The sequence below is a fragment of the Sabethes cyaneus genome, chromosome 3, assembly GCF_943734655.1.
Source record: "Sabethes cyaneus chromosome 3, idSabCyanKW18_F2, whole genome shotgun sequence".
Lineage (NCBI taxonomy): Eukaryota > Metazoa > Arthropoda > Insecta > Diptera > Culicidae > Sabethes > Sabethes cyaneus.
Window position 1 is genome coordinate 69700 of NC_071355.1, and position 71406 is coordinate 141105.

Below are 71406 nucleotides of genomic sequence, written 5' to 3' on the forward strand. Positions count from 1 at the left end.
GAACTGAGTAAGCCCTCCCGGTGCTTCGGCCCAAACGGATTGAATTTAAAATCCAATCCGTTCGATTTCGCTCCATTCCGCTTTACGAGACACATGCTACACATAAAGCTAAATTATGCAATACTACATACTACACATATATCCAACTTAAACTATAAACATTCTACATGCGGAACTAAGAATTTTTAGGTCGTTTGGCCGAAGTACGCGTCAAACCACCTACCCATGGGAGGGAAACCTCAAACAAACAGGCATTACGCATAGAAAAAAAATCCTTTCAAAAACCTCGTCACACGTATTTGGCTTGCACACTAACAACCTCTAATAAGCACTTTAGAAAGCAATATTTTGCAGCTGCTAGCAGTTGAAAGCTGCAAAACTCGAGTGCCGCTATGCGGCTATGTTACGAAATATGCTCTTCAAAATTAACGCAATAGTCACGTCTGTTTGTCTATGCGTGAAATCGTATAACTGGTGATTAACCATATTTTTAGTGTCAGGATGCTACGTTTACGTAAATAAAATAGCATATTAAGTATTTTACGTGACGTCTAATGTCGAATTTGTTTATTCAATCCGGGTTGAAACTGGATGAATTTTATCTGTCAGGTAGGAGTAAATGGACACAAAAAGTTCATCCAGTTCCAATCCGGATTGAATGAACAAGTTCGACATAAAAATATTATGTTTTTTGCTTGTTTATGATCATGACACTAACTTGTAACGACAACAGATACTAGTCAAAGAGAGAGACAGAAATATATTTGCTTTTGATATCACAAATTCCCTGACGCGATTCCGTGTAAGTGTGAGCGGGTACCAGAAGTGTTTCCTTTTTCTTCTTCGTAACAATGTAAACAACAAGCTGCACTGCTCAAATATAAACCATAAACTGTCGTCATAAATTGCCTTATTACCCCCATGTTTTATACGCCTGCGCTCTGTGGAAGTAACTGTCGAAGCAAGGAAAATCTAAATAGAGTTAGCAAAAGGGCGAATGTCGCAAATATAATCAATATGGCGAGAGGTATTTCTTACAGGGACTATAGATTACAGAAGCGCCGATAGACACTCAAAAACCGCTAAATTTTGAACGAAAGCGGAGTTACCTTTATTTATGAAGATACTCTCCGTTTTGTTTCAAAATTTAGCGGATTTTGAGTGTCTCGGCGCCTCTGTAATCTATAGTCTCTGTAGTATTTCTACGAATATATTCTATGAATTTACATGTCTACTATTTAACAACGGTACCAGCTTGTACTAACAAAGTTTTTGTGCAGCGCCTGCCTGTTAGTTATGCTTAGATTTAGTGAATACTTGAAATGATTGTTTTTGATGGCAATGGAATACGTTCACTGTTAAGTCCGCTAATCTGGGGCTAGAAATTGTATTAAGTTCAAAAAAATGTTATCGAATATTTATTTACAGCAGCTATGCTTTAGACTGAATGTAAAAATTTACGCTGTTTTCGTTTTCGTGTGCACTGGTATAATTTGTTTACCTCGTTGGAGATGTAAATTATGCCCTTACAAACATTGTATCAGTTACACTTATTATTCTTATTAATACTATCACAGCACAATAAAGGATTCCTGGAAATAATTTAAATTGTTTCTTATCATAGAAATATTTCAAACTATTTTCTTGCCAGTATTGTACATGTGTAAAATATCCCAGATATTTCACAAAAGTCAAATCGACCAGGTCAACTGTGAAGTATTGCCGCAAAGACGATTCTGTTAAATGAATCTTGTGTGAATAATTTATTCATACATAAATACATTTATGAATCAACAGGGGAGGAAGAAACAGGGACGTCTCGTACCAACCGTTTCTGTTTAATACAAACATTGTATCAGTTACACGATATAAATTACAAAAAAAAACTGTCCACAGACAGAAGCGGCATTTGAGCTTTTTCACTTTTTCCTTCTTTCTCACCTGGGTACATGTTCTCATTGATATGATGAGTTAACCCTCTAACGGGTAAGACCATCTGTAGGCGGCCTTTGCTTTTGAAGTTTCAGAGCCACATATGAAATTTGTTTGAGTTGATAATATGAAAAATGGGTTTTATCCCGAATTTCTTGACATTTTTATATAATAATAACAACATTCTGTCTGACCATGCGTTCAAAAGTTATCATTTTTCAAAATCTAGACTTCATGAAAATTCCGAAAAAAACGATTGCGCAAATATTCCCTTTATTATCTTTGAAGAAAAAGGACATCTAGAACAAAATGATTGAGCCCAATTTTTTTCTGTCAGTAATTTACATGATTTATTTCAATTCTGTAATATATTCTATCTGAATTGAAAAGATATCTGGGTAAAGCGCTAGACATAAAAAACGAAAAAGGGAAACTGTATTTTTTCTTAGCTGGCGCTCCCTCAGATAATTATTTTTGCATAAAAATCGACACTTGAGCTTCTTTTCGTTATATTTAATTTATTTATTTATTTCAATTTTTTATTTGACCTTTAAAGATCTCAATGAAATTTCATGAAAAAATAGCTCTAGTTAACAAAATATAACAAAAATCGTGAACTCAGTACGCTGGAGGTGATTTTTCATGTAAAATTGGTCGTTGAATCCGAAAATAAGGTCAGAAAAAAATTTAAGTAGAATAGTTTTTTAGACATACGCAAAATTTGAAATTTTGCTTAGAAAACAAAGTACAGGTACAGAAATGAAAATATCTCGAGCGACATGTCAAAAGGCCCAATGGGCACATGAGAGATTTTTTTTGCGTCTCTCTTGAGCTTATTACGGCGTCATGAATGCATCTCAACCGAATTTTCTGAAGGATTCGCTAGCCAACAACGCCAGCTAGCGTTGTGATAAACGTAAGAGAGGAGACGCAAAGAAAATGACTTATTTGCACATTGGACCTTTTGAAGTGTTGCTCGTCATAACTTTGGCAGCAGTGCATCAATTTCAAAGACTAACGCATTTTGTAAATTTTATTTTCTGTGGGCCTTAAAGATCGATGAAAAACAGAGAAATCAAGGGGTTAATGATAACAATCAGTTGAAAATTGTAGAAGTTATGCCCATTCCACTAAAACAGTAATGTTTGAGCTTTGAATATCATGCTCATGTCATTGGCTTGAAAGCATTGGTTTTACGATGTTGCCCGTTAGAGGGTTAAGGGTGGCATGCATGTATTGGTGACACGAATGATAATTACACGAATACAACAGAAGCCATCATTCTCACCTGGAGATTTATTTTCATTGACTACACCGACAGTATTTCTTTCTACCTACGGCATGGCACTACTATATTTCTCATGCTCGAGAAGACAAAGTCAATAGAGTGCAGACTGCAGAGTGGACGGAACGTTTATGTTATTACAAATATTTTAAAGGTGTTTTAAGTGATTGAACATAGTAAGAAAGGTCATAAAAACTGGAGCTAAGGTGCAAGTTATGCACTTAGCTGTGTATTTGCCGTGAATCTTTGTTACGTGTGCTTCAAATTAAATTTAAAAAACCTGCCATCAAGTGCAAGATATTGTGAAAATAAGCAAAAGCGATTGGTGTGATCATTTTTGTCGAGTAATTAACGTGTGAAAGAGAGACATAGCAAAATGTCGACCAGCGAGATTGAAGAATTCGTAAATGGAGCACTTATTTCGTGGGTGAGTTTGGATGTTGCCTAAATCTTTGTAAAAATATATATTTATATGAACTTGGAATTATTGATAGGTTTGTAAAATACTATAGTTTTGTTGTTAATACAACCGCTAAATAAAATCATTTAAAAAACAGAGTTTTTCAACCCGATCATGCCAACAGTGTTCGTAATAAATAACCATATATTTTCACTTTAAAGTGAAAACCAACATTGTAAAATATACTGCTAGGCAGTTAGTTGCTAGATACTGCGATAGTAAAATTCAATATCTGAGTTTGAGCTTGCACGGTAGGTAATTTCTTACTACATTCTGCAGTAACTGATCTTCGATATATGCTCGTGTTAGGTAGAGCGTAGACTGACTGTACCTGTCGTAAGCAAGTAAATTAAGTAATTCACACGAATTTGTGACAGGCAGCTGGAGATGCATTGGATTCTTAGGTGGGCTGTTTGTCCTTTACCAATCTTTGGAGCCATCCTGTTTAAACTATTTGATTGTCTATACTTATTAAAAATAACATTTAAAGATTTTGTGTCCGAAAGCGCTCTCTCAATATTTTTTCGATAAAGTGCACAACCACGCTAGAAAAAATTGACTTTGTCTGCACTCTGGGTCTAAAGAATAGTTTTATACATTTTTTTTACATTTATGCTGTAATCCAAAAGCTTTGATTTATTCCATTTATTGTTGTTATACCCCGGTTTATACGATTTTTTGCCATCATGCATTCTTTTTGCGGTGAAAATGTTAAATAATTATTATTAGATTTTGTATGAATCTCGCAATCAAGAGATAGTAATGTAATAAAAATCTTTTTTTTTATTCTAGATTGAGTCATGCCTTCCACGTCACGAAATCGACGGATATGTTTCTCTGTTGGATGGAACCATTCTACATGCGGTGTATCTTCAGATAGATCCCGAGCCACAATATCATCCAGTAAAGCTAAAGAATATAGAAGGGATATCGCTAGCGTCGAGTCGTGCACGAAACTTTGACGCTATTGTTCGAAATTTGCGCAACTTGTACGATGAAGAACTTGGCCAAACTATACTAACTTTACCGGACTGCGCAATTTTAGGCCAGTTTCCTGAATCACGTGCCGGGTTGGATCAGATGAAACTCATGATCACACTGCTCCTTGGTGCTGCAGTTCAATGTCCGAATAAAGAGATGTTTATCGCGCGCATAAAGGAGCTTGATCTAGATACACAACATGCAATTGTCGAAGTTATTAAACAAGTGACCGATAGTCAAACTTTGGTGCTGACACAGGAAGCATTAGATCAACTTCCATCGGAAACTATGTGCAAACATATTGTGCGACTAGCTAAAGAACGTGATCAATACCACAGTAAGTGGATGTCCTCGGTGGTGTCAGACACGGACACCATAAACAGCTCTAGCTCGAAAACGAGCTTGCACAATTCTTCATCGGCGGTCACAAGCTCAGCCAATACGCCTTCCACATGTTCGGAAAACAATCACCTAGCCGTGGAGCTAGCTGATTACAAATCAAAATTGAGGAAGCTGCGCCAAGAGCTGGAGGAAAAATCCGAAATGTTGATGGAAGTCAAAGAAGAGTTGGACCATAAAAGTACCCAATACGATAAATTGCTAGTAGAGAATCAGGATTGGTGCACGGAAGCCAGAAGAGCTGCTGCTTATCGTGACGAGGTCGATGTTTTGCGCGAACGAGGCGAACGAGCGGATCGTCTTGAGTTGGAAGTTCAGAAACTAAGAGAAAAGTTATCCGATGCTGAATTTTATCGATCTAGAGTGGAAGAGTTGCGAGAGGACAACCGCATGCTGCATGAAACCAAGTATGTTCCGAAATATAAAGTGTTTATGTAAACTTTTTCGCTAATCGTTATTATTTTACTTCACAGGGAAATGTTGGAAGAGCAGCTGATTCGTTCTCGAAAGCGAAGCGACCAGGTTATGGTTTTAGAAACAGAAATAATCAAATTCAAACAGATGCTCAATGATATGTCACTAGAGCGCGATGTAGATAAAAGCAAACTGCAGGAATTGTTGGAGGAAAACGTACAATTACAATTGGCAACGAAAAATTTAATGTCCGGTCCGGAGGCAGCCGTAAATCAAAACCATTCAGATACGGAAGAAGACGTACCTTCGAACGACAACAGTTTGTCTGATCAGTTAACCAGCAATGCACAGGTAAGGCTATGAATGTTAGATTATATTTTCAGTTCGAGTAATTTTGTGTTTTATCGTTTCAGTCACGTGCATTAAAATTGGAATTGGAAAACCGTCGTCTTCTAGCAGCCTTAGACAGTCTCAAAGAATCTTCCTTCCACGAATCATCCAATAAAATTTTGGAGCTGGAAAAGGATAAGAAAAAGTTATCTCTTCGTCTGGAACAAGTGCAAGAAAATTGTAATCGCCAAGTGCAACAGAATGCAGAACTGGAAAGTGTGTTCAAAAATGCTCTGGAAGAAAACAAAAAGCTGCAGGATGCTCTTGACGCTAAGCAGCATGTTTTGGACAAGCAAAGTAACGATCGGGAGCTTGACCGAATTCGTCAAATCGATTTGGAAAAACAAATCGAAAGCTTGACTAAAGATAAGCAACGAGTGCAGAATCTATGTGAAAGTATTCAGCGAAGATCTGCAGACTTAGAGCGATCCCTAGAGGTTAAAACGAAAGAAGTCCATCAACTGAACGAGCGATGTGCGGAACTTGGTTCACTTAAGAAAGAATTCTATGAGCTTAATGCAAAAGTGTCGTCGTTGGAGAAGGAAAATGTTGGACAAGCAAAGGATATTGTAAAATACAAAGAAATATTAGAACAAAAAGATGTCGAACTGGACGAACATGTCGGTAAACTGGAGCAAAGAGAAAAGGATATAGGACAATTGCTAAAACAGCTTGGCGAAAGCGATATCAGTGAAAAGAAGATACAGAATTTGGAGAAAACAAACCAAGAACTTCTTTCGCAAACAAAGATACAGGATTCAACCATAGCGGCCTTGCAAAAAGATTTATATAATGGAACTTTAGCGACCAAGAAGGTAAAGCAAAATTTGGAACGACTGGGATTATCCGATAGCGACATAGAAAAAACAGATATGAATGTCGAAGTGTTTGTAGAAAAGCTTTGCAAAAATCCAGAATCGTTTAAAACTGTGCGAGAAATTGTTCTTAACGCTGGTAAAGAGATTAGAAAGTCAGCGGATATATGTGTGCTCTGCCATAAACAGGAAATATACACAGTTGAAAAAGACATAGAATTCTCCAACTGCGATGAACCGGTTGTGCCGAACGAATTGGAACTCAAGTTAAACCAGTTGAAAGATGAAAATTTGACTCTGCAAGCAACAAATGAATCTCTTCAATCAGCAAACGAATCTCTTCAAGCTGAAAATGCCCGTCAAAAGGTGGAAGTAGCGACGTTGGGATCGCAGATCACCTCTTTAAATACTCAGCATATAGCATTGCAACTAGCTAATTCTCAATTGGCCGCAGAAAAGGATATGCTCGTGAAACAAGTTGAAGCAAAGAAGCAAGCTTACGAGTCCCTTCAGCACGATCAAGTTACTTTACAATGTCTACACGAGCAGCTAAGTAGCGAATACGATTCACTCAATGGCGAAAAAGAAATTCTGAAAAATTGTAATCGCGATCTTAAGACGGAAAACAGAGGACTCAAGGAACATGCTCTGGTTGTTGGAAAGCAAGTGGAGGACTACAAACTTGAACTAGCCTCTATGAAAGATAGCATGACAAATTTGGCGAACTTGAGAGCGGAACACTCAAAACTGAAAGATGATTTTCGCAGCTTGTTTACAACCAGTGAACGGTTGAAGCAAGAGTTTAAAAATCGCCAAGAGCAATATCGTGCTTGCAGAGCGGAAAATAGTCGACTTAAATTGCAGAACACTGAGCTAACTGGTGAATTGAGTAACAAGGGAGAACACATTACTAATCTTGAGATAGAATGTACCAAAATGTATCAAAAATGCGAGGTAAGTCATTTTTTCCAGCAGTTCCTAACTGCGATTGAGAACTTTGAGATTTATTTTTATATGCTTCTGTTTTAGATTCTTGGACAAACGATTTCGAGCTTGGATATAGATAGGCGTACGCTAATGGATCACGTGTCACAGCTCTTTGCCCAATATCATGAACTTCTGGGGCATTCTTTAGAAGACAAACAGCACTATCACGAAGAAGAAAAGAACTTTACTGATCGAGTGAATAATTTGCATCGCCAAAAAGAAAAGCTAGAGGAGAAAATTATGGAACATTACCGGAAATTGGATAGTTGTTCACCGAAGAAGTAAGTCGCGATCTTTTGATGACAAGATTAGCGAACTAACGTATTTGTTTTTATTTATTACAGGAAAGCATTCGGAATGAATTTTGTCAAAAAAGTACGAAAGGCAGGCACAGAACTCATGAATCGGGTTCCAAATCGTGTAAGAGACGAATAATTTATGATGCTGTTCGTTCCAATTTTCATCAAATTGTGCACAATTTTCAGAATCGTCGCTCTTGGGTCGATGAACCGCGTTTAACTCAGTCTCAATTTACACTTGGGTCAGAATCCGGTGGAAATGAGTCCGACAATAGTATAGAGGAACCTAATTCGGTAGCTTCAGACACGAATCTGCTACAAAGAAATTCAGTTTCGCGTCAAAGTTTACAACGGAAACCCAATAATGAAGCTTTAAATACAAGTTTGCTAAGAGGTGGCATTAGAAGTAGTTTACAGGCCTCTCGTAGAGACGAGGCAACACAGGCACACAGAAATAGTTTTCCAGGGTGAATAAACATTATCAATAATATTATCACAAAAAATGAATTTCGATCATTTTAGTTTTGACTCTGGGAACGATGCTTTAAACCTTGGAACAGCTGGAACACGAAGAACAGTATATTTGATGGATGAAAAGGCTTCGAGTGCTGCCAATTCCGAATCTACTGCTTCTACTGACGCAGCTGCCGGTGCATCTGGTTCTCCTCCACCATCATCAATAACTATTACTCCTTCGACAATAAATTCAACAAACCCAGCCGGTAACAACCAAAATACTTCTAGTGCAACCACTTCTAGCACCGGTACAAATACAACTACAGGAAATAATGAGGCATTTCTTTTGCTCAATCGAGTTTCTACAACGACAACACTTAAAACTACTGAATCAACTACCGCTCCACAAACAATGGTAGTAAATCTGAATCCTTCAGGGAACTCTCCCTCAACAAACACTGGCACTGCAGGGTCAGTAACAGACGACGTTAATGCAAAAGACACTGCCAACAAAAAATCAAAAAACGACGCAAAAAATAGAGAAAGTACCATTTGGTATGAATATGGGTGTGTATGAGAATAAAGCTAATACCTTAAATAGATAAGGTATTTCGACGAAATATTAAGTTAGTAACAGTATGCATTTTATCGCAACACTAAAGCAACGCAACGAGCAACGATAGACAGAGCATTTGAAGTTTTTCTATTAGTAACTTCCATGCAGTAACAGACAGAATTATACATGAGATTTGGAATTTGAAACAATCCTACAGGAAAGCATGACTTTAAATAGCCTTGGAACTTATTATTAGTATAATATAATAGCGCTTTAGAGTGTTTCAGTACTTTTTACTTTCGCACAATAAAGCTAGGTGCATAGTGATTAGGGCCGCGAACTTAAACAACGATTTTTAATGAGAAAAAAATTCTTGTAGTTTCTGAATCTGCTTCGTTACCAACTACAGGATTGTAAGATTAGCATTTGTAAAGTTGTAAAAAACTGTATTTATTAGGACTTCCGCGTATCTCATTTTTATATAGCCGCTATGTTCCATGATAGTATCGTAGCTTGAATTATGCATAAATGTGATAGATTAATCTACTGTTTATTATAATTATAACTCTTTTGTATTAGTATTGTTTTAAAATATTTTGTAATAAACTTAAACTTTCTCAGACAAATATTAATGATAATCTAAATCGTAAATTTTCATATTCAAAATAAAATTCACCCAGTGAAATAACATATTTTCTGCAAAATTAAATTTAACAAGTGTTTAATTGTTCTTAGCAAACCATCACATTTATATACACGGAGCTAAAAGTTGCCTGTAACTAGAGAACAAATTTTGACGCATAACTATGAGTTTTAAGAAAGTAAAAACATCAATTCATTATAGGTACTTTCGCTACGCTAATGCTAACACCAACATTAAATCATAGCACTTAGAGATATTTGTTACCTCCAAACATTTTTGCATTCTACTGTCCCTGGACAGTCTAGTGTAGTCTGACCAGACGTCCCGGATTTGGATGGCTTGTCCCGGATTACTAAGCGTCCCGCATTGATTAGTTTTTTATCGAAACAGTTTCTAAAGATGAAACATAGGAAATTATGTTACATTGCATGAAAAAACCTACTGCTGGCACCGCTCGTCAGCGTCGCTGGTGACTGTTCTCTTCATCTTCACCAGGGAATCAAAATATCCTTGTTCATACGTAGACAGAAACAAACCGACAAAAACGAAGATCGACAAACCAGTTATTCTCTGCCTATAAAACTAACATACGTAGCAACCAGAATGTGTCACGATAACAAAATATTGGGACAAATGAATATCCATTCACACCAGCAAGCAGGACAACTTTCGATGAGAATGTTGCAGATTGCAAGAAAAATCCTCACATCGCGGTTATCTTGACTGTTGAACCAAACCATCAAAAGATCACCGCAGAGCAGATTTCTGCAATTTAATACATGCAAATTTACTAAATCAATTGTTTTTCATGAAAACCATGCTACAAAACTGTTATTTTGTAGAACTGCAAACCATAAAACCTAAATTTTAATATTGCGGTTATCTCGTGAGCGCGTTATCATCGCCGCTGCAGGCGGATTTTTCATAACCGTCGCAATATATTTTGATACAACAGCGTTTGTTGTTGGTGATGCAGGTATACAATAAAATATGTCTTTGTCGCCATTTGGCTGGTTAAAGACAATACTTTATCAGCAACTTGAACTAAAGGGACAAACAGCAAAAACCTTAAGGAAAAAAATTGGTTTGCTTTCACTTAAAGTCTGGTGTACAAACGTTACCAACGTTACCTTGGTAACTACTAAACACTGCCACTGCCGACACAGTGTGACATGATTAGGATTGCTTTTGTTGCGTACAATACGTATTGCATACAGTAGTGTGTCTTTTTCGCAGGCAACAACATAGTAGTCACGAAACATCTGTATCCACGATAAACATCTACGATAACTTGTCTTTGTCCTAACTTCCATGCAATAGTGACAAACTTTCACCATACATTGTCGCAACATTTTGAAGTAGGGACAATATCCTTGTCTCTTGTGCTTTCGTGACTTTTGATTCCCTGACCTTCAGCTTTCGCCTCATTATCCACCCCAGTATTTCAATATTGGATGAACCCGGGGACAATTTGGGCATTCAGCTCTTTTGAGATGAACTGGTGAGGAATTCTTATCCGTCACAATTTACAAAACACTGGTTTTCACACGAATGCCAATGAAACAGATCCCTTGCCAAGTCATGACCTTTTATCACGAACCCATCCCCAAAACCAATCTCGAATCTGCTACAAACCCTACCGCGAGCCAGAGCATGAAGAATTTAACCTCTGGGTTTGGCTGAAATCGGCCTTATCTGGAGCTTTTTCATCATCGAGTCAGCCACATGCAACGCGTTTCGTCACCACCCGACCGCACAGCCCACGAGACCGGATTCTAGCCTTTGTTTATTGTGCTTCTGTTGGGCTCCCCACTTACTCGGTAACACTTGTAGCAATTCCGAAACGGATTCGTCGTACAGTACAGCAGCGGTCAGTGTTCAGTTTTTTCGCCAAAGCACAATCCGTGATGCTGAGATCAACCTTGACTTTCCGAATGAGCCTCAACCGCAGTTGACGATCAAGAGTTCAACTCCAACGTCCGGCCTGCGCCTTGCGGACAGCCCTGAGAGTTTCCTTGCATCCGTCAATTACTCATACCATCACAGCTCTTTTAGGATAATCCGTCAGCCTCGTCAGCTCCTGAGCCGACACTGATGGATTCTGCAGGTGACCGCACACAATTACTTTCAGAACCACGTTACCTTTAAACTGGGAAAGAAATATATCGAGCAGAACTATGTATACATAAAACAACGCTACCAAAAGCTAGCATCCAGGGCAACTGGGAGCGCCGCTATCGCGGAAATAAAGTGCGCTATTTCTAAATGATAATGATCCCATCTTTACTACCGAACCGATTTAGCAAATAAGCCATTCAATATCCCGCATTCACCCAAAAATAAAAAATCTGGTCACTTTAATCTAGTGGTCTACTCTCTGATATTGAAAAAGTCAAAGTGGCGGCATTTGAACCGGAACGGTTTTGGTCGGGATGCGGAGTCGAAGTGAATACTAAAAGAGAATTTGAGAATAATTTTTGATTTATAAGGATACCATTCAGGCCGGAAGTTTGAATAATATAATAAAAAGTAAAGCTTTTAAAATTCCCTGGGCTCTTGCCATAATATTACTTAACTGCAGCCAGGTCCCAGGGCTGGCTTGTATCTGCATACAAATGAAAGATGCACACTATCCAGGTAATCAACAAGCATGTAAGTTACCTTGAGTAATACTTAAAAACTACTTTTTTTTTTTTGTGGGGTGTTGAGTTGGAGCTGCTTGGCAGCTTGATTTTCAAGGCTCAACCCAAAAGAATAATAAATTTTAGCTTCTATCTTGCAACAGTACTTCCAGACGGACTAGCCTATGTCGGCCGGTTGAACACTGGTTGGCCAGTACTGTCTTTAGATAGGTTTTCAAAATAAAACAAATTGACTGTAGTGTGATGTAGTTGTTCATGGTGGCTGAATATGAGTCTGAAAACGAGTCAGATGAGTAGGTATGTCGCGTCGAACGTTTCTCCTTTCTTAACTAAGAAACAAGTCGGGAAGCAAATTTGAATTTAGTAATGCTTTATCGATTTTAAGATACTTTATAGGATTTTAGAATTTCTAAATCTTGTCTTTTTGAGTCTTTAGAGGTAATGTCACCCACTAGAATAATGTTTTACTAACATCATGCGCATATTTCCATCAACAGTGTACATACTTGATATGTGCATAATGGCAATATATGCATTACGTTGACGTGAATCTAAACTTTGTTCGCTTAATACTTCTGAAAACTACTGAAAAGAAAACTCAATTGATTGTCAAATGTATTAATGAATTTTTGAGTTACTGTCGACCAATCTAACACCCGCTTCTAGGAAAGTTTTCATTTAGTATGCAACTATGTTATGTTTTTCGCTGAAGAAATAATAATAAACTTAGTAATATTTAATCCTATTAGAAAACATTATAATTTTGAATATCACTGGTTCGTTACCTTTCTCTTGCCTTTTTCTTTGTTAGCTTTACCTGGATTCTCTGTAGCCCGTCACATCACCTGAATCAGTTATTGGTCCATATCATTGTTGTTATCATGTTGTTCCAGATTCTTTTCTTGTTCAGGTCGTGTTAGTTTGTCGACATTTACTTGGTCTTCCAGCGAAAACAAACTGAAAGAAGAAAAAAAAGACGAAAACCCCTTGGGCAACTGCCCTGGATAGATTAGAATTCGCGATTCGGGCAAGCCAAGTCAAAGGTAATATCTTTGTGATTAACCTTACCAAAAGCCCTGAATCAATAGAAAAAAGGTATATGTATATAAATTAAGATTCGTAAATCGAATCTTCAAACGTCTTGCTACTATTTTGAACGTTCTGCCAAATAAATTGATTCAAAAATACTTTTGGTAGGCTTCACCACATTTGGCATCACTAGTGTGCATCTTTCATTTGTGTAAAGATACAGACCAGCCCTGGGACCTGGTTGCAGTTAAGCAATCCTCAAGGTTATGCCATGCCCAGGGCTGAGTAATACTTAAAAACTACTTTGGCGTAATATACCGCTGCTTAACTATTACTTCTCTTATAGTGCTGTGCTGACAATGCTTATTTGCAGCTGATTTTTTTTTTTGTTGGAAGGTTAGACCACTGCGACCATTATATTGATCTAATGTGATAATGCAGCTGATTGGCCTTGCCAGCGTTGCTGATATTGTTCAGGGTTTTGCGTGAGAAAAAAAGAAAGGGAAGTCTTTTTGCTTTTGTCAACACTCACGCGTTGACAGTTCGGCACGAGATTTCCTGTAAGCGCGAGCAGCCTACGAAATCTCTTTCACTGTTGGCATCGCCAATTGCTCACAAGAATTTGAATAGAATTTTGGATACCAATGCACAACAGCCAAGAAGCTAATAACGGGTGGCAACTAAAATCTTGGATTTTTTTCGTGATCCCTATGCTCAGCAACAGCGAGCTCAGAGAGTAATGAGTGCATGTACGTGTTAGGTCTCTCTCTCCTTTCTGCCAGTATTTTTTGTTTTATTTATACTTGCTAAGTTTGCTTAAAATAGCGTCAAGTATTGTACACTTCGTTGTACTGATTAGTTAAAAGCCCTACACCACGTCAAGGTTCAGTTTTATCGTAGGGAAATTTAACTTGGTAGATGTTGTACAGTTAAATAGACAAAATCGGTGCACTAAGAGCAGACCGCCCTGGTCGGTCAAACAAGATATTGTGATTTTAAAATAGATTTCCTTAATTTTGTTCTATTTCTCCTATAAGTTTACGAGGGAAAAGCAAAGCGTTTTACTGGTTTTATTCATATAGGGTAGATGCTCCAGTAGTTGTGGTAGTACCTATAGTGGTGGAAACTCGAATTATTCCGTTATTCTTGCACTTTTTAGTACAAGTTTGATAGGTATCGAACTACCAGTACCAGTATTATCGGTAAGCACCAAACTTGCACAAAAATCTGCAAAAATAACGGAATAATTCGAGTTTCCACCACTATAGGTACTGCCACAACTACTGGAGCATCTACCCTATGGCATATTGATGCAGAGCTGCCATAAATACAGATGTGTGTGCATGCAGATGGTTTTGTGGTATTTACAGACCCCATAGTGGTCCTTAGCCTCTTATCCAGTAACTCCTACCCCTACCTTATCGTGGTACCAGCCGGAATACGACCAACCTTAGCGGAGATCGGGTAACCAACCCCGGTGGAAACTAAGGTCGTATACAAACAGGGCACTGCAAGATGGCAGCCCCATCACGAGACTCGGTAGCGTAGGGCTTGGTACGGCTATCTACCTAAACCTTAAAAGCTAAAAAGAGTCAAGAAAATCTTACTCGGAACATTCGGCATGGACATGGAAATGGTTGATGAGTTCGTATATTTGGGATCTCTGGTCACCGCCGACAATAATACGAGTAAGGAGATCCAACAAAGCATTCAAGCTGGAAATCGAGCCTACGTAGGCTTCCTTCCGTACGTACGTTTCCTTCCGCAAGATGCTTCGATCTGGGAGCATACGCCGCCACACAAAGCTGACGATGTACAAAACGCTAATCAGACCGGTAGTCATCTATGGACTTGAGACAGTAACTTTGGAGGACATATCGCGCACTAGCCGTATTTGAACGAAAGGTGTTGCGGACTATTTTTGGCGGGGTACAAATGGAAAGCGGAGAGTGGCGGAGGCGTATGAATCACGAGCTACAGGCACTGCTTGGAGAGATTCCCATCCTACACCTGGCGAAAGTTGGGAGACTACGGCGGGCCGACCACGTCGCAAGGATGCCGGACGACTGTGCAGTGAAATCCGTTCTCTTCAAGAACCCCACCGGCACCAGGAATAGAGGGGTCCAACGTGCTAGATGACTCGACCAGGTTAAAGCCGACTTGCGTGTGTCGAGGCGACGAGTAGCCCAGGACCGAGTACAATGGAGAGGAATTCTTGATACGGCAAGAGCCACTCCGGCTCTCGATTGCTAAAGTAAAGTAAATAAGTGCATGCATAAATTTGGGACCCTACCGTTTTCTCTGGAGTATTTTACTTTCTCGATCTAATCTTTTAAATAACGTAAATAGTTTATGGAGTACTTTAAAATTCAGAAACATTAGTAGAACCAGAAATCACAACAACTGAAATAATTGATGGGTCCCAAATTTATGCATGCACAAATATCTGTATTTGTGGCAGCTCTGTATTGATGATCAAAAATGCGAAATTCGAAGTCGTCATATGTTAATCGCCCCCTTAGTACGATATTCCGTCGAGTCTGCCGTCTTTTTGATAGCGTTGTTTGTCAGTAAAGCTGGCCTTAATGTACGTCAAAACAATAAACAGCTGATATTTTCTCGATATTTACATCACGAGAATTAGTTAGTGTTACAAATTCAATAATTCATTACCTTTTCATATTTTTATCTGTTGTTTTCCATTTTTACCAGTCAAGCGACTGTCCGAAGTTGGTTTTTGTAATTAATATTAATTAAATTGCAATGTACGTATTTTTAAATATATATGTTTTAATTTACTGTATGGTGCACAATTAGACGGGCCAGTAAAATCCAATTGTAAATTTCAACTAGTAGACGGGTAGTAGGTATTTGATTTTGTCCCTAATTAACACGGTTTTACGATCCAATGATCATATCCAATGATATTGTTCAATGTTTATCGAAACTCTGATACAAAGTATTCATTAATCAAAATGATATGTTGTTAGCAACTCACGAACTTCTTTCCACGTGTGATTTTCAGAAAAAAAAAATGGATCCGCAGCAATCTAAGAACACACAAAAATCTGCTGCAACTCCTGGTGATGGGATACGTTCAATGCGCTCGACAAACGTTTTTCGGGCTATAAACTTCGAACTGTATGCTAAACCGGTAAGCGACTACCTACCTACATTATCAAGAAATATCTCTTACGTTATTAATTTTAGAATGCCATTATCATGGGAATCGGATTGGTGGCGATTGGCATAACCTTTGGCTACATTGCCTTTATGCGAGCAAAATACGAAGGTCTTGGGTATTACACGGCCATTCAAGAGGATGGAAAGGAAATTTTTGTAAAGAAAAAGTCAAAATGGGAATAGTTGATTTGAAAATATACCAGTGCTGATAGACGAAAGTTGTTGAAATCATTTTAAGACTGAACCATTTTTCATGCAAGCAACGATATGCTCAATTCTGTTATTGAAATTTTATAGTATACTGTACCCTGCCTGCTGCTCTAGATCTAAAATGGTCGAATCTACGATTGGGGTACGTTATTCTCAAAGTCAAAGTCCGAGGAAGTTGTAAAGGCGCTTCGAACAAGGACGCTTACAGAGTACAGAAGCAATTCATAAATCATAAATTGTAAAAACGCCATTCGAATATGTTTCATGATTGTGAGGTTTGATAGACGAAACTGGTTTTTGATGGGAACGACGAGTTTTATTCGAAGTCATTTAGGATTTTATAAAGACAGAAAGGCTGATCTCACATCCACTACTTTGTTCTGCGCACTATCTATTTAGTTTTACACTGCTGTTCTGCTGAATGCTTGATTTCAGAATGTAGTTTTTAGTCTTTCGTCTCATTGATATAAATTTAAATTACTCATTGGAAAAAAAATGTGAGATAATTTAGTCGCTTCCGCAGCTAGTAATTGCATACTTACCCAAGTTTTATAAGTATGTTCGGTCAAAATCATTTGTTTTAAAATAAAACTGTACGTGAAAAATTTGAAAAAAGGCATGCTTCTGGACAGCAGAAATTATTATGAAAATGAGCTATTCAGTGAGTTTAGGATAAAGTGAGTGTATTGTGGGACACGTCAGGAAATACTTAAAACAATACAAGTTTTATGATGCCTTAAGCGCCTTTAGTTCCTTCAATAGATCAGCTTCAGAGTTCATCTTGGCGATCTGAGTCAGTTCCAGTTTTTCACCACGATCGTTTTTTTCCTTCAGCAATTTAATATCTTTTAGTTTCTTGTTGATATTTTTGACCTTTTTGTCCTTTTCGGGATCTTTACTTGTTGCTTGGGGTCGCTTTGGCGTTTCTACAGTTTCACCGTCAACGGATTGTGGATTCGGAGCTGATTTTGGCCGAAATTTCTTTTTCTGTCCACCACCAGCAGTGTCGTTAACGCCAGCCGAAATAGCGCGATCATTTTGTCCGTTGGCAGATTCATTAGTTTTATTTTTGTTTTTATTTTTTTGCTTTTTATCTTTCAGTTGCGCAGTAGAGCGATATCCAGGCGGAAGGCCTGGAATTGGCGCTCGTGCAGTTGTCGATGATGATGTTGGTGTTTCTCCACTTCCAGCACCTGAGTTATTCCGCATACCCGGCGGAACGTATTTTTGTTTGCTGGCCTGTGGAGTTCTAGATGCGATTCCCTCTATCTTTTCCTTGCTTATAACGTTCTCCTTGAACGTCCCAGGAGCGTATTTCTGCCAAGATACTTCTAATAGTTCTTGCTTTTCTGGCCAATGAGTTTCATGCAATAGTGCTCCAGTGTGATGCCAAATCTTGAATCCGTTAGACATTCGCAGTCTTGGAGCAGTTGTGGCAGTAAAAAACACATCACCAACTGGGCTCCATTCTAGCAATGTAGTGTCGGGCGCTTTATGTTCAGTGATTTTTTTCTTTTCATTCAGATCCCAGATTTCGATATACCCTGGAAGATTTCCAAAGCCTCCAAAAATCAGTAAATTACCAAAATTGTTGTAATATATCGAGTTCCTGTTGCCGGTTCCGAATTCAAAAACGGCATCACATTTGAGGTTAAAAAGTGTCGCTTTCGATGGCATAAAACCGTACACTACACAAAATTCAGTTGAACGGGGGCTCCACGCAACAGCATGGATCGAACCTTCGGTGTTGAGCTGGACAGCAAATGAGTCTCCTTTGGTGGTCATAAAGTGTAATGCCGTTTTCCCATAATAAGAAACACCCGTTTGATCTACGTCTGTACTGGTCAACAGCAACAATCCATTCCCCTTTTGGTTCCACATCATTTCAACTTTATCGGCCTGTGGACAGGTTGGCAAAACCAAAAATAATTTTTAGCATGTGTAGGTAAGGTAGCAACTGATTGTTATGCCAAAACAAAATACTTACTTGAAAGAAGCTCTTCGAGGCAATTGGTTGATTGCTTTCCAGATTTGGATAACGGAACATACGGCACATCGATGGTGCTCCTTTCGATCCCGGCACATAAAAAGCCACGAAAGGAGGGCTAGGTCCTGGAGACACTGAAACGCCACCATTTCTGACTCCGCCGAACCGTTTTACAGGTTTGGTTGGAAATTCGGAGTTTGGCTGCATTTCATAAAACAAGACTTCACCACCGACCATTAGAGCGAAGAGACTCTCATCCGCTGCCCAGTGCATTTCCCAGTCAGCATGCCGTTTCTGAATGATTGAAAATACTTCCTTTCCGCTGGCCACATCGTATAAAAACAAATTTGGCTTCTCCTTGATTTCATCCTTAGGATTCTCCGTGTAAATTTCCCAGGTCATTAAATAAGTGCTGCGCGGAGTAAACTTGAGGTAGAAAGCCTTTGGCCGTGGAAACTTTTGTTGAACTTTCCAGTCAGAAACAGTGCAGATCTGGACCGTTGAACCGTTGGCCCACGCTAGAAATCGACCATTTGGACTATAAACAATAGCACGACACAATTTGCTCTCATCTCGAACAAATTCCGTGTCCGGAATGAACGGAGTCTTGAACCCGTTCGACTTCCATACCTCTACTCCAGTAGATGAGCGTACTGTTTTGTAAAAAAGAATATTAAAATTGACTAATTGTATCAAATATTTTTGCAAAGGCGTAGAAAATAATGACGTCAGCATGCGCCCATGATGAACATTCGTTGTTATAGTCGAATCATGGTTTAAATTAAACTAGTAGTTTGAAATATTCATAATTACTTTAACACCGTAATTTCTACATCTCAAACTTAGTTTTGCTTTTAAAAATTGAACTGAAAGCTTTTACTTACGAGCTAAAGCAGGAGTTATTCCGGTTGCCATTGTCTACAGAGCTCCAAAAGTACGATTTCGGTTTTCAACTAACCTCTAAACGTTGTCGCCGATGTCATGAGACGTCAAATTAAAGAAAAAAACATCGTGTTGATTGTATGTACAGTGTTGCCATTTTTGTATTTCAAATTCATCTGAAACATCCGTGCAAAACGCCACTTTATAATACAGTTTTTCTTGCAGTTTTCGTCGTTTACGCCATAATTTACGAACAAATGCATTTTGTATTTTTTTCTTCCACGAAATTATTAACTTTTAAGTTAAAATTTGACAGTTTGACAGTTTGTTTCTTCTCAAGAGAGCTTTCTGACAGCTTAGGCGCCCACACTAGCGAACACGAAGTACGCGTGTATATCCAGCTTTTTACGAGCCATAATGGCGGATGTGTTCGTAATATTTGAACGGCATTTTTGCCATTTCCCTAATTGGCCTTGCCAGCGTTGAAAGAGATTTCATAGGCTGCTCGTACTTACAGGAAATCTCGTGCCGAACTGTCAACGCGTGACCCAGTAAACCATTTGGTTTGTATATCTCGATTGCAACTGAGATATATGAAATCATATCTGAACGAAAAAGTTATATTTCACGCCATATAAGAACATATATGCACCAAAGTGGAGGCGATATACGTGCGAAAACTTTGACAATTATTTGTAATTCTATTTTGCGTAGTTTTTATAACACGCAACTAAATACTCCTGAATATATGATTAAGATATAATCAAATATTGCAATCGTCTATACTGCTTTATAATTCACAGTCATTAATTGTATATGAAGACACGCACGACTACAAAACAATTTATTGTTCACTTCGATTTAACATACTCTAATCATTATACAATTCCAATGTGAAATTGACATGAAAACGATTTAATGTGAACTTTCTATTACGATTTTGTGTTATCTGGGGAGTGTTGACAAAAGCAAAAATACTTCACTTTTTTTTTCTCACGCAAAACCCTGAACAACATCAGCAACGCTGGCAAGGCCAATCCAGCTTTTTACGAGCCATAATGGCGGACGTGTTCGTAATATTTGAACAGCATTTTTGACATTTTCCTAATACATCGCACGTTTTATTTCCGTACATTCCTTTAGTTTTACCGTGAACGCGTGGAAAGAAAACGTGCGATGTATTAGGGAAATGTCAAAAATGCTGTTCAAATATTACGAACACGTCCGCCATTATGGCTCGTAAAAAGCTGGATACATCGCACGTTTTCTATCCGCACATTCCTTTAGTTTTACCGTATAGACGCGCGGTAACAGTTAACAGTTTTTCGATAGTTTCCATTTAAAATAATTACAGGGATACCTCGATATAAGACAATTTAAAATTTCAAAAAGTTGTCATATATCGAAATTGTCTTATATCGAAACATGATTTTTTCACAAAAATTTGGCGTTAGCAGTCACCAATTTTGCTCTGTGTTGTGTGTTTATGCTTTTTGAGCTATTTAATATTGTTTGAGCTATTAGTTGTTTACAATTTTTAGGATTATTTTGAAATAATGAACAAATTTATGGCGCCGCTTTTGGAATGGAAAATGTGCTCTGGGGTCGTAACCAACTATGTCAAGGGATTTGTCTTATATCGAGGTTGTTTTATAACGAGGTTGTCATATCGAGGTATACCTGTAGCTAAATAAACTTATTTTTTTTCTTGTGTGTTAAGTTTTGACCCAAATTATTCTATGGGGGCTAATTCTTTTCTATGAATAGCAAGAAATTTTTCAACTTTTTCAAAAACTTAACGTTAATTTTTTTGGATATTTGTGTGCACTCCATCCAACTATGAATGGCAAATAACTGTAGCAGAAGAATTTGACTCAGAAATAGTCTCTATGTTAATAAAACTGTAATATTTGGCAAAAATCTGTAAAACAATGCGTTTCATTTCAGCCTTATATATTTGTCAGCCTTATGATTTTTCAGCCGTACGTGATATTCAGCCTTTTGATTTTCAGCTAATCGTAGCTTTCAGCCTTTCGTACGAGACCCGAGGTAGTACGGTTCACCAATCGAACTGTCAAAGTGCGTACCTATCGAACAAAATGGCTGCCACGAACCACGCTATTTCGCCTCGTAAACTTACCGGATTTTCTTGAATTCTGCATGGATTTGTGTTAGAGGAATATAACTTATTAATAGCGAATTCATAAATTAACCTGGCTCAGGTCGATTAGCACTCAGTTTTAATCGGAGTGCTGTCAAAGTGTTCATAAATTAACCGAGATTGCATCTCGGTTAAACTGACAGCATTCAGTTTGAAGCCCAGGTTAAAACTGTCTAGCATTACGGTTTACGGGTCGATCTGTCAAACTGTCCGTATCGTTCATAAATTTCGGGTTCGAGTTAGCACGCACCCAGGTTAATTAATGAATTCGCTATAAGACAGACTCAATTTTAGACCTTATAATAAAAACCAAGCTTGTAGTCAATGCATTGTCAAAATTTCCGGGCTGCTAGTTTCATTATTGAGTAGCAGTATTACTGAAACTGCGAAATTTTGCATTGCCAAGCTTGGTTTACTTGACAAAATAAATGAAATTATAATTCATCGCGTTCGAAAGGATGAGACACATGGAGCGAATCACTTCAAATTTATTAAATATGTTAAATATATTTATGCATATTTACCGTCAAGAGTTATTGTTATGATGAGGTGGACACATTTGAAATAGTAAATATATTTCTCACATATTGAATATTTCTAGATAGAATTAACAAAAGGGCGAATGTCGCAAACGTACACAAAACGAGTGAGAGTTATTTTTTGCTGGACCAGCATAGGAAAATCAACCCTCACTCGGTTTGTTTACGCTTGCGACATTCGCCCTTTTGTTAATTCTATCTTCATTTATGCAGGAAGTGATTTACACCGTGGGATGAGAACACTTAAAATATTGACTGAAGTTTTTGGAGCGTCTTAGTAGAATACGAAACCTAAAAATAAAAAATAAGAAAACTTATCCAATTTAATTCTACTATGTGTATTTTATTCAATGACAGATACGTATTTCGCCTACGACTTGCAGGCTTCCTCAGTGTCTGTTTTCGAGTTCGAAAACAGACACTGAGGAAGCCTGCAAGTCGTAGGCGAAATACATATCTGTCATTGAATAAAATACACATAGTAGAATTAAATTGGATAAGTTTTCTTATTTTTTATTTTTAGGTACTTAAAATATTACCAATATTGTTGAATATTTAAGCTGTGAACCATTTCGCGAAATTTTTAACTTTTTGGTTAAAATTTGACAGTACGATGGTTTTTTGAATATGACCCTTGTAACCATCAGTTACAAGGTGTGAATTAGCTTCGCCAATTCTAATTGCGGTTTCAACCTGAAAATTTCTAACTCAAATTCCCTCAGTACACCTCTGAGCCAGCTGTCTATTGAGTGGGTGCTATCCCTCCAAGTCTGTCGCCATGTGACTGGGACGGACGGGTCACTCACTTGGGAACGCTTGCTCTGAGATACCAGAAACGATCTGAGTGAGCTGTCATCTAGGTGAGCGATATCCCTCCAAGGCTGGCGCATTGCGTCTGGTCGGAGGGGTTTCTCACCCCGGAAAGCCCTCTCTGGAATCGGTAGGAGAAACGGTGATGTAGTCGACTGAGGAAGTGATAGCCCTCCACGTCTGACGCTTACGTCTGGGCGGAGGGGTGATTCTCTCGGGCAGGCGGTTTCTACCACAATCACGAAGGCTCATATGCAAGTGTAATAACACTCCAAGTCTTGCGCTTGCGTATGGGACGGAGCGGTTACACCTACAGGTTTACTCACAAATACCGGGCGGAATACAACCAAGGTATTCGTTACCAAAAGGGGATTATCCAACAAATAACGGTTGCCTGGACAAAAGAAAGTTAAAAATTGCAAATCTTTGTAAAGATACCGATATTTAACGGACCGAGTTTATAAAAGGGCTGAGGTTCAGAAAGTAAGATTATTTCTGGTAAAAAAATTGAACGAGCAAAACAGTGCGTGTCGAGCTTTTAATATAGCTTAAGGTGATTTAACGTTATTATATTTTATTGTCTGTGATATAAATAAGAAGTGTAATGTTGCAATTTTAAGGCCACTAAAGGCAATTATGGTGGCAAACAAAAAGTAAACGGAAAGTTTAACAATCAACTCAAAAGACACAGAAGGAAACAGCAAACCTATAAATATAATTGTGAAACCAAGAAACGAAACAAAAAAGACCAAATCCAAAGTGGTTCCACGGCGGCTCCGGTGATCGGTGAGGCAATCTACAAGGCATAACCCACCAACGTCATCGGTGAGGTGTCGTGGCTTCTATAACTACGGGAAAAATCTCGTCCTGTATCATCCAACGGCTGGAGCCTAGCCCACGCCGACTATCCTAGCACCAACTCTGCGGTGTGTAGTAGCTATTGTGAGACCGGCCGTACAATCGGTGGCCGTGCCGTCGATACTATTGTGGTGGGAAGTTACCGAGATCCCCTACAACTCAGCTTCCGTGACCGAGGCCACGTCAACCATAGCAGCATCAGCATTGCTGCGGGTGGTGGAACCGTTGCATGCCAAGAGAGTGCACTCAAAAGCGAGAATAAGCCCGAGGAAAAATACACCAGCCTTAGAGAATACGCAAGTAGCTTAGCTTTAAGTATCGATTGTTGGGAATTGGGGAAATAAACCGTGCCGTTTTACATACGAATGGAGTTTTAAAGTGAGCAACATTATCTTTGAATTTTATATCCGTTCTTCGTTTAAATACCGGGTTCGAACTCGAAAGGAGTGGTCAGCTGTGGTCGTTCGGTTTTCTCTTGAAACCTGGTTCTAACAATCTCGATCATCGTGGACTTGACAATACGATTATTCTTGGTATAATAAACCTGATTAATGGTTAGTTTCAGCGGTGTCTGTAAGTGAGTGAGCATCGGATTGAAGGTAGCAAGCGCCGTGACGCACACCGGGTTTCCCTAGTGCACCTTTTCCCTTCCCTATCCACTGAGCGAGTTAGAGGCTAACACCCTGCTTGGGAGCATGGTTAGTTTTAACGGTTTTAACCAAGTTCTGAGAGCCAATGAGATATGCCACAAGTGAGAAAAGAGCTTCGATGTGTTTCACTGATTTTTCCTTGAATTTTTTTTTCACCAATGTATGGATGTTTAACATATAACAAATTTGTTTATTCAACCCGAAATGAAATGAGATAAATTTTATCTATCAAATAGAAGCAAATGAACACCAAAAATTCATCCAATTCCAACCTGGACTGAATAAATAAATTCGCTGTTATAGAAACATATCTTCATCCTCACCTTATAAATGCTCTCATTGAGTAAATAACTATCAATCTGTCAAATATGAAATGGTTCGCATTCTGAATTGATTTCAACCACTTGAAGAGAAATTTCCATCGAACTGTCAAATTTTAACTAAAAAGTTAAAAATTTCGCGAAGTGGTTCACAGCCTTATACTTAGCGATCTAATCGACTTAATTAACGATTTAATATTGACATTATCGATAAATATCGCTGACTTTCCCATTCCTATTCCCAGTCCGAAAGCGAAGGCTAAACAAGCTAAACAGTCTTGACAGCGTAAGTGCAGTGCAAAACTGATAGGTAGCAGATTGTCCGGAATTTCATTCAATGTATTTCGCTGTTCAACATTGGCTTTTTGTTGTTAATTAAGTGTGAAAGGAATATATTTAGGCAACCAAATAATCCACAAATCAGACAACTCAACAATTGACAAAGTGAGTTCTTCTGGGTAGCGTGATATTGAAAAGCGGTGGCGAATCTGTTGATTTCAACGAGAAAGGTATGTTTTTGTGTATCTTAAAATAGATTTTATATTTGGTAAATAACGTAAAATGAGTTTTTAGACATTCTTCAGGGTTATACATTTATCGATTATAAAGCCGGCGCTCAGCGACGAACGAAGACAGGAGATAAGCTATTAATAATTTTAAAACGTCAGACTCGGAGATAACCATATTTTCAGAAATTGTGCGGAGCGCGCAAATGGAGGAAAGTCATCACATTGGTTCCCACCATGACCATCATGTTCATTTCGACGCAACTGTGATAAATGATGAGCTTCATGATAACACAATTATCTACAAAGTGTCACCAGGCGGTGATTCGATTATGGTGCATTTAGGCTTTTTACAGATAAAGCACAGATATCGAATTGAATTGAAAATTCCGGCATATATTCTACAAGAGAAGAACTTGGAAGTCGAAACGAATACCAATCCAAAAGTTGACGATTGCAAACATCCAAATATTAATTGCAGAATGCTTGAATTTTCTACTGAAGCAATCCCCGATAAAGATGGAAAGAAGTATTACGATGTCAAAGTAGAACTTTTTGCTCATAAGGAAAAACTTTTGAGAGAGATGATTTTAGTGGATGGGAGCGAAAATTCGAGTTTAAAATTCAAACTGATGTTGGTAGCAAGAGTTCTCGGACGCGGTAAAGGTACGCCTATGCTAAGAGACGGAATACATCTGATCGGCGTGGAAAATGATGAAGATTCCGAGCTCTCTGATTGGCAGGGTTTCGCCAAAAATGAATAATAAGTCGTCAGTAGTAGCTACATATTCGTGTTAAAGGCTGCGTATTATTTGTTCCAATAACTGCATTAAAAAAAATCTGCCGAGTTTTAATGATAAAACTTTATACAATTAACTAAATGTCAACGATTTCATACAAATAAACGACGTTCATTAAAACTATGAAATTCAAAGGAACACAATTAATCGTTAGTAGTGATTTATTTTACACGTTGAAGTTTGCATATTTGTTCTAATTACAAGACAATCTGCCATATTTTGAATCAAATGCAGCTTCATACAGCTTAACAAGTTCATTATCAACATCATCATGTAATCAGTGCTCAAGTATACTAATTAGTAGCATTATCGATTTTTTTTTAAAGACTTCGATCTCCGTTGCTCACATCTAGAAGAATTCTTTATAATCACGAAAATCAGGTTTCACCAATGACCAGATAAAATAAAGTACGACACACGCTTTTTCCCATATCTAAAACACGGGTTCTCATTAAAACTACAAAGAAACGAACGACTCGATCTAATCGGATTTGATATAACCTGTGATAGGAGGTAATCAATAATGAGCATGATGGTTTCATTTAATAGAAATAAACAATAAATGAAATTATATATTAGAAAAATGTAATAAAATTTATCATGCTCAACAGAATGATTGTTTCCTAGAGGTGCGCGTTACTTCATGTCCTAATTGCTTTCTTTGAAACTAAGACATCAGTTACTAATTACGTATGCTGGTTGCAATCAGCGTACACTCAGTTGTGCTGAAGAATAATGTTAGAATTATAACGGGCCTTCAAACAAGAAACCATTTTATCCCAACTTACTGTGTAAGTTTCTTACGAAAAACGCCAAAACTAACGAAATCGGACTGTCAATTTAAAAGGGAATTATAGAAATTTACACAGACGGACCTTTTTGCTTGGACGTTTGGTCTCTGCGCTAGGAATAAGTTTAGGCCAAATGCTAGCTAGAACAATTTTACTGTAATACTAATTATAGCTATTTCATTCAATTACATAATATAAATTTACTACAATAAACATTATCTGACTGCGATTCTTCTAGACTTTCCGAGAACTACAAAAGAAAGCAATATCTTCATTCGAAATAATTAGTAGATAACAAGTTTGCACAAGTTTGCGCAATCGAGCATTTGGAATTAGAGGCCTTAAACTATTTTTTAGCGAGTTAAAGGACTGTAGCGTGTTGCTAATTAGGTCTCGGTATGGCTCGCGAGCAAATTGAGTAGGAATTGGTCGGCCGAATTAACACATTTTGGTCAATTGAACGTTGTTCCTCTGACCAAGGGAGCCAATATGACACAAACAAATTTTCATTCAATAATCTAAACTTGAAAGGAACAGTTTTGAAACTTTCAAAAACCGTCAAGTACCTTGGAGTGTTTCTTGACAGTAAACTTAATTGGAACACACACTTAGAGCAAGTGGTAAATAATGCTACAAATGCCCTATGGATAAGTAAAAGAACTTTTGGTAAGCAATGGGGACTGAAACCGAAAATGATCTATTGGATCTACTCGGCTATTGTAAGACCCAGGATTACCTATGCTTCATTGATCTGGTGGCCAAAAACAAAAGAGAAGACCACCCAAAAAAAGCTAGAAAGACTTGAAAGGCTAGCCACTCTCGCAATAACAGGTGCAATGAGAAGTACACCATCGAAGACATTGGATGCTTTACTTTATACGCTTCCATTGCATCAGTGTATACAATTAGAAGCTGAAAAAAGTGCTCTGAGGATCAAGAAGTCTGTGGACCTCTTTGAAGGTGATCTAACAGGTCATCTGAGTATTTTAAAAACAATTAGTATTAATGCTCTTGTTATCAATAATGAGGACTGGATGGCGAAAAAATACAATTTTAATCGAATATTTCGTGTATTTGAACCTAGGCGTGATACTTGGGACAATGGTGGTCCCGATCTTTGCTCAGGCTCTATTGTTTTCTATAGAGATAGTTCTAGAATGGACAATAAAGCGAGAGCAGGAGTAACTGGTCCAGGAATCGACATGTCAATTTCTATGGGTAGATGGCCAACTGTGTTCCAAGCAGAAATACAAGCAATTCTAGAATGTACGACTGTGTGCTTGCGCAGGAACTATAGACTATTAAAATATATGCATCATGTCCGACAGCCAAGCAGCTCCAAACGTTCTAAAGTCGGCGACATGCACATCAAAACATGTCTGGGAATGTGTTCAATCACTCCAAAAATTGTCTTGTCGTAATCAAGTCAACTTGTACTGGGTCCCAGGTTACTGTGGAATCGATGGAAATGAAAGAGCTGATGCGCTCGCAACACTCGGATCATCTCATCAATTCGTAGAACCTGAGCCCTTCTGTGGCTTATCTGGCTCTGCTTTAAAAATGAAGCTAAAAGCATGGGAATGTATGAAAGTGGAATCAAATTGGAATAACACTTTCAATGCTAGGCAGTCAAAAAGGTTTATCTCTCCAAACATTTCTATGACTCGCAAAATCCTGGAGCTTTCGAAGAAAGATCTAAGCATTTATACTGGTCTTACAACAGGACATTGTCCAAGCCGCTATCATCTGAAGCTTATGGGAAAACTTCAAGATGAAATATGTCGTTTCTGTGGCATAGAAAAAGAAGACTTGGAACCAGAGCTACCACAAATACAGATATTTGTGCATACATAAATTTGGGACCCATCAATTATTTCAGTTGCTGTGATTTCTGGCTCTACTAATGTTCCTGAATTTTAAAGTAGTCCATAAACTATTTATGTTATTTAAAAGATTAGATCGAGAAAATTAAATACTCCGGAGAAAACGGTAGGGTCCCAAATTTATGCATGCACAAATATCTGTATTTATGGCAGCTCTGCTCGGAACACCTGTTATGCCAATGTCCGGCAATTCTTAATAAAAGATTAAGGTTCTTCGTCAAAGGGCTGTTAGAACCCTCTGATATTTGGAGAATAACTCCCAGCGCAGTAGTGCACTTCATCCGAAGTGCATCACCGGTCTGGACAAATGCTATTAGTCAAACAATGACGATCGCTTCTGATAGTGGTACGTCATCTTGATAATATAGCTATAATAAAACGGGGATATATCACAATAGATCAAACAAATGGTCGCAGTGATAAAAATACCCAACATGGAAAAAAATCACACAAAATTGCTCTGAAAAATCTTTGTATCATTATTTGTCGTATACTGTCTTAATAAATTGTATTCTGCCATCTATAAAGAGTTGTCAGCACCAGAGCAGCGAGCTGGTCAAATGGCCGGAGAAATGCACGTTACTCTCCGGACCAAGAGGACTAAAGTTGATCGGCATGTGGGGTTTCATGCTACAACTCTAAAAATCTCCAATCTCAGATAAAATATAGTATATTCGCTAAGAATAGCCGGTCCAACGTCGTCTGACACAAGTGAACCTTTCGCTTGCGTCCACCTGACAAACTCCTACTGGGCGGTGTGAATCCTGCTCACATAAAAGATTGCCAAGTGCCGGATACCGGAAACAAGAAAATTCGACTCTTTTTATCGCCCACTTCCATCCTCTACCTGGAAACGTCCACCAAGGCTGATCTGCCAAACCCAGGGACATTGGACGTTCTATCAAATTAATTTAAAAATTGATTTCAAAATTTAACATTTGGCATCACTAAGTTTTTGTAAAGATACAGGCCAGACTTGTGATCGGGTTGTAATTAAGCAATCCTCAAGGCAATGCCAAGTCCTGGGTGTTATAGACCTTAGACGATTTCGAAATTAGAACAGCTTTCAAAATTTAAAATGGTGTAAATCAATAATCTAGACCAGTAAAAGCTGGCCTTTTGTATGCACCGGCTAATTGTTAGAATTGGGTATACAACATCGTAACCGGAGGAGTGAAAAGGTGGGGTTATCTGCCCAATCTACAAAAAGGGCGACACGTTGGGCTGTGAGAACTATCGATCGCGATCGCCGTTCTTAATGCCGCATACAAAGAGCTGTCCCGAATTATTTTCCGCCGACTATCATCTGCCCACTTGGGCAGAAGCATAACTGCTCACTTCCGACTTTGAGGTAGTTGTGACAAATTTGTTCACCTTGGCTTAATGGTAACGGCAAACGACACCAGCCGTGAGATTCGGAGGCGTATTATCAGCGGAAGTTGTGCTTACTATGGGCTTCACAAGCAATTGCGGTCGAGTACAAAGTGTACCTTGTACAAGATGCTCATTAGACCGGCTGTTTTCTACGGGTATGAAACGTGGACAATGTTCGAAGAGGACCGACGAGTGCTAAGAACGATCTTTGATGGCGTACAGGAGAACGGAATATGGAGGAGGATAAACCATGAACTCGCACAGCTCTATAGTGAATCTAGTATTTAAAAGATGGTTAAGGCTAGACGGATACGATGTCCAGGGCATGTTACAAGAATGCCGGACAACTACCCTGCAACCCTGCAAAGATGGTGTTTGCTTCAAATCCGGTAGGAACAAGACTGCCATGGGCTCAGCGAGCGAGATGGTTAGATCAGGTGGAGCGGGATCTGGCATAGAGTACGCGTTGTGCAAGGAATGGGAGAGCGGTAGTTCACAACCGAGTGCATTGGGGAAACTTTGTTGATCAGGCTTTGACTTAGGACGGCAAACCAACTAAGTAAGTGATGCTTTCATATGTTAGTAGCAACATGAGTATACAGCAATATATAAATATGCCAGGCATGGGGTAAAAACTATGGAAAATGAATCAAATTGATGGTACAAAATCACATTACGTACCTTCAAGCTTGAAGTAGCGTCGTCGGCTTTTATGAGTTTATCCCGTTTTGGTACAAATGGCATCAATCACGATCTTCTTTTTAAGAGTTTAACTATTTTTTGCTGAATTACACAGGCCCTTTATAAACATTCACTTTTTAACCATCACTTTAGCTAGGTAATGAAACCAACAACGAAACATTCACTGACAAGATACGTAATAGAATAAAATAAGCACTTTCACGTTCACCGCAGATTACGCACAACCTTCAAGCACTGAGCATTCGCATGCTCCCCATGCTCCATGTCACAGAGTTAACAGTAGTATAAACGAACGTTAATTATTTACGTAAATAAGTTTAGGAAAAATGAAGCTAAGGTCAAAAATAATCGAAACACCGGCTACATAAATTAAATTCAATTTACAATTTACAAACCGACGAAAACAACACAAACAGAACTTACGCGCCATTAATACGATTTGAAACTGAAGACTGAACACGCTAAAAAAATATATATCGAACTTGCTGGCAGAGATGCCAGATATTTCTAAACAAATTTCTCAACTGCTCGAAAACTGAAAAAAACTGCTCGACTGCAGTTCCCCGGCAGAAAACTTTAACAGAGGCTTGTGACGTAACATGCTTCAGATGCACTTTTGCAGTGAATACAAACAAAAATCGTGGTTATGCACACCTATCGTAAAGTGTCTGTCTGCTACAGAGACTGTCGGTCGGCCATATTTTGTTTTCATGTTGGTTGGATAAAAAGGTTGGATCGTTGCATCGCTTTTATCAACTTTATTAAGTCGATAGGCAATATTAAATTGCCGCAAAACAATAAAATGGTAAGTACTCTAAACGTTATAAATGCAATCTTAACTTATTATTGGCAAAAACGGCAGTAGCTCTCTTTGAAAGATACAGTGCATTTGGCTAATGCAAATACTCGCAATGACGTTTAAACAAGAGTTTGTTTTTCACTTTTTTCAGGTAATATAAGTGGTGAACATCCGAGTAAAATCCATTAAACAATATGAATAACATTTATGGATAGCTACTAAGATTAAAGGTAACTCTTGAAAGGATTAAATGTGGGAGAAGATGAATATGCGGCCGCTGAAAAGGCCCCGGCTGGGCCCCCCAGATGTCTATCCACAGGAAGCGAAACAACGGGAAGATGAACTGACCTCGACTCACGTCAAGCATGGATTTGCTACCGAGCATAAATTGTCGGAGGAGTTTGGAACGGCTCGGAATTGTAATGTTACTGCTAGTAAAGTAGGGGCATATTTCAATGCTATATTGGCGAGAAAGGAAGAGCTCATGACACTTCCGGATTCCGGCAGAAAGAAACAGCAAATCAATCCGAAGGATAACTTTTGGCCAGTCACAGCTAGAAATAAGGCTACCCTGGATACGTGGTTTAAAGACTTGGCCGGTACAAAGCCGCTCAGCAGCTTAGCCAAGAAAGCACCAAGTTTTAACAAGAAGGAAGAAATTTTTTCTATGCTTTGCGAGAATCAAGTTACAATGCAAAGAGCAGCATGGTTTATAAAACTAAGTTCCGCTTATACAGTTGCTGTTTCTGAAGCTAAAATAAAAAAACGTCAAATGCCTGATCCGGCTACGGAGTGGACTGGAACACTGATTAAATTTATGAAAGACTTAATACCGAAATTGCATGAACATTACTATCAAGGACCGGTACAAGAGAAAAGCTCTAGCATAGGTGGGCCGCAAGGAGCTACGGGTGGAATGACACCGAACTCCAGTATGAACGCTAACCCTCCGACAATTCCACCCCCACTTTCAAGTCCTGCTGGTAGTCTTCATAGTCCAGCTGGTTCAAGTTTAGGAGGAGGCGGTCCGCAGCAGAACCAACCAGCTACTTCGCCACAGGAGGAACAAAAGTTGGCTTATAAACAGTGGAATTATTGCACCCAACTTTGCAAGTATATGTACGAAGAGGGACTGCTTGACAGAGCTGAGTTCCTCAACTGGGTTTTAGATTTGCTGGACAAGATGAAATCATCACCTGCGTGCGATGATGGAATTTTGAAAATCTACCTTCCTCTAGCTATGCAGTATTTATCGGATTTTGTACAATCGGAGCGCTACTGTCGTCGCTTAGCATATGCGGTTTGTAAGAAGCTGGCTCATCTGATCAACTTTATGGCCGACAGTCAAAATATCAATTTGGCTAATCCAGAACCGGTGCACGTCGAAAAAGAAGGATTGGAACGCAAAGATAAATCTGACAAAAGCTCAAAAGATGCTGAGCTAAAGTCTGACCCGGCCGCACTTAACATAAATCCGTTTGACACTATTTTCGCAGAATACATGAACTGTTCGCATCATCACGACCTGTTGCTTCAACTGTCCTCTATCATACAGGTCATTACACTTGAATGTCCTACGGCTCTGGTGTGGTGTGGCATCGGCGAGACTCGTTCTTCCTCGGTTCTTACTGGTAGTCCGTTGGATCATCTACCGATTGCTCCGTCCGCATTGCCAATGCCTTCTCGGTGTGAGAAATCCAACAAAGAAACGCGAGAAAGGCTAATGGAGGCTGAAGAAAGCATTAAACTACGTTCACGCCATGCCGAGTCCCGATGGTGTGTCGACAAATGGCAAACGGCAACGGGGAATGCAAGTCTGAAAATACTGGCAGTTTTGGATGCACTCGATGGGCATTGCTTCGATAGAATGGATTCCAACAATTCACTGGACACGTTGTATCAGAAAATATTTCCTCCTTTGCAGCTACAAAAGGAGCCGGCAAGTGCGGGTGCAGCTGGTGCGGGGCCAGCACCTGAGGGGAAAGACGGCACCGGAAGGCTGTTGGATTATGTGAGTATAGTTGATTGCTTTTAGAAGTTTGCTTTTTACAATTTTTCTTCTTACGATAGAATGCGGATCAAGATGGATCAATTGTTAAGATATTGTGCGAATGGGCAGTTTCCTGGCAACGTTGGGGTGAGCATCGAGCAATGGCTGTGGCATGGCTGCTAGACAAAAGGCAGAGTGAAGTACTTAATACGTACGAGAATGAGAATGGTAACAATAACAACTTAAACGACGATAAGGATTCTGTGATATCCGGAGGAGGTCCTGGGAATGGTCAACAAATTTTCCAAAATATTCTGATGAATTTTCTCGATAATGATGCCCCGATTTTGGAGGAACACGGAACGCAGCAGAATAGAAGTCAGTTTACCAATTTAGTTCACCTGTTTAATGAATTGATTCGGCACGATGTATTTTCACACGATGCCTACATGTGCACGTTGATTTCCAGAGGAGATTTGTTGACCGGAACCGGAATGTCGTTAATAGAAACCCAACCTAGTTGCAACACGGGTCTAGGTACTGGTCCAATCTCCAACAAACCAGCTACTTCGTCACCGAACATCAATCAGGGCCTTGATGAAGATGTTATTCAGAATGATTTTAAAGCTAAATTGGAAGACCTCGATGATTCAAATGTTGACGATGATTTAGATAAACTTTTGCAGCACATCAAAGAGGACCAGCAGAATTCGATGGATGCTCCTGATAGTCCTAAGGATCCTGAACAATCGGCAGCTCAGGTGAATCCTACGAGCAGTAAGACCGAATCTTCCAGTCGACATTTCTTGTATACGGAACATTTTCCGCTCTGCCAGGATGATCCGATAACACAGCATGATTGCAATCAAAGGTATATATTATTGTATGGCGTCGGAAAGGAGCGCGATGATAAAAAGCACGCCGTAAAGAAGATGGCCAAAGAGATATGTAAACTGTTTTCGAAGAAGTTTAGCATCGATGTGGCTGAAGGAGGTAAAGTAAAGAAACATTCCAGAAACGAATTCAATTTCGAGGCAACGTCGAACAAGTGCCAGTCGATGTCCTACTTTGATCAGCACATGGTGACTTGGCAGTGCGCTGTACAAGTACAGGAAATGTTGAACAGCTTTGCTCTTGGAAACAGTAACTACCTTCCGGTACAGGAACATGTGGCTTTTTTGTTCGATTTGATGGAATCGGCTTTTAACATTTACGGTCTGATCGATACGTGCATTCAAATTCTGAAGGAACTTCCGGAAGTGGAGCTACAAATCAGTAAAAATTCTGGACTCGTTAAAAGTTACACCACTTCTCTCAGCTTGTACGTGGTGGGTGTTCTGAGGCGCTATCACTGCTGTTTGTTGCTATCGGCCGAACAAACGACTGCCATTTTCGAGGGCCTATGTCGAATCGTCAAGCATGTAACGAATCCAAGCGACTGCAGTTCAGCCGAACGTTGTATTCTGGCCTATTTGTATGATCTGTATTCTGCATGCTCTTCGTTGAAAACTCGTTCCCAGCAGGAACCATTCCACAATGCTTATCCTAAGATAAAGCAAGCACTGTATGCACCGCTTCAGCCGACTCCTTCGGCACACACATACAATCCGCAGTTCATGGTAGATGTTATCACAAACCCACGGCGTGGTGGAAAAATCGAGCCGGCATGGGTCCGCCAATTAAATGAATCTCCTTCCAATCGGTACAGTTTTGTGTGCAATGCTGTTGTGGCTGTTACGCGAGATATCGATAATGACACGCTGAACGATATCGCTGCAATGTGTGCCGAATTGACCGCATGTTGCAATGCCCTCAGTACCGAGTGGCTAGGAGTTCTTATCGCTTTATGCGGTTCTAGCAAGGATGCCGGTTATTATGTGGACGTCATCACACAGGTCGATATTCTCAATACTAACATTCACAATGCACTGTCCGTTTTTACTAGCATCTTAGTCGCACGGCACTGTTTTTCACTGGAAAACTTTGTTGCTCATGTAGCTTTGCCGGCTTTGGTTCAGGCTTGTAAAGGGCGAAGTGAAACTACTCCGGAGATAGAAGCTGGAGCTCGGTTATCGTGTCACCTTTTGCTGCGGTTGTTCAAGACCATCGAGTGTCCCCAACCGGGACTGTATTCCGTAAGCACATCGCCCAATCCGATTACAACCGCCGGTCAGGTGCACAATATAAAGCTGAGTTGCGATCGTCATTTACTGGCAGCGGCTCACAAGAACATTGGCGTTGCCCCGGTTCTGGCTGTGTTGAAGGGAATTCTCGTGGTTGGCGATGCCACTGCACAGAAGGCAACAACATCGATCTTTGGAAGTGGTAAACGGAGCGGACTCAACACACCGGTTCATCCGGGCAGTACTCCGAAGCATGCCGGCGACTTGAGCCATATTTTAGGAACCAGTGATTTGTCGATCCTGGGCAATACGGACGACAACATGCTGGATCTAACGTGAGTATTGCTGGGGTTTATCTATTCTAGTAGCAATTATTTACCATAATTAAGTGCGAATTCTGTATGATTTCTTAATTTGCTTCCTTTTGTAGGATGATTGATTTAGGACAACTCTCGCCGACCACTTGTTCGCGGTTGGTCATGGCTAACGGCAGGTGTGAAGAGTTAAACGGTTCTTTTTTTCTGTATTCATTCTTGTGTCTTCGTTTCGTGGGGGTCAATGTGGGAATCACCATCATTTATGTGTTTGGTTGTGTATTATTTTAGTTGTCAAACATACCTGCTCATGTCAAAGTATGCACTCCATTTATCTGGGTTTAGTGCCATCCATGAAAGTCAGTTGCTTATGTCGCTAATCTTATTTGGTCATACCATTGGCGTTTGGTAAGAGGGAATAATCTAACTAATAAAGCGGTCAATTCACATATTTATGGTGTGTATAATTAAAGCACTAGATAAGGTGGGAAGTATCCGCAATTTTCTCATTTGTCCACTTTGGTCTTGAACCCCAAATGGTCTCTAGATGATTCTAGATGAAAATATGGCTGACGTTAAATTGAGGTTTGAACAATTATTGTACTGTTTATATTTAGCTGTTCTTCAGAATAATCCACGTCGTATAAATGCCGATTATTAATCATTAAGCACGAAAAAATGCTAAAACCAATTTCGTAAGCGTGGTAATTGATAAAACTTACCTACGGTCGTCAATTGTAATTAGTTTATTTATTAATTTCACTATGTACAAGCACACAATTAGGTATTATTGGACTGAACTAAACCGTTGCTAAGGCAGAATTGAACTTGTTTCTGCTGCAACACATGCAAGGCATGCAAGGCCTACTATAGCATTGATTCTGCAGCATTCACCACAATATGCATGCAAGCAAGGTGACTAACCTTGCATGCAAGTCGATTTACGATATTTTAAAATGAAATCCAATATATGTAATAAATAAAATAAAAAATGAACTGATAATTCAAATTTAAATTTTGTAATCGAAATTGATACAATATTGATCTACATAGAAAATTTTGGTTTTAAAAATGAAGCAAATCTGGTTGTGTAATTGTCGGCTTTCTCTTCTACTGGTCTTGGCCATACCATTAGATCCCTGTGCAATACCTGATCCTCGCACAAAAAAAAATCCCTTATGAGTTTCACAGAATCTACGATGCCAATTGATTTATTGTCCCGTTGAGTACTATTATAGTGAAGACCTAGTGCCTGCCATGGGTTCCGTTAAGTAATGTGTGCACAACATCCTTATTATATTCCCATTCACTCAGTTCGCACATGTCGCTAATGAAACCGATTGCTTTCATCACTTCCTGTTCGATCATTCATATTGTAACCGCTCGTTCTATTTAGGCAAACGAATGCGACCCAGGACAGCACCACGAGCCTGTCGGACTTTGCTCAGCACGTTTTGCGCCAAATTTGCTCCCAGGAATGGGTTCTGGAACGCTGCCTGCAGAATGCCGACGAGCTGTGCCAGCAGGGGTACCTGATCGACAACATGCTAACGGCGAAACAGGCCCAACGACTGCTGCACATGATTTGCTATCCGGAGAATGAATCCAACCTGATCGCCGATATGGATCAGAAAGCTATTATTGTTCGAATTTTGGAAAATTTGGAGCAATGGTCATTGCGGATTTCCTGGCTTGATTTACAGCTAATGTTTAAACAGACCAACTGCAGCTCTCCGGAACTATCCAACTGGTTGGATATGGTGGCACGGGCAGCAATCGACGTGTTTCAAGTGCACGAATGCAACAACATGGAAGCGTTCAGTGGCAATGCCAGGAACGACAAAATGAAGCCGTCGATTTGGTTGGTTGCCCCTCTGGTAGCCAAATTACCAAGTGCAGTTCAAGGAAGGATTCTGAAAGTAGCCGGACAAGTGCTCGAAAGTACAAATATGTTCAGCAAATCGAAGGACACCGGCGGCGGAAATAACAGCAGCATCGGTAGTCAGGGTGGCAACAGTAACAGTTCTATCAGTTCAAATGGAAGCGTAATGGCCAACAAGCAGAGTTCGCAGCTTAACCATCATCCATTTCTGGGATTGGTTTTGACCTGTTTGAAGGGACAGGATGAACAAAAGGAGGGACTTTTGCAGAGTCTTTACTCCCAGTTGTCTCAGTTTTTGCAAAATCGAGATGTAAGCAATTATTTATTTAGTTTTATTTGTTCAACACGCTTTTTTTATATCACGCTTTTAATATATTTTCAGTTAGAGACTGTTGGAGGAATCGAAGATCCACTAGGATTTGAAAAAATGTTGGATGCTCTGCAGCTACGCTATTCGCTGGTCGGTGGTATGTTTGATGCAATCCAGAAGAACTCGACTTCCACCAGCGATTGGGCCATTCTATTTGCCCAACTGATCAGCCAGGGAGTGATTGATTTAAGCAACAATTCGTAAGTCTTATTTTTTTGAAGCGAATACTGTAAGCATCAGATTGTTAATCGAATATCTTTGCAGGGAACTGTTCACGACTACACTGGACATGTTGGCAACGTTGATCCATTCAACACTAATCTCGGACAGTCAATCCGAACGCGATGAAACCAAGAAGCAGTATACTAATTTAATGAAAAAGCTCCGTAAAGAGCTGGGCGACAGGAATAACTCTTCAATTAAATACGTCCGCCAATTGCTGCCGCTAGCAAAGCAAACCTGCGAGGTGATTGCTTGTGAGCCCGCGGGAAGCTCAACGGACGCAAAGGGTAATAAAATTAGCATTGACAGTATCGAGAAGAAGCATGTGAGTATATTCCAGGTAAATTTCGGAAGGCTGGGCCGCCATTATTACTATTATTTTCTAGGGTCTTCGATTGGCAGATAAACAGCGCGTTAGCGTTTGGGACTTACTTGAAGGTCATAAAAACCCGGCTCCTCTCTCGTGGGCTTGGTTTGGAGCGGTTAAAATAGAACGCAAACCATTGGCATACGAGGAAACGCATCGACTGTTGAAATATCACACTCACAGCTTAGTGAAACCCAGCAGTTATTACTATGAACCATTGCCGCTGCCACCAGAAGACTTGGAACCTGTGCCCGACAAACTGAAAGATGACATGAAGGCCGATACTCCAACGTCCGATCAATCGCCTGCTCCTGCCGGCAAGAAGGGTAAATCTCAAGCCCGAAAACGAAAACCAAAAGGTGCAGCTCAAGCACCTCAGTGTCAGCAACCGGCTGGACAAGCACATGGCATGACAGGCCAACAGCAAGCTATAGGGCAGCAGGGTTTACAAGCCGGCCAACAACAACCAAATCAAGGGCAGCAACAACAGCAACAGCAGCAGGTTTCTATGACACCGCAGCAAACGATGCAGCAATTGCAGAACGCCAATCTCGGCCAAATGACCATGGGAGGTCAAATGGGTCAGCTGAATTTGCAACACATGCAGCAACAGCAATATCAACAGCAGAATCAGGGTCAAATGATGGCTCAGCAAATGGCTCAACAGCAGGGAATGGGTCAGCAAGGTCTAGGCCAGGGTCAGGGAGCAGGAATGGGATCAATGATGGGGGGACCGCAACAACAACAACCCGGCCCCAACCAGATGGGATTTGTAGCAACTGGTCCCGGAGGTGGTGTCAATCCTATGGCTGCTCAAATGGGAGGACAGGGAGCAGGTGCTGGCAGCAATCAACAATGGGGTGGGTATAATCCCATGCAACAACAACAACAGCAACAACCGCAAATGTTCTACAATCAGGGCATGGGCCAGCCCTCAATGAGTCGGTTTGATCGACCGCAATTGAGTACCAACCCAACGAAGCAGGTTTTGTCCAATATGCTACGATCTCGTGTACCGATGGGAGGAGCCAATCCTGCAGCAGCTGGTTTTATACAGCAACAAGCACGTTCCCAGCAACCATTCATGCGTGGACCCCTTCGTCCTGGATTGCCCAATCAAATGATTGCAGGTGGCATGGGTACGGGCGCTGGCGGTACAATGATGGGATCAGGTGGAAGCATGATACAGACCAACATGTTGAATCAGCAAAATCCTGCTCTTGTAGCTCAAGGAATGAGTGCTGGCATGGGAAATGCCGGAATGAATACTGGAGGAATGATGGGGCAAGCTGGAGGCAATGCTGCTGCTGCTGGTATGAATAATCCTAGCATGATGGGAATGCAAAATATGTCACAAGCTGGAAACATGAATGCTGCCATGGTGAATCAAGGTATGAATCCAGCGATGGCAAATACAGGCATTGCTGGCGGTGGAATGATCGGTCAAAATGGAGCAAGTGCCAATTCTGGAGGAATGGGGAACCCAGCAATGATGGGAATTCAAAATATGCAGCAGGGTGGACTTCAATCTGGGATGTTTCAGGGCCAGGGAGGTCCTTATCAAAGCATGAATCAAAATTATCAAAATTATGGTAATCAGGGCATAGGTCAGCAAGGCGGTCAAGGTATGATCGGAAATTTCAATCAATTGGGGCAACAGCAAAGAAGCACGCAAGAGTATATTGCCCAGCAGAGAGCTTTGGCAGCCCGGGGAGGTCAATATGGACAGCACGCTCCCAATGTCACGATGAACAATATGGTCAATCAGGGTGCCGTACCACCTTATCCCAGACAGGGAGGTAAACCAGGAGCCACTGCAGCACAAACACAGCAGCAGTTCCAACAACAGCAAAGGCTACGGCAGCAAATGATGATGCAGCAACAACAACAGCAAGGTTAACAATTCTAACTTATATAAGCAGGGGGAATTAAACTTATCAATCTTCTTTCATAGGGCTGGCACAGCAGGGCAATTCCCAAGGTATGGTTCAAAACCAGGGCCAAGGCATTAGCCAACAGCAAACGCCAAATCTGGTAGCTCAGCTGCAACGCCAAATGCCGAATCAAGGGGGTATGATGGGGCAGCAGTACTCGCATCAACCGCCGCCGTATTAAGATGAAAAAACCTCATGAGATTGCTTTCGGTTCCTTCAGTCGAAATTGAGCATGCGCTTCATATTGACATATATTTATTTTATCAATCATAATACTTGCTAATAATAACAAGAAAATAAAATAATCAGAATGGTGTAAATTATTTACTTAAAATCTGTTGTTTTGCTGCTTTACAACTGACGTGAACAAATCACAAACCAATCACGACGTCGGTCATTTCGAAAAATCTAAAAATTCGAGCGTCGCGAAAATGAAAGGTTTTAAGGGAGGAGCTTTCTGTCAAAAATCGGAAAATAATGGATTTTTGGTATTTTTTTTTGGGTATTGGAATTTAACTCAGGTGTTGGGATATTTTGGTAATTGATTAAAATATATTTGTGTAGTGTTGTCAGCCGAGCGTGTGGATGCACTCTAGAAAACAGGTTCTTACTGATGGTTCGTGCCGGAAGCCAACGGAGTATCGCAGAATGGATTTCAACGATGATTTTGCAGCCTTATGTTAGTACGTAAATTGATACGTAACGGTTTTTGAAAATTCGAAGAATTGCGAAAATTGCCATTTTTAGAAAAGTGTTTTATCATCAGAAATCGTTAATTGAGAGCTCAAAAAATTGAAAAATTAAGATGGAAAAATGACTGCGTAACAATCGTCGCCAATTACCATCCAGTCGTCTTAGATGTCGGAAATCACTTTCGACCTGGTCGTCGAAACCTGGCTACTGTTCGTTTGAGCCTCTTTCTTTTATTTTATTTTTTCTTTTTTCGCCGTCGCAAAGTTCCTTGTTATGGTATCAAAGTTATCTGGAAAGCCTATAGGAGTTGGCTACTTAGTGGAAATTTCTCTTCGAGACGTCGGATCACAACCTCAGAATTGATGTTAAACATCATGCATCATGCCGTCACCAGCAGAAAAGAACATGGTTTCGAGATAAACGCGTTTCGTACAGTGATGCTTCTTGCCTTGAGATATCCGAATAGTTACTGCAACTTTTCAATGAGATCCGGTTATAGAAAAATCCTGTTGATACATTTCTGAAGGTATATGTTTGCCAAAAATGTAAAAAAAAACATTCGAATTTTTCGATTTTCCAGAGTAAAGTCAAGGAAGACCGCTAATAACTACCTACGATGGGCCAGTAGTACTTGCATTACCAGGGTTGTACAACATTTTCCCGAAACCGAAGGCTATTTTCCCGAAACTCATTTCCCCAAGTGTACTGTTTTCCCGAAAATCTTTTCCCCGAATGTACTACTTCCCCGAAAACCGTTTTTCCGTTTTACCATTTCTCCAAAAAAGTGTATTGGATACGTTACGGTCTTCAAGAGTAACTATCATGGAAGCTATCTCTTAGTTTGAGTTGAGTTAAGTTTGAGTGCGAGGTGGTAACAACGTCTCGTGGTGGAGAAAAACTGCTACGAGATGGATTCAACTATGTGAAGGATAAACAGGTACTTAAAATATTTTAGTTGTGGAATTTTTTGATATTTTTAAAGGTTTCTCTTGTAGATTAACGACGTGTGCTATTGGGTGTGCACGTGGTACAGGGCCAGGACTCAAATTATACACGATGTGCATACGCTAATAAATACAACCGCGCACAACTATCAGCCCGATGCCTTAAATAACGAAACAGACCGGTACCGAAGCGCATTAAAAGGAAAGGCGAGAGAAGGCAACGAAAGGCCTGAACAGCTAATTCGCCTTTGTGCTGCGCAAGCGCCAATTTAGGTAAGTTACATGAAGTGAGGAGAGAGTTTTATTAAATTCTACTACAAGATCTTGTAGTAGAATTAAATGGCTCTGTCTCGTCACTTCCTCGTTGATTCGTTGAACAACTTGCGATATTCTATTAAAATCTAATCAGGATTGAAGTCTCGTGCGAAAACGTAAATGACGGAATATAACATTTCGCGCATATTGCTACGTTAATCAACAAATAGTTCATATCTTGTAAGAATGCATGTCGTTTTGTCTTTCAATAATAATGTGACATTCTATTTTGTAATTGGATTTTCAGGATTGCCCTAAAAATATCAATTGAAAATATTTTTGCATAAATAAATAATTATACAGTTATGCAAAATGAACAAAATATGCTACACTATTCATAAAAATAATGTTGTAAATTTCGCTAATGCGCGCATAGGCACTCATCTGGCATCGCTGCCATTGACTGATACTTTTGGTACAGAAATTGGAAACGAACCTGAATGGAACCGTTCAAATATTACGTACGGGTGGGGCGTGTGCATAGTGGCGCATTATACACCGTGAAAAAAATTAAAATTTGCCCTATAGGGAATCAGGGGTTTAAAGATCATTATAATCTTTGTTACGTAATATGCGTATGATCCCAACGGAGGTAAACAAATAATCAAGGAAGCGAATAACGCTGGATCGGTGTTTTTGTATCAAAAAGTGATTTCTTCAAAATCTTACATCCATAAGTTCCTGTATGGCTCAAAAATCATTCCTTGTTGTGCCCGGAGAAGCATCAGAAACTGACGAAGAAAAGGATGATTGTGGAGAGGTACGTGTGTATTGTGTTATCGACATTTATTTAAAGTCACCTGTGTATAGCATCGTGAAGTACAGAGGTTGTGCGGGCAAGACCGCACTGGGGGAAAAAATAACACCCCTAGCGTTTTGCTAGAAAGCATTAATTAATTGTGTTTTTAAATAATGAGCATGTTAGTAAAAGTAACCAGATTGTTTCTAGTTGAATGCGAGACATATGGTATGGCTTTTTTGTCAGAATAAAAAATGGGCTCTGTACTGTAGTAATAAAGGCAACAATTGTGAGAAACGTGCTACTCGAGCCACAGATGCTGATATCCGAATAAAGGCAACATAACAAAAAATTATATATTTTCATCAAAATGTAGTTGCTTTAAAAATTATTCGTAAATCTAGTTACTTGAGATATTCTTTGCAATTTTCAGCAAAAAAAAATCTTCGAAAAATAATGCGGGATACTTTCCGGACGCTTGGTCATCCTTGACAAGTCATCCAAATCCGAGGTTGTTCCACAAAATTCGGGACGTTTTGTCACCTTAAACTAGGTTTCATGGTTGTACATATTCTTATATCGTTTATAGCACCGTACCAGTTAAGCAAAATTTGAGAAAGGTAATGGAACATTTGTAGAACTAGTTATTATCTACAATATTGTTGAATAAAGAATTGCTGTGTCATTTGTAGAGAATACAGGCGTTATTCAGTATAATGGCGAACCTTCATTATGCATCTCCGGATTTATTTTACTAAGACTCTCAAAGCATAAGCATAAGCATAGTAAACCGCTCAACCGCTCGTGTGCTGCTACTCCGTTATTGACCAGGACCGATGAAAAAATTTTACTAATTAAAACGTGTTAGATATGCTTTTCGAATCCCGGCTGGGAGAGGCTGTAGAGTCAATAGGATCGTAGCAACTGGCCCTACAATTGTCCTGTACTCTAACAGCTGGCTGCGAAGTCTGTCGTATAAAAACAGAAGTTCAAGTTTCTATAGCGGAATGTAGCACTTAGGCTTTGCTTTGCTAGATATGTTTTTCTAATTATTCAGGATTTTTTGTTAAACTGATAGTTTGGATGGGAAACAGTGGAAAATTCTAGCTACAGAGACTATAAGACTACAGACTATCATTGACATTTACATGATAAAAAATGACATTTATTATGCCAGCCGTACGCCCTTTCCTTAAAAAAGCGGATCGATTTCTAAAACCTCGGAAAAGCCATAATTAGCCAACATGTCCCCAATGCATTGTTATTCGTATTGCGTCAATAAAATTCTATGCATTATTCTGAATTTAGTTTTAATATGTCAATGAAATAAAACGATCGATAAAAAAATCCGAAGTCTTTGCCCCCTCCCCCACCTAGAAATTAATGTTGGTTCCGCCAATAGAAATCTCAGTTGAAAAGATTCGGTTTGATACACTTACGTATAAGTCTATAAGTTGATAACTTTCTAAAAAACTTTCTTTTTCTATTTTATTGATTTTATAGCAGGCAGATTTAACTTTTATTTTTCCTGAGGAAGAGTGAAATGCTTGATGTGCAAAGTTAAAAACTGGATTGACTGATTTTTTTTTGATATTATACTAAAAATATTGTCTCAGTAAAGATAGAACCTTTTAAACTACAATAATTTTAATCGATCTAACTACTAGACAAATTTTAAACTCGTTTTATTTCTGTCGAATAAAAATAACTAAATAACTATCTTACTATCTGTCTTTTATACGTTTTTCAGATCGTAAAAATTGAGAGCGGCCCGGATGCTCCACCGCCCATTAGCATTACCCCTGCTGCCCTTCCACAGAGTGGCTCATCGCAAGAACACGATGACGAAGTTTTGGACCAAACTGCCTTCTCCGCAATAGACTTTCAGCAAATGCAGTTTCAACAAATGATAAGTGAGTAATGTAGTGTGTTTGTGACTGCGGTTATCGAGGCTTTTGATTAATTGGATTTCAGTCGGATATCCATGTTGTATGTATAGTTATTTCGCATCGCTTCTCCCCGACGGATGGTTGCCGCTATCGACTTTTTCTCATTTTTTTCTATTTAAAATATCAAAAAGCAATAAAAACAACGAAATTGTAATTGCAGACGAGCGCTGCGTTTCTCTTTTGAACGAGTTCATCCACACGACGGCCATTTCCGTTTCGAGGCAATTGGCCGAAACCGATAATTTGCTGATGAAATCTCAGGTAAGAAGTCTCCTATCTCATAATTACATTTCACAGATCGCAATTGCATCGCGAAAACAACGGATTAATGGAATGAGCACTGCGCTTCAATGTATAATTGAAGTGCGTGTTTTGCGCTCGTCTATCTCCCGTTGCATTATGTATTTTCGGACCACGCCATGATACAGAGGTGGAAATAAACAGCAACGACACTGCAGGCCTTTTTTCCCTCTTTCGCAGATGGTGTTACAAAACACAACCGCCTCAGTCAGGAAGATTAATGAATCAACGGATCAAATGGCTTCGAAATTGGAGGACGCGCTTTCTTCCAACTTCATTCCGAACATTAATATTTCATTTGACTGAACCGTAAAAATCCCGGTTATTTACTGATCTGTAACATTCACTTCAACAATTGGGAAAGTAACCAAATAAAATGTTTTTATGATATTACTTTAATATTTTGACGCATCATTTCTACATTTAGTTTTTATTTATTTATTTAGCATTTCTGTAATGTAGCATAAGATAAGATACAAATAAGTTCAACATGATAAGTAAGTGGTGTGTTTGTGAATTGAACAATCTGAGTTATTTACAGTTTTTTTTATTTATATTTATTAGAGACATTTTAATCACTCTGTAATATTTCGGCTTTATCACGGCCTGTTTTCTCCGTTAGTCAGTCTTTTCTCACGTTATTAGCCCATTGTGTCCTAGAGTATGAAATATCATACCCTGTTTTCAAAACCTGTTTACTGCTGTATTTCAACAGTTAGCATTATTAAGGGTTTATATACTGTTAGAACGCTTAAAAAGTTGATTTTTCTAGAGAAAACCCTTTAACTGATCAAAGTAAAAACTTGTATACATCTTACAGTAGCTTTTGGCAGTAGCTTTGTATTTTAACATATTTTGTTTTTGAAACAAGTTATTTAAATAGTTGCTACCGCTAATCTCCTGGAACTCTTCTAAAATAAGGCGTCTTGCGGTGAGCACGATATCTTTGGACTGAATCATCGAAAACCGAAAAACCAAAAAGGAATCGGTGATAAAATATATTTATATTATTTTTAGATTGATCGAAGGATTTAGCAATATAATCATAATTGACGCAATGGCGGCTTGTTAAACATAAAAAATCGATTTTTGGGGCAAAATTGGCTCTTAAATTGTCCATAAAATAAGAAATATCAAACGGTGAGGAAAAACTTCCGATTAATCTGTAGAATATATCCTTAGACACTTGTGTCAAAATTTGAAGTGATTTGGTTCAGCCGTTTTCGAGAAATCTTGCTCACCGACTTTTAAAACAACGTTTTAAAAAACGCACGTTCAAAGTTTCGCGTTTCTTCTGCAATCCCTCTGACACGTCATTACAAATATGCGTTTAACTTCGTTAATACTTGCCGGATTGGTATGAAATTTTCTGTGTGCATACTTAAATATGTGTGCACTACGAAAATGATATAAACAGAAAATCGATTTTTCGAAAATTCGAACTGTATATAATCCCTTAATATATTACTACAAGAGAGATAAGACATTAATCTGATGTGTGTGTAGGATAATCTGTCAGTTTTTGTCATTTCATCTGTATTTCCAACAGTGCCAAGTTATGAAAAATGGCAAAAAAAATTAAAAAATGGCGAAAAAACTTTGATTCCAAAATGCATGAAAATGCCTGCATTTTGTGACGAAACATTACCTGAAGTGTAAACTGATATAAATATGTAAAGTCTATCATAAAATTCGATAAGCAATATGTGAACAACTTTGCAATTTGTTTGTTTGAAACTGAGCGTATGAAATATAAAACCTGCGATATTTTGACCTTGAAACCATTCCAAATGACGATTTTGACTTTCTCGACACATTCGAGCCATAATATAATGGATAACACAGTTTCTCTTCATTTGGTCCCAATTTTGGTACACCCGGGTCATAATGAGTTACACTCATGCTGCTACTCGAGTTTTAAGAGATTGTTTATGGGCTTATGAATATTTGTAATGTTGGTATGAACATTGATAAGTTTTGTATTTTTAGGCTGCGGGGCATTTTTGTTGTTTTGTTTTGGTAATACTGATAGCATCAGTAATGCGATAATAAATAAACCGAATAAAGGTATTTGTTAAAAATTGTACAAAGTAGCGATTTTAATAAAATATTTTATCTGAATCCAGTAGGATCACAGAGAAAAAAGTGGTTTCAACTATAGGTATTTATGTTTTTTTCTATACCAGAAATTTCATTTTGTTTCCAACTGAAATTAAAATATTTAGGCTATTATAAATATTTTATCAAGTTTTTGTGTTTTCGATGTTGTGATGCAACTGAGAGGGGAAGGAGGGAGGTCTAGCAAACAATGGTATTTTTTAAACAAGCAAAAAAATAAAGCAATTGGCGCTTTTACTTAAATTTTAATCGTGAAAAGCAAATCCATTCTAGCTTTTCATAGACAGCTTATCATTTTACAGGCGAAAACCTGCTAAAACAGAGACAAAATGTTCGAAGGGGGTAAGCAAAGCCGTGGGTATAAACGTCCTTAAGATCTTGACTCTTTTTCATCGACAGACTTCGCAGCCGGTTATTAGAGTACAGGAAAATTACTGGGCTAGTGCAAAGATCCTATAAACTCTATAGCGGCACCGCGCAGTCGAGATTCGAACATACGTAGACTGGCTCGTTAGACCAGCATCGTAGCATGGAGCTAACTGAATCCTGTGTAATGCCCCATAGTGAGAGTAATTATTGAATTGCTACGTTTTATGGTCAAACATTTTGTATTTGGATGGTATTTCCGTTAAGTAAATCTAAATTTACTGTTAGCAAGTCACTTCAGAAAGTAACTGTAAATTACCGGGTAGAGTGTACTTCCAAATCTTCACCTTAGACTATAAAGTTTTGCCTTTTCAAGTTATATAAATAGCAAAAAAAACATTTTAACATGCAATACGATCGACTTTCCCCCTAGTGCAATGTGATCCTCCAACAAATGCTCACAAATGGCTATGGAAGCTCGTAAGAAATGAGAGGGCATAGTGAAGTTGTGGCCAACTGTCGTATACAGTCGAGATCCAATTCGAGTTACGAGCATTACGATGACTCGCAGGGTGGCAACTCAATTGATGATTTCAAATTCCTAGTTTTTTCCCGGTTTTCCTGGACGATTTTGCAAAAAATCCTGGTTGGTGAACATAACTTAAAATTAGCTACAAGAATAAAAAAATCCAAGTTTTTTGTGTGTGGAATATTATGCAGGAAAGTTTGTCGATTTATCTGTTCCCTTTTTACTAAATACGAAAGAGTAAAAATAGAAATTTATATTTGCTGCACTGAAAAGGCTTGGAATCACTCGTTTCATTTATAAGTTACCTTAATCTAGTACGATTAACTCATTTAAAGAGAAACTTTGCACTTACATTTAAAACTACTTAGATCATTCTGTAACTCGAACTGAAATCAATTTGTAAAATTCAAAATTGTGGAATGTGGCCACAGATTATTTTACAGAGCCTTGCCCAGCAAAGTAAGTTGCCTCTTTTGGCCAGTTGGCTCAATTGGTATAGCCGCCTGTAGCTCCAAATACTGTAACTATTAGAGGTCCAAGGAGCTCAAGCGATCTTGATGAGAGAACCGGCGTTACAACGCGCGAAGCCCTGTGCAGATTAAGCAGCGAGGCTTTTTTGTATGCCACAAGGGCATTGGAAGGGGGGCTCCGTTGCCGCAAAGTTACCGAGTCTGCTTTGACAAGCGAGTGGTCGTGGGTTCGAATCTAGAGTCAGAGTCGAGCCATTCGATGTCAAGTGACTTTAGCATGGGTTTATTCTCAGGCCCCTCCATATACCCTTCCTTCATGCTGAATTCTACATATTTACCCACTGAAGCCTTCTGACAGTGCAAATGTCCCTCCTATAGTTAAGTGGTCAGAGGTACGAATGAGTCCTCGCAGGGACGGCTATAATATGGGATAGCGCTGGCCGCGAGGAATAAGTGAGTAAAGTAGATCAAGCTTTGAAGGAAGGGTAAACCCCAATACACACAAGCACGTATAAATTTTTTTAAGCATATCGCTCACTCAATAGCGATTATAGCAAAAAGAAATGCAGTGCAGGTCATACAGCAAACACTTGGGTGATATTACAATAGATCAACTATACTGGTCGCAGTAATGAGTCTACACATGGAAAAAAGGGCATTGGAATAAAAGGCCACTGTAACAGTCTTAATGATCATCTTTTCAGGTAGGCTCCGATTGCTCTATCACAGTTTACAGACTGGTTATGCCGATTGATGGAGTTGAGCTAGATAGTTGTAATCTTGTACCCTAAGTCGGTACCACATGGTTAATAAAATCCACGAACTTTTAGGATTTGGGCTCTAGGAAGGAAATTTCGCCTAGAGAAGTTATGCCTAGATAGATAAATCAAGAGCCCCGTAATTGCAGGGCAGATGCGCTGAACTTTCAGGTTCGGAATTACAAAAGCGACAGGTTTCGGAATCATCCGATATTCTTTAAACGATCAAAAGCAGGATAGTGTCCAGTTAGAAGTCTCGTGATTGTGCACTACGAGTTAAGCTGAGCAGGTTTTTAGCTACTGCAGGATTTGGGTAGATAAACTAGTCTACAACCCTGGATTTGATTTCAACGGAATGCTTTCTTAATAGCAATATCTAGGCGGATACTGAAGCTCAGCATGACACCAATCGGTATAGGGAAAGAAATAGCATGTGAATAGTGAATGATATGAATGATATGATATAGCGACTGTTTTTGTGGGTTTATTTTAGGCCTGTCTTGTAAGCAATATAACATGATGGTGTTTAGAGCTCCTAACAAAAAATTGACAGTACTGCGTTAAACTTTTCTCTGACGATAAGTTCTACGTTGATGGCTTAAGCAATACTCTCATAACAGCTTGATTATCAAGGAGAGAATTCCTTATGGACATTCTTTGATCAGAAGTCATGACCAACGTATCTTCCAATGATGTTGTGATTTCTCTGCTCGAAAGCATTGCTTGAATCTAGCTCATTGAGTGTGGTGAATTGCGTTTTGAACAAGAGTGTAATCGAAAGCTCCTTCAATATCAAGGAAAGCACAAAGTCAATATCAAGGAAAGCACTAACCTTCTTATAGTGCTAACAATGCTTATTTGCAGCTGATTACTGACTCGAAGAATTTGAATTGAATTTTGGGTGCCAATTTACAACACCTATGCAGCCAAAAAGCTGATATACAACAATGTGCAATATAAAATGCCAGATATGTCAATAAGCGGTTGATTTGCTGCTCATGTTAATGCTTATTGGTTACCTGGGCCCTCTAAGGTCTACATCATTTTTAACACCCGAAAATTTGCTAAAATGGCCGTAACTTTTTTACCTTTCAATATTTTTTCACCAAATTTGGGAATTTTTCCGAAAATCTGTTCTATTTTCTTAATTTCTGCAAATCATGGCCAGGTGTCACATGGTTCGCGACATCCCTTTTTTAGATAATGTTACTAAATATTTAAAATTTGTTTGAGACCTGTTGATTTTCTTTAACAAATCATCGACTGCGGCCATATTAGGTACATTGCTGCAGTTACAAGCCATGGTGCGCGACATCCGGATCCGGGGGAACAATGTGAATCCGGAACCAGTTCCCATAGAGGGACATTTCAGCATCAGTAAAATATGTCATGTCGCATATCAAAAAACATCAGCACTCGACAAAATATTGATTAGTGACCATCTCATGTCTCTCAGAGGCCAAATAGCCGATTTTCTGTTCTAGGTTCTAGGTTCAGGTTTCAGTAGTACTTTAAACGGAAGTTCCGAACAATGCATTTATTCTTACTGACCCAAAATAAGATGAATAACTTTTGCTCAGCAAGTAGCAGCAGATTTCATTGTATTTCAAATGCTACTTTTGACGTGATCCCACTGCGATCTGGAATATCTCCGGAGAAATGGATCCAAAATTGCTAATATATTTTTTCGTTAGAGGTCAATCTAAGGTGGTTCTTTAAAGAGACAAGTTGTATAAAAATCGAACAAAAAATAGTAAAGATAGAGCCAAGTAGTAGGCACGACTTCCGCTGATAATACGCCTTTTAATCTCACAGTTGGTATTGTTGTCCTCTGTTGTCAGTGAGCCAAGATACACGAACTCATCGATTACTCTATGAACTCATCCTCGTCGATTACCACGGTATGGCCTAAACGGGCCCTGTCGAGGTCGGTCCCGCCAACCAGCATATACTTCGTTTAAGACGTATTATCTTTAATCCTTTCTTCTCTGGTTCGTGTTTTAGTTTGGTGTACTGATTTTCCACCGCATCAAATGTTCTGTCGACGGCATCCACGTCTTCGGCAAAGCAGATAAATTGACTGAATTTAATGAAATTCCTGCCCTGTATTTCGTTCGCCGCTCATCTTATATCACCTTCAAGCGCAATGTTGAATAGCTGTTAGGAAAAACCATCTTCTTGTCAACGTCCGCTGCGAGATTTCACCTGAGATTCTCACACAGCATTGGATCTCATCCATCGTAAACATAATTTCTTTAGTAAACTTACCTGGAAAGCCGTTTTCGCCCAGAATTTTCCATAGCTCTTGTCGGTTTATAGCATCATATGCGGCTTTGAAATCAATGAACAGGTGATGCGTGTGGACTCGAAATTCGCGGCCCTTCTGGAGCCTCCTTTTGGTGCACAGTCCGTCCGGCCTGATAATTTCCAACGAATCCACTGGCTATCGGCGACAGTCGATGGAAGATGACTTGGGAAAACACTTTGCAGGCGACATTCAGGCTTGTGATTGCTTGGTAGTTCTCATAACCCGTATTTCCATTCCTCCGGTAGTCGTTTAGTATTCCAAATCTTGACAATCAGCCAACTTGTGTGGGCCCGCTTTAATAAGTTCCGCAGGATGGCACTTTAATCTTCGTCTATCGATTGGGGTGGCACATCTCCGTTGCTTGGTGCACTAATGAAGTCATTTCCTCCACTATCACGATTACAGAGACTATAGATTACAGAGGCGCCGAGACACTCAAAAGCCGCTAAATTTTGAACGAAAGCGGAGAGTAACTCTTATTTATGATGGTTTTGTTTCAAAATTTAGCGGATTTTGAGTGTCTCGGCGCCTCTGTAATCTATAGTCTCTGTAATCACGATCTTTCGCCTGCACACCATTTTCGAGCGCGTTAGTAATAATATTCTCCTTCGCCTTGACAAGCGAGTGGTCGTGGGTTCGAATCTTAGTAGAATCAGGCCAGTCGATGTTAAGTGACTTTAGCATGGGTTTATTCTCAGGCCCCTCCACATCCTTCCTACTGCATTCTGCATTTACTAAACAATGAAAGCCTCTTGCCAGGGCAAGTTATAAGAGTGGTACTTGCTTGAGGTGCGAATGAAGCCTCTTGTTCAAGGGCAAATTATAGCTTGTTCCGCTTCCTGGTTCTGGGAACGAGATTGGTAATGCATAAGTAGTAAGGAACACATACATACACACATACGCACCCTCACTCTGTGCTGAACTCTGCTTTACCGACCATGAAACCTTTAGCCGAGACTGGTTATAAGAATGATACTTGCTCGAGGTGCGAATGAAGCCTCTTGTCCAAGGACAAATTGTAACTAGTCTCCGCACTTCCTGGCTCTAGAGCTAGATTGGTTGAAAAGTAGTAAGAAGCGTAGAGGGAAAAAGGGGTGAATACACACCGACAAGCACGGATAATAAAAGTAGTTCGCTCACTCTATAGCGAACAATAACAACGAAGTGCGGAACAACACCTGGATAAGATCACAATAGATCAAAATGCTGGTCGTAGTGATAATATCCACACACAAAAAAGAAATAATATTCTCGGATTCGGAAGGAATATTGCGGATTCGGAAGGAGTAGTTTCAAATTTTTATGGGTATCTGTATTTTCTAAAAATTTTGAAAACAAAACTAACATTTTCCTAATAAATTACACATTTTTAGCCGTCGTTTCAAGGCGAATCAATTAACGTTTCAAGGTTACGCCTTCACATGTGCACTATTTCCGTGCTTTATGTAATAACGGAGGAATTATTGTTTTCTTCAAATTATTGCCTGTTTCGCAGAGTGTAACGAAAAAGTAGTAAAAGATTTGGAACAGAGTAATTTACGAATGGTGAGCTACAAAAAACCTCGATGGAAACTTAGTTATCGATGGATCCTCTATCATCTCCGGTAAGTATCTGCCCAGTCGCGTGGCGTTAGCAGGAAGTTTCATTAGAAAGTCAAAAATTGTTAACTCTCACTCGGTGTCTATCGTTACTTATTGGTGCAGTCGAAAGAGGGTGAGCCTCTCGGAAGAGGTGAAGGGCGGAGGTGTCCAGCTGTTTCTCCGCCAGAGTATCAAGTAGTTTCAACTTCGGCTCAGCCCTGCCCAACTCGTTGCGCTGGCTGTTGTGCGCACATATTTATAGTGGATTTCAAATCCGCACGCTCTCGATCAGCCACCGACTTGGGACAACGCAACGTTGCCGGCAACGAAACAAATCCGCGGGGGTGAAGAAGCGATTTCACGCTCTACGCGGACATCGACCAGTCCATCAGCGAATGCCGATGGCCGTGCCGTGGCAGGAAACGGTGGTAAACCGTACAGAAAACTTGCCAATATTTTCTCCCAGCCCAAATGATGTTCAGAGCGGGGTGGCCCGCAACGATCGAGCAACTTAGTCTCTGTCATTTGTTGGAATTTCGTACATTTAGTAAATATCCGGAATGGGCACGGATGTTGCACATGGTAATGCACGGTGCGCTCCTAAATTTTCATTCTACGTGTACCCTGAAATTCAATTGGGGTTCGTTGCTTGTTTTTAATGTTGCCAGTGATGTCCTTTATGTAAAAGTAGCAGAAAACGTTTCATATTTCTGTAATATGGGCTTAAATGAGTGTATACCTAATGAAAATCTTGTTTGTTTTTCCCTACAGCAAAAATGTAATTGTTTTTCAATGGTCATTCAGCAGCATCAGATATAACAAAATGGCTAGTGGTCAGATAAGAGGACAGTAAAATTCAATTATCTTAATGCTCATGACTAGATGGTTTCTTTATCAATATTTTAGCTCAAAATCGATTTTTACTTAAAAGAAGCTCAAGTTTTGATTTTGATGCTAAAATAATTATCTGAAGGAGCACCAGATAAGAAAAAATCCAAGTTCTCTTTCTCATTTTTCATACCTAACGTTGTACCCAATTTTTTTTTCAATTTAGGTATATTACAAAATTGAAGTAAAGCCTGTAATTACTAATAGAAAAGTTTTAGGGGCAACGATTTTGTCCTATGCTTTAATAATTTACTTGAACGACAACATTTTGAGCAAACGTTTAGCACAGTATTTTAATATGCGTTTTTGTTTGAACAGATCCCGGGATTGTTGAAACTAAGCGCTATCGAGTAGAAGCAATGGAATGTTGCAAACTAAGCCCAGTTAATAAGTATAAAGTCTTGTTTTTATATCAATTTGCGTAATAGCGAAGTGAGCAAGCGAAAAACTGGAAAATTGTGGAACACCAAAAGAAACAAAAGTTAATTGATAAAAAATTTCCCTCCTTTCTACTCAACTCATGTGCGATGTATCTCGTATGAAGCGATGAAGTTGCTCAATTTCACTGCGGTTGGTATTATTAGCGATGGATTATGCTCTGGCAGATTGTTCTTTGAACTATTTTCATGATCGTCATGTGTAATCATTTCCAATTATCAAGAGTAGAATTTCGTTAATTTGAGAGTAAGAGAACTGACGGCTTAGAAAATAGCGTAGCTGGATCAGTTGTTTTTTCGTTACGTTACCTACATATAGGTCAGTTGGCTTCCGATGAATCTAGTGCCAAAATCTATGTCAATCTATTTAACGGTGGTTTTCTTATATGCTAGATATGACTAGTGTCTTATACAAGAAAGCGTTTAGCATTTGATTCGGATAGTCAAAGAAGCGAGCTTCTTAAAAGTAATCTATAAGATTTGTTTGCTGAGCATATTTAATTAAGTTGATCATAAATTTGTATGGTTATGACCGATTTAAGGAGAACTCTTCTTTGTACGTCAGTGGTCTACGCCGCCATTTAGCTCAGTTTACAATTTGGTTATTTAACAATTATGCACTCACGTAACTGAGGGGGTTTTATTTTTTCTCATGTGCGTAATAATCCATGAAAGCAAGATATGCGCATTAGCGAACCTCAGTCAACTTAATAATTAAAAATTTTCCCCAGTGCAAAAACGGATCTCTTTCTCACATTATCATGTTTGGTTCTTCTTCGCCAATTTTATACGTGATTAGTGTTCATAACCAAATATGGTACTTGGTTAATTTATAACAATATTTCATATTAAAAGTGTACTCTAATTTGTTTTTATCTCACTGTTGCTTGCGTAAGCTTTGAAAGCAATTCCTTTGGCGAAAACTGGGGCCGGCTACCCTAACGATTTATGGAAAAGTCAAGAGAAAGAAAGTGGCTCAATCACGGCCATTATTTTGCAGCCGGTCTTCATCCGGTCAGTCCCATCCCACCAGCTGTGCCGGATCGCAGCTATTGGCTTCTTCCGGTGGTGGAGCGTATGCCAATTAGCGCTCTCGCAAGCTCGATCCGTAACAGCGACAACGAAAAGGAATGCGATCGTTCAATATCTGACAGGCCTACGGTTTCGGGGTTGCAAATTCGCTTTGTACCCGGAGCACGCATTGCGACGAAACAATACTCTTATGCCCAAAGAGTGAGCAGCGAGGAATTTATATCTAACAAGCGAAATTCGATTATGAGCGATTGGTTGCTGTCAAATATTTGTTATCGTTTTCATTTTCAGTTGCGACTATTTGGTTAGGAATCGTTGTGGGTTGTGGCACATTCAACCAAGCCTTCATAATTTTAATGTTAGTTTAATAAAAAAAGTCTATAAATTTTTTTTTAGATTTCATAATAATGTTATTGAATATTAAGTACACTTAAAAGTATGTATGCAAAACAAACATTGAATAGACAAGCTTTTCAATCGCGGTTGAATTGTTCACACCGTGTTGTTTTTGTCGCTGAGAAAAGCTTTAATTTCACTCCATAATACGACCGACGGAACGTTGTCACAATGTTCAACCATCCTTTGCTAAAAATTGCTTTGTGAAGAATCTTCCATTTGTTTTCAATGTCTACGCAATCATAACGTATTGAATGGGATGTTTCTGTTTTAGTTAAATACCTACTAGTTATACGGTGACCACGAGTTTATATCTTATTAATTCAAAAAGTTGGCTTATTTTTTTTGTTTTTAATTTATTAAAAAGACCCTAAGCAAAGTCCTCGGGCATTGGTTTTCTTGCAGTAGACCTAATGTGAATGATCAAAGAAAGGGGATCTGCGCGTTAGGTGGATTAAGGTGGAAATTTCGTCTACAAATTGTACGTGGCCTTTGCCTGATCTCTATTCGGTGCACAATCGAACCAAATAGGTAATAGGTAGTGGACGACAGAGAAAGTGTTTCATTTATTTATTGTTATCATTATGTTAAATATATGGCCGTTGGCCGTCGACATTGTTGTTGAATGAATGCACTACAGTCGGAATGGTCATTGACTGAAGTGGAAGCTGATAGGAGATCAGGGTTTGAGTTTTTTTTGTCATGTTTTACTTGCTGGATATTCGTTAGAAAAAATATAACTGAAAAGTTATGTAGGTAATACACTTTCAACACATAAGTGGATTGTATAACCGCACCAGACTTAGCGGAGAGTTGGATAATCCATAGAAAAAGTCAAAATAAAAGAAGATTTGAGGATAGTTCCGGTTTCGGATGAGTGTCTACACGGTACTTTCGTTTCGGTCACCGGAATAACCAGTAGGTATAGCTCTGCCGCGGTTGATTCGAACAAATAGCCGCTGGTCATCGCCATTGTCACAGAAGTTGTCGCGTCATCAGCTGAATGGAAATTTCACTTTCTTCAATAATCAGTATGCTGTTGAATATGTTTAAATAGGTAAGAAGTTGGTCACAACGTTTGCATTTTTTTTTCGTTTTCTTCGCATATATGCGGACGTTGCTAGCAAATGTGAACGGAATATAAAATACGACTGACAGCGGTGAACGATCAAATATGTTGTGGTTACCATTTCACCATTTAGTACTATTGTAGTCGCTTGATTTAATGGTTTACTGACTTGAGGCTTAATTAATTTAATGATTTACTTTGATGTTTTACTGACCTATCGAATTAATTATATTGAGTATAATTAATTGGGTGACTTTACCTTTGTTTATTTTTATGAACTGCCTATAAATGGAAGTCAAGTGAGTCGCATGTGCAAAAACGTGCAACTGCGAAAAATGTTGTTGAAACCGCTTCAATTTTTCTTTAACACTCATAAATCGTCAAAATTCTCATGATATCACTTAAATTCACGTAACAGAATACTTTTACAAGCAATTTGTTCACAAGTGACTTAAAATTTGTTTCAAAACTCTATCTAGAAAATCTACCAAAGTTACTGACATGCGATTATTTGTGCTTGAATAAGGAAGAATAAACGCATAACAGTCACAGCATGCCTTGACACACTTGCATTGCCGGTGACTCGAAAACGAAGTTTTAATTGAGTAATTTCTTTGAATTTTTAACGTTTGGATTTAAATGAAACATATCATTGGTTTGAATTGTATAAACCTTTTTGCGGAATGTACTTGCCTCCAAAAGCTCGCATATGCCACATTTCGTTCCAATTGGGTGATTAATTCTCGAGTTATGCAGAAATTTGTGTTTCATTTGTATGGAAGCCCCCTTCTCAGAATCTCAAACCAATATAGGAAAACATTCTGCCTCCAAAAACCCCACATGCTGAATCTGGTTGCATTTGCTTGAGTTATGAGTTATGAGGAAATTTTTATTTCATTTGTATAGGAGCCCATCCCCCCCCCATTCACCATAGAAAAACTGTGTGCCTCCAAAAACTCCCAAATGCAAAATTTAGTTCCATCTGTTTGACTAGTTTTCGAGTTATGAGGAAATTTGTGTTTCATTTGTATGAGAGCCCCCCACCCTACTAGAGAGGTCTAAAATTATCATAAGAACCTTTCCCGGCCCAAAAAACTGTTACTGTGCTGTACATCAATTGTAATTTTGCAAAACTTGCATTGCAAAATCGAATTTTGCAAGTTTCTGAGAAGTTCAACCTTAGATGATTTATTTTGGCAGTTACGTACCCATGAAATCATGGGTAGTTTTATACAAAAATTTTCCATTTTTCCTCACAGTAAAGTAGAAAACAACTCTCCCCATTACTACGCCTCTTATCCAGCAACTTTTATCCCTACCTACGTGGTATAAGCCGGAATACGAGCAACCATAAAGGAGATCGGGTAACCAACCCCGGTGGAAACTAAGGTCGTATACCAACAGAGAAGGAGGCACAGTGTTGTCAAGAGTCATGAAAATTCTACTCGGGACATTCGGCATGCACAAAGGCGACGAAATAGCGACATGGAATGGAAACTTGGAACTGCAGGTTGCTTAACCTTCTGTCTGTACAAAAACATATTTATGTTGTATGTAGATTGGGGTCATAATTTCATAGTTTTAGCATTTAGTCCATTAAATTACCATTCTAAAACATCTAAAAATTCGAAAATCCGTTAAGTTTTCGCTGAGATATAGCAGTTTGAATTATGGGGTCAAATTGACCCCAATGTACAGAGAACGTAAGTTTTTCAATAAAATTGTCGCAAAACGTAGGTTTTCAAAATTTTTTTATCAAATAACTTCTATAATAAAAGATCTCCGGTAGACATACCTAGTCGCGAAAGAAATAGATTAATTCATTGAACAATGAAAAAAAGCCCCTCAAAGTGGCCTGAGGTCAAATTGACCCCAGTGTTCAGAAAAAGGGTTAATTTCGTAGGTGGCGACAAGGTGCTACTCGATCAGTTAGAACCCTGAAAGTTTGGCATCCCGGCACTGCAGGAGATTTGTCACAAAGGCGAGAAGGTGTGGAGGATCTGTGCCGGCAAAGCCCAATTTTATCAGAGCGGTGTAGCGACCAACGAGCTGGGAACGGCTTTCGCAGTGATGGGCAAAATGCAGGATCGCGTGACTGGAAAGCGATTTAAGAGACGATGTGCATATTCAGGATAAAAGGCCGTTTTTTCAACTACCCCACCATAAACGTGCGTTGTCCACATGAAGGTAGATCCGATGACGAGAAGGAAGGAAGGAAGCGAAATTGGACCTCACCAGTCAATTCGTGAGGTTGTACTGCATCTCTGGTAAAATTTTGAAAATCCTCCTGCGGTGGAAATTTGAGTTACCCCCTTTAAGTGCCGTAAGTACTAAAAACAATGTCAAAACGACGAAACACTCATTGCAAACCACGTGTTAAAGCACCAGTTTACGAAAAAATCTGCAGAAAGTGCTCTACACATTTCAGATATAACATTACATGATCTTTACAGTTGCTGGTAAGCCTAATTTGAAAGTTTAAGGGGCGTAAGTTCATTTTATTGAATATCTAATATGTTAAACGTATAAATTAGACTACCATTAACGTTAATCAGTTCTATATAGAAAAGAACAGTACAATTTATCAAATTTCATCTTGTAGTAGGTGTACTAGTGCCAGTGTTGGCAAATATCACCAGTTATAATCACATCCTATAAATTGAATTGTTCAATTAAACAATTCAATCAATATTCAAAATCATAGCAATGCATGTCTGGCTGAGTGCGGATTTCTTTAGAACAAACACGCAATAACTGTTGGTATTTTGTTTTAGTATAGGAAAGCACTGTTCGTATATCTTCCGCTGCTTCTTCATCACTTGACATCGTGAACGCGATTTTCAAGGTAGTAGGAAAAGTAGATAAAGATCGGGCTGATTTGTGGGTGAACCATAGCCATGTCAGAAATCAGAAGACACTCAAAAATGAAATTCTCTTTTCTGATTGCTGTATCAATTTTATTATTGATAGCACAAATTACACAGAAATCATAAAGGTTCAATTCAACACGTTACAAGAACAACACGTTTGTTTACAGCAGTTTTAGTGCGGTGTTTACTACAAACGCGGTGTTTCCTTCAGATCGCGTTTAATTTTGGGCTAATCTCCCAATAAACTAAAGTAGATGATTAATATAACGTTTTGGTTTGACTACTAAAGTGAAGTATAATTGATATAGGCCTCTTACTGGAACAATTAAATTAGTAGAATATGACTATAACTAGTATACGTGCTAACCAGGAGGTGAAATTTGACAAATTGTATTGTTCTTTTCTATATGGAACTAACTAACATTAATAGTAGTCGAATTTATACGTTTAACATATTAGATACCGCCATCCTGGGTGAGATTGTGCCAAAAACCAAAAATGTTTATTTGTGAAAATTTATTATATCTATAGAAACTTGTGACCCAAATTCAAAATGATGATGAACATAACATATTTATTCATAACTTAGAATGGAACTCAGATAATATTAGCAAACTATTTAGCCTAAACAGGGTTTCAAAGTTTACGACTAAAAATACTCGCAAATAACGCTTGTAAAAAATGTCCCGCATAAACCAACCCAAACAAGAAATCGCATCAACTTGCTATCTTGAAGGTATATAAACTAATCATTTACAATGTATTGAACGGTTATTGTGCGTTGGATAAGTTTTGATTACGAAAATAATATTTTTCGAAACATTGTACTTTTCGAGCTTCACGAGGGTGAGATTGTGCCAAGCCATAATGATCGATCCAATTTGTGGATTTCACATACACAACAAAAATACGTCAGTATACACCAGTACACTCACATTCTTTACTATTGAGCACAATATTTTGACAGATTAGATTGCATCATCCATTTTGGAGCAAACAGCATCATAGGTCTGCTAAATAATTTAGACTAATTTTTACTTTTTCTCTAGAAATTTCAGATACTTTAAATAAACACTCTAAAATAAGACGAATATATTATACCGTGTATAAACTAGGGATGGGAATCGAAAGCCAAAGTATCGATATTTGGTATCGCAATATATCGGACCGATCCGATACTGAGTAATGAGTATATCGCAACCAAAACATCGATACTTCGATATTCACCGATATCGGAACGTGAAATATTCAGAAAGTTTTCAGATACGATCCGTCACACGCTTGCGATGCGGCCACCTGCCTCGTTTATGTCGCCGGCATCTCCGTTCCTCCAAGATATCGTATACGTTCCACTCGACAATGTTCGCAGCAGATTTATTTGTCAGGCGGGCGCTTTTTAACTAGAAGCACCAGAACTAAAACTAATCAGTTTCAAACAATTTTTCAATAGATTGGTCTAAAGGGCAACAACATATGCTGTCAAGACTTTGTTTTGAAAAATTCAGTGATTTGCTGCAAGGTTTGTCATATTTCAACATAAGCAGCATAATAGAGGTTTTCCGTCAGATCATACCCCACCTTTTCTTATTTTTTCTCAAAAGTACTCCCAAGACGAGTGACAATGGTGCAAAAATATATTTTTTTCGTTGACTCTAGAATTTACTACGATTTTTTAAACAATGTAAATTGCAAGAATGTTGAGTTTCTTTTCACCAAATCACGAATGTTGAGTTTTAAAAAATTCGTTTCGGCTGCACTGTTTATCAAAATTTTCTGGCAGCATTGCATAACAGTTTTTGACATATGTGTATCAGCGGTAGAGTGAAAAGGATAAAACGAATGAAAAGCTAATGATTACCTTCTTTTTCATTTCGTTTGTTGCTTGCCACAAGAGTAAAGAGTGGCACAAATGGTTTCGAAGTGGTGAAAATAGAGGACACTGGTACAAAAAGGCATGTAAGACATCCGAGAAGTGACCGGTTGAAATATACGTATTTTAGTTTTTCATTTTTACAGTAGTTAGAGGCTTTAATAAAGAAAGTTTTATATGGGTATCATTTCTAAGAGTCAAAACCGAACATTTAGTGAAAAAAAATTTTTTGACGGAAAACCTCTATTGCTTACATTAACCCCTATAATCAGAAAAGTGTTAGATGTAATTAAAATTCACATAAGTTTACCTAAAAGCAAAGCAAAGCCTAGGTGCTACATTCCATTATCGAAACTTGACCTTCTGTTTTTGTACGACAGACTTCGCAGCCAGCTGTTAGAATAAAGGACAATTGTAGAGCCCGTTGCTACGATTCTATTGATTCCAACAGCCTTTCCCAGCCGAGATTCGAACATACGACGACTAGCTTATTAGGCCAGCATCATACCTCGAGGCCAACTTGGAGGAAGTTTACCTTCTCACATTATTTATTCACGGGGGAAATTCTTAAAAATAATTCACATCTCAATCTAATCTAATCTAATCTCACACTAACGCAGCCAATTCTGGAAGGCATCCTGGAAAATGACGATTACTTGAATCAATCATTTTTCTTGTCAACGGCCAGGCCAACTGCGCAGCATGTACCGCTGAGAGAATTCCAAGGAATCAAGTGGAACTAGAAAAAATACCTAATTCCATCAAACTCCTTGAAATCAAGGGAAGGAAGAAAGCGTGGACCTCCCGTACCAAACGCTTCCCATATACATAGATAATGATTTATTTACAGTCGTTGGGAGTATCTTTGCTAATAAGGGTTAAGTGATACTCCGGACCCTCAGGGATGAACTAATGGCATTTAGACCAGAAGCCAGGCTGCAATTGGCCAAGGATATAGCGCCTTATTTCGCTCTCTGAAAATAGATTGGTTTACCAAAAAATTAGTATAAATCATATAATACTTGAAATTAAAGTCGTGTGGTTTAATGGTTGCCTAAAACTACATTTGTAAGGTTAGGAACTGAAAACCGCTTGGCTACTCAATTATACAAATTGAAGTATTTCCAGGTATGGCCACGTGGAGGCGCTAAGTAGGGGCTTGGGATGGCTAGAGCTATGTTGGGCGCTTCTTCCTAGTTGCCTTCCCCATTTCATACCCTTAAAAATAATTCACATCTCAAGAAATAAAATTCAAAATTGGAATCGGGCATGGGTAAACCACTGAACGTAGCTCTTTTTATCTCTTTTTCATATACGCAAACCAACACGAAGGGTGGCTAGCAATTTATCGGTGGCGTTGAATTTGTAATATTTCTGGCACCAGTTTTCAATGCACCCGGTTAACACATTTTCGAGTTAACTGATATCGGCCAACGCGCTGGCAAGACTGTCATCTGCATACAATTTGAGTGAAGCCGCAATGTTTTGTTCAGTGGTCCAGGTTGACAGCTCTCCTTTCAGCTAGTTTCGCTAAAGCCCTATTTATGCGGAAACATCTATTAAACTAATGTTAAGCAATAAAAAAAATTTCGATTTTCTGAAATATTTTGAGTGCCTTGGCATGGCTGGTTTATGAGATACGCATTTTTAGGCAGAAAATAAATAATTGATCAGGAGTAGGATCGGTTTGAAGCAAGCTGTCATACATAGCTCGCTTCACAGTTCGCAGTTTGAAGGGTTCTTGCAAATCAATCTTGCGCTTGCAGCGATGCGATGTTCGGTGGTGGCTTCAGGAAACAATCAGTCCGTTGATATCGGCATCCATCTTAAAAGAGCATTCTCAAGTTTGCAAAAACACACATGGAGGCGATTGATATTTATTTCAGCTGGCCGTAAATTCGAAAACCAAACGCTAGCAAAAAGACACACGTCCAGCATATATCCTAGGATCTGTTACGAAGCTAGCACACGCAATCCGAGTGTTACTGAAGTGTTAAAAACCGGCGTCTGAAAGACAACACCGAAATGGGTTGCGGTTGCTTTTTTGAGCGTGCAGTTTATTTCACCAGGTACGGCAGCAGCGTACCGATTCAAATAAACTTTGTAGCATTTTTTAAATGCGGCATGCAGTATGGTTCAGCTTTGAGACATGCCTGTTTGGATTGCTTTTTTTTAACGAGTAGGGAAATCTGCTATCAGACACCTGAGAAGACAACTCAGAGAGTGGGGTTTGGAATCCCGACCCCCCTACTGGGACGTGAGGATCCAGACCCACTAAAACCCTACTCGAGTCTCCAGCCTAAATCCCCCCTGGAACCACCTTATAGGTATTACTTCAGGGAGGGGCTATTGTGCTTAACGCACACTCTTAGATAACTACTGGACTATGGTAGTTAGGCTGTTTATTCGTCCTTGATCGGCTTTCCAGCGGTTTTGTAGCTCAAGTACGATCTGGGTAGCAGCCGCATTGACCGCACCCCAGACGTCCGAGCTAGAACACATCCTTTGGACTAAGTTATCCAAGTTTGGAATGCTTGAGAACTGGAAAACGCGAGTTCGATAATTTGACAAAAAGTTATGCGTGAAAAGCTGGCTTTTCTGCAGCTTTCGATACCTATAATATCGGATGAAAAGTATCGATATCCGATAATATCGCTTGGTGAAATATCGATGCCGGATACTCGATATATCGAATGAAAATATCGATACCTCCGGTATCGATAAAATATCGTAATCCCTAGTATAAACTGCCAGTTTTAAGGAGGGGGGAGGGGGGTGGGATAGACCACATGTTCTGCGGCCGCGGGTTCTCGAATGAAGTAATGGTTACTTATGTTAAATGATCAAATAGGTATGCCCCCTTAGGATACACCCCTTCATATATCTCCCCCTTGTTAACCCTAGAAACGCTACTGGCTATATAAAGGCTGTCCATTGACTACGAACTCATTTTTAATTATTTCAGACCTCCCCGGGTTATTTTCGTTCATACTTTTTGTATGATGGGTTTTTTTTGTGGCCGACCCCCTGCCCCTAATAGTCCACTTAGTACATGGACGGCCCCATATGAACTACTTTATACTGATATTTAGGTGTATTGTTTATATTCACTGTTTAGGTTTTTTGCCTAACTTTATGTTTTTGGCACAATGTCACCCCCGATTGTATAACATTTCGCCGAATACCATTTCGCGGAAAACCAATTCGCGGATGACCATAACGCGGAATATACTGTTTCGCGGAAAACATTTTCGCGGAAAGTACCATTTCGCGGAAAACATTTTTGCGGAAAGTACTATTTCGCGGAAAAAAATTTCGCCGAAAATACTATTTGGCAGAGAACCACCGCTCATTCAGTTTGGAAGCCGCAAAACGCGGCTTCGCCGCTTTGTTTTCAACGAAAGTTAAATTGATGCGAGGACTAGGGAAAACTAACTAGAGGTCAGTAGACCTAGGAAAACGAATAGACCTAAACAGATGTGATCTCTGCAGGGGAGCTGCCCCCCCGCAGTGGCCGGCGCTTCCGACGGCGGGTCACCGGCGAACACTCGCCGTTGCCTGCGGCCGGCTCGCCCTGAAGCATCTAGGAAACGTTTGCTGCTAACATGGTTTTCCGCGAAACAATATTTTCCGCCAAATGGTTTTCCGCGAAATGTTTCTTTCCGCCAAACGGTTTTCCGCGGAATAGTTCTTTCCGCGAAAGGGTTTTCGGCGTTTTGGTACATTCCGCGAAATAGTACTTTCCGCGAAAATGTTTTCCGCGAAATGGTATTCCGTGAAACGGTACTCCGCGATATGGTCTTCGGCGAAATGTTATACAACCGTCACCCCCTAGAAGGGGTGAGATTGTGCCAAAGTTCATGCACTTCTAGTAAAACTAGGTTTCATTGTAACTAAACCATCTCTACAGTAGTTGTTAATTGAACAATTTAGTATATATTGACAGGTTTGAAATCAACTTAGTTCCTAAATTGTGTGTATACTGAACTAAAGAACAAAAACATATGCTTTTTTGGCACAATCTCGCCCCGTATGACGGTATTCAATAAAATGCACTTACGCCCTTTAAACTTTCAAACTAGACTTACCAGCAGCTGTACAGATCATGTAATGTTGTATCCGAAATATGTAGAACATTTTATACAGTTTTTTTTGTCGTGAACTGATGGTTTAACACGTGGTTTGCAATGAGTGTTTCGTTGTTCTTACATTGTTTTTAGTACTTACGGCACTTAAAAGGGCGTAACTCAAATTTCCACCGTATAACGCTTTTGAAAATTTCACCAGAGATGCAGTACAACTTCACGAATCGACTGGTGAGATCCAATTTCATGGAGCATTTTTTTTATAACGGTCTGGGGGAGCATCGTGTACCCTGCGCGATATCGCGCCGACTTTGGGAGCCTTCGTGCTTTCACCGCTGAGCTAGCCTGAAAAGAAGCCGTGAGAGCCCAGTTCCTGCATAGTTCCCAGTGGTTCGACCAGAAACTAGGGGTGAACTCAGCTGAGGCCCCTCCGGTCTCAGCGATAGCAATTTGCAGGCACTACTTCGAGAGATTCTTATCGTACATCTGGCGAAAGTTGGGAGACTACGGTGGGTCGGCCACGTCGCATGAATACCGGACGACCATGCAGTGAAATCCGTGAAATCTTCAAGAGGGGCCCAACGTGCTAAATGGCTCGACCAGGTTGATGCCGACTTGCGTATGTCGAGACGCTCAACGGCGAAAAGTAATTCAGAACCGAGTACAGCGGAGAGGAATTCTTGATACTGTATGAGCCACCTCGACTTTATGTTTGTAGAAGTAAGTAAGAATGATACGTGAAAACAATCGAAATTTTCAACTATACTAAACAACAATGTATCCTTTATAGACCCAATAAACAGCATGACTTCTAAATTCTTCTTTATAACCAAAAAATATAGATCAAGTTCAAGTTCAACTCTAAAATTTTTAGATTTAATTAAGACACATTTAATGTGTCTTAATATTCACTACTCGTTGTTTCACTCTTCCCGCCTATTGGGGAACAGTGAGATAGAATAACACTTTCACCTTTGTGGTTGTGGTTGGATTATAGAGGGAAGTCCTCTATGGCCGGACAGCCTCTATATCTGGACACTAAGTTTTCTCAAAAACGAAGCCTGATAAAAATATTCGAAAAAAAGTGAACAATAGAAAATTGCATGATTTCATGGTGTCCCAATTATGACGTCTTTGTTTCAAAAGGTAAATAATTGAGAACTGACAAAAGTTCAACCATTTAAACAGAGAGAATCGAGCAAATTTCATGAAAGTGTAATTGCAAATGTTTTTAATAAATAAAGGAGCAATATTTCTAAACTATAGTTTGATAAAGTTATTTTTTCGAAACAGTTTAAATTTGATATGAAAATACAAGGTTATAAGAAAAAACTTTTTTTTTCAAATTGTGTAGTGTCCTTTGCGGCCGGAAACTAACTTGTCCTCTATGACCGGACAGCAAAGTAATTAGCGAAATATGGTCTAGAACTGTTGTATCTTTGATTCCTATGTGAAATAAAATTAGATAAGCAAAAGGTAGAAAAAATCAGAAAAAAATTGCAGCGAAATATCAGTTTGATGTCAACCTATCAACGTGCCTTGAAGTGGAGTTGCCGCACACATTTTCGCGTGGATCCCGCATTAACCATTTTATGTGAATAGAAATTAATTCAACTTTTATGCAGCCAACGACTGACTAGGTTCTGTCAGACACTCAGACACGAAAACAGACATTGAGGAAGCCTGCAAGTCGTAGGCGAAATACGTATCTGTCAAGAATAAATATACATAGTAGAATTAAATTGGATAAATTTTCTTTTTATTTAATTCCTGGTTGTGATATTATTTTTCACCACCTTAAAGGGAAAACAGATGTAATAAAGCCGAGATTTATAGAGTTTTATCTGAAAACCCTTAAGTGTCCGAGCATAGAGGACTTCCCCTGTACAAAACTGAAACTTTTTTTCAGGCAACTGGAAGGGTTTACCTTTCAAATGGATTGAAGAATTCGTCGGTAGTTACAATCGATTTTTTTTTAAATTAAGTGTTTTACTGCTGTCCCCTACGTGCATTTCTTACACGTAAATATCTTCTACCCAATCGTTAATGTGGCCGAATGGTTTGAACATGTGGGAGTACTAATTCAAAATCGAAAACGTAGTAATAATTCCATTTTTAATCAATTTCAATGTTTTTCTTATAAACTGTTTCAGAAGATTATTAGAATTAGACATTATATCATTGTAATTCTGAATATTTACGATTCAATGAGGCAGAATACAAGTTTTCTAAAAGACCCAATAAAACTCGGGTGCACTTGTTATTAACATTGTTTTAATTAAACACCATGCTCCATTAATCTCGATGCACTTTGCATTTGATTATAATATGCTGACGAAATAACATGGCTGGAAGAAAAGGACCCCCTGATGCAAGTCCCAAGTGACACCCGATAGTATTGCCAGTAACACCCACGAACGAATAGTTTATTTTTGAAGAACACCAAATAGTTTTTTCTTCATCTAGATAGGCATAGGATGATATTTTCTTGGGAAAATTTTATTCCTTGCACCAAATTGACGTCACCAATAAGCTTAAAATAGCGTGCTCATTCGATGAAACCTTTCTTTTGTTTAATTATCTTTCTGGTGAAGGGTTAAAAAATCACAATCGGCACGCGACATTCTGAAAAAAAAACAAGTGACCTAACAACTGCGTTGTAAATGATATCAGAGAGTAATCAAGATGAGACCATAAATTATGGAACTGATGTTAGTAGGAGCAAACGAGCTCGATCCAGATTAAACCCTCAGTCACCCATACATAAGACAATTGTGGGGTCTTCGCACAAATACCACTAATGTGGCAGCCGGTTTTAAGACCCCCAAGTATCCGCAACCGCTGGGGAAGAAAGGCAGAAAAGAACGGATTACTGAATATTTGTAACACATTTTTTCTGAAGACGTTGAACGAGTAACATCGTTTCGGCGCTGTGAGCATCATCCGTATCATCATCGGTTGTCGGTTGTGTAGAAGCTGGAACCGAAAACCGGCAGACAGATAGCGTGCTCGTACGAGTGAGCGAAACGGAACGACATCGCGGGATCCACCAGAGCGGGGGAAAGAAAGTAGCCGAACAACGAAAATCACGTCCATCATACAAAGTTTTCATTAAGAGTCGAAGAAGTGGAAAAAGTTTAGTCAGTCGCGCAGAGTGATCGGTGAAAGAAAGTCGTGTTTTTTCTGTTCGAAGGAGAGAGTCGGGCGTGTAATAAAGCCTTTTTAACGCTGATAGTTTAAGTTAAAGTGAGTACTGGTTGGAAAAATGATTTGGGAAAGTTAATATGTGACAGAAGGATACGCAAGGACATTGCATGCAGTTGTGCCTTACTCTGGATTCATGAAGACTATCAATTGGACTACCCTAATTGTGGATCCATCGCAACGAACCGGACCTTAGTTCTTATCAGTGAATCGATCGCTTGTTTTAAGGTGTCGACGACCATGGGAAAGCAGGCAGTTTCTTGTAGCTTATGATATGGAATTAAATATGGAAATGAGAGAAATCGGAGGGATCATTGCGACAGAGGTCATTGATATGGTGGACTCTTTTTCTCTCCTATTTCTAAATTACTAACCCGATTCGGTTGGTGCTGATGATGATGATATACAGCAGTTTTTAAAGAGAAAGTTGTTGGAACTACATGGTGAAACGATAAGCAGCGAAACATGCTGGTGCGCCGAAATATGGGTCCGGTTCGCCTCAATAGCTACCGTGTTTCGACGTCTGTCTCCATCGAGCTGCCACAAGTGTATCCTACAGCTTAATTTATGACAGTTTTCCGGCGTCTCTGATCAATAATGTGTTAATCAACTTTTTTTCTGGAGGAAATCTATAACAATTATGTTACCAGCAGCAATGCTGAACTATAGAACACAGGAAATGGTTATAAATACTAGCGCTGATTTTCGAATATCGAACAAACAACGGGTTCGATATTAAATAAGTCTGGTTTGATATGTTTTCTGACCTATAAATCAATGGAAGATTGCAGCTGGCTTGCTCGGTACGTCTTTGTGTGGTCTGGTGCTGTGTGATTATTTTGCTTCGAGAAAGCGAAAAGAAACAAGTGAGCGGTTGAGAAGTATGCCAGGAGAAAGGCTTAAATGTTGACTGAAAAATAAATGAGGCCTCCACCCACAAGCAGCGGAAACGTCCTCGTATATTTTAACAGTAGAGATGATTCCCAGGACAAGTGTATGCAATATGTTCCCTTCGTAGGGTACAGTTGGTCCCAGATACGCACAGATTTAAAAGTAGGAATAAATATTTTGTTTAGTTCTGTGATCATGTACTATTTGCTTGCGGAAACAGTCAAGTCGAGTTTCCCACTTTTTACGGTTGGCGGATTTCTGACAATATGTGCACGCAATAGCCTGATATCTAGATCACTTGAATAAACTCAACCTTAAGAGATGGCTCATGTAAGTTACTTTACATTAGTTAGCTCGGCCAGTCATGGTGCTTTCATCGCTTTCGTATAACTGCATGTTGGTGCTTTTATTTTTTTCCATTGCTTTTCCCGTTGGCACCTGCCATGTTCGTGGTTTTTTTTTTCATTTTGTTCCGCTAATCCGAAAACGGTTACTTACTTTGCAGTGCATTTGATCAATTCCGTTTGTTATTCGGCCTTGTTTCTAGCCTACCTCTGGAGACACAGGTTGTTTCCGTTTTCGTTGAAGTAATTTCTTTGCTTTCGTTAGCTATTAATTTTTGGACATCGAAAAAGTGAACGGCGATCGC

At 39.2% G+C, this 71406-nt stretch overlaps 6 protein-coding genes across 6 annotated transcripts; 5 read left to right on the forward strand and 1 right to left on the reverse strand.

Moving 5' to 3' along the window:
- Positions 1-3288: 3288 nt before the first annotated feature.
- LOC128739295 (girdin) lies at positions 3289-9589 on the forward strand. Its single transcript, XM_053834774.1, has 8 exons — positions 3289-3644; positions 4470-5464; positions 5531-5822; positions 5885-7630; positions 7706-7944; positions 8008-8083; positions 8149-8429; positions 8485-9589. Exons 1-8 carry the CDS (start codon positions 3594-3596, stop codon positions 8993-8995), a joined length of 4191 nt encoding a protein of 1396 aa, XP_053690749.1. The 5' UTR covers positions 3289-3593; the 3' UTR covers positions 8996-9589.
- A 6724-nt stretch (positions 9590-16313) lies between these two features.
- LOC128743521 (small integral membrane protein 8) lies at positions 16314-16682 on the forward strand. The gene is made up of 2 exons (XM_053840117.1): positions 16314-16442; positions 16499-16682. The coding sequence occupies exons 1-2, from the start codon at positions 16323-16325 to the stop codon at positions 16652-16654; spliced, it is 276 nt and encodes a 91-aa protein (XP_053696092.1). The 5' UTR covers positions 16314-16322; the 3' UTR covers positions 16655-16682.
- A 305-nt stretch (positions 16683-16987) lies between these two features.
- LOC128742000 (eukaryotic translation initiation factor 2A) lies at positions 16988-19637 on the reverse strand. The gene is made up of 3 exons (XM_053838164.1): positions 19553-19637; positions 18669-19321; positions 16988-18580 (listed from the first exon to the last, which is right to left on the reverse strand). Exons 1-3 carry the CDS (start codon positions 19581-19583, stop codon positions 17408-17410), a joined length of 1857 nt encoding a protein of 618 aa, XP_053694139.1. The 5' UTR covers positions 19584-19637; the 3' UTR covers positions 16988-17407.
- Positions 19638-25184: 5547 nt separating this feature from the next.
- LOC128743389 (UPF0687 protein C20orf27 homolog) lies at positions 25185-26402 on the forward strand. Its single transcript, XM_053839953.1, has 2 exons — positions 25185-25397; positions 25462-26402. The coding sequence occupies exon 2, from the start codon at positions 25601-25603 to the stop codon at positions 26156-26158; it is 558 nt and encodes a 185-aa protein (XP_053695928.1). The 5' UTR covers positions 25185-25397; positions 25462-25600; the 3' UTR covers positions 26159-26402.
- Positions 26403-31649: 5247 nt separating this feature from the next.
- LOC128741643 (mediator of RNA polymerase II transcription subunit 12) lies at positions 31650-41265 on the forward strand. Its single transcript, XM_053837598.1, has 9 exons — positions 31650-31749; positions 31895-33754; positions 33814-36191; positions 36287-36349; positions 37567-38362; positions 38435-38622; positions 38687-38969; positions 39031-40906; positions 40966-41265. The coding sequence occupies exons 2-9, from the start codon at positions 31994-31996 to the stop codon at positions 41124-41126; spliced, it is 7506 nt and encodes a 2501-aa protein (XP_053693573.1). The 5' UTR covers positions 31650-31749; positions 31895-31993; the 3' UTR covers positions 41127-41265.
- Positions 41266-43506: 2241 nt separating this feature from the next.
- On the forward strand, positions 43507-46249 carry LOC128743655 (uncharacterized). Its single transcript, XM_053840274.1, has 4 exons — positions 43507-43657; positions 45387-45549; positions 45746-45846; positions 46066-46249. Exons 1-4 carry the CDS (start codon positions 43583-43585, stop codon positions 46189-46191), a joined length of 465 nt encoding a protein of 154 aa, XP_053696249.1. The 5' UTR covers positions 43507-43582; the 3' UTR covers positions 46192-46249.
- Positions 46250-71406: the final 25157 nt, after the last annotated feature.

Excerpts from the sequence above, each read along its gene's own strand:
- LOC128743655 (XM_053840274.1), top strand. The coding sequence starts at position 43,583 with ATGGCTCAAAAATCATTCCTTGTTGTGCCCGGAGAAGCATCAGAAACT. Across the intron at positions 45,550-45,745 it reads GCAGTTTCAACAAATGATAA|ACGAGCGCTGCGTTTCTCTT; the intron begins GTGAGTAATGTA and ends TTGTAATTGCAG. Across the intron at positions 45,847-46,065 it reads ATTTGCTGATGAAATCTCAG|ATGGTGTTACAAAACACAAC; the intron begins GTAAGAAGTCTC and ends CCTCTTTCGCAG.
- LOC128741643 (XM_053837598.1), top strand. The coding sequence starts at position 31,994 with ATGTGGGAGAAGATGAATATGCGGCCGCTGAAAAGGCCCCGGCTGGGC. Across the intron at positions 36,192-36,286 it reads GACAACATGCTGGATCTAAC|GATGATTGATTTAGGACAAC; the intron begins GTGAGTATTGCT and ends TTCCTTTTGTAG. Across the intron at positions 36,350-37,566 it reads TTGGTCATGGCTAACGGCAG|GCAAACGAATGCGACCCAGG; the intron begins GTGTGAAGAGTT and ends CGTTCTATTTAG.
- LOC128742000 (XM_053838164.1), bottom strand. The coding sequence starts at position 19,583 with ATGGCAACCGGAATAACTCCTGCTTTAGCTC. Across the intron at positions 19,322-19,552 it reads AATAACTCCTGCTTTAGCTC|TACGCTCATCTACTGGAGTA; the intron begins GTAAGTAAAAGC and ends TTTACAAAACAG. Across the intron at positions 18,581-18,668 it reads CCTCGAAGAGCTTCTTTCAA|GCCGATAAAGTTGAAATGAT; the intron begins GTAAGTATTTTG and ends ACCTGTCCACAG.
- LOC128743521 (XM_053840117.1), top strand. The coding sequence starts at position 16,323 with ATGGATCCGCAGCAATCTAAGAACACACAAAAATCTGCTGCAACTCCT. Across the intron at positions 16,443-16,498 it reads TCGAACTGTATGCTAAACCG|AATGCCATTATCATGGGAAT; the intron begins GTAAGCGACTAC and ends TATTAATTTTAG.
- LOC128743389 (XM_053839953.1), top strand. The coding sequence starts at position 25,601 with ATGGAGGAAAGTCATCACATTGGTTCCCACCATGACCATCATGTTCAT.
- LOC128739295 (XM_053834774.1), top strand. The coding sequence starts at position 3,594 with ATGTCGACCAGCGAGATTGAAGAATTCGTAAATGGAGCACTTATTTCG. Across the intron at positions 7,945-8,007 it reads GATAGTTGTTCACCGAAGAA|GAAAGCATTCGGAATGAATT; the intron begins GTAAGTCGCGAT and ends TATTTATTACAG. Across the intron at positions 8,430-8,484 it reads CACAGAAATAGTTTTCCAGG|TTTTGACTCTGGGAACGATG; the intron begins GTGAATAAACAT and ends CGATCATTTTAG.